Genomic DNA, 72,089 nt, shown 5'->3' on the forward strand with positions numbered 1-72,089 from the left:
TGGATTTCATTGTGCCAAGTATTCGGTCAATCCTTTGACTTACTTGGACTTCTTAATACCAGGTGTCCGGTCAACCTTGACCCACCAGGATTTCCACATGTCTGGCTTCACTCACCAGGTCTTTCCATCTGCCTAACTTCACTCACTAGGACTTCTCATCTGCTTGGCTTCACTCACCAGGACTTTCACTTAGCTTCACTTACTAGGGTTTTCACCTGACTTCACTCACTAGGATTTTTTCAATGCCCGACATCACTCATCGGGACTTTCACCTGCCTGACTTCACTCACCATGACTTTCACCTGGCTTCACCCACCAGGATTTTTCAACTGCCTAACCTCCAGTTAGGACTTTTCCAGTCAAGTATCCAGCCAACCCTTTGACCTACTTGACTCTTCACATCTAACTGGTCAACCTTGACCAAAGGGGAATTGTATCAATAATCTCCCCAAATAGACGATTGCATCTACAATCTACATGTATTGTCAAACATCGAAACTTAAACATCAAGACTCAAGCCTAGGGATATTGCACCAACAGCAGCGTCGGTTACCGATGGCACTCACTGCATCTCCCCAATGTCGATGGTCGTTCTCCTTCCTTCCCACCTGATGCCTTCGCTGGACATCGTCGGGCATAGCCTGCCCTCTCCCGCTCATAGTCGCGTCGGTTAGCCGTGATTCCCGCTACCGCCATTGCTTCCCTCACCGCCGGGGAGTAGCGATTGTCTCAGTACTACTTCCTTCCAGGGTCCCCGTCATGAGCGACCAGCGGCGCACCTATCCCTTCTGTGCTGACACCACCGCCATTGTACCTCAACGACGGTGTTGCTATCCATCGCCGTTGTAGCCACCACCGACAGTCTTGAGTTGTCGTGTTACCGGTGAAGAAGAAGGTCCACCCTTCTGTTGATGATGCCGACCACCGATCAGCTCGCATCGCCTTGAGCTGCTGGAGAAAAAGATTTGGTAACAATTGGATCAATAGTTTAATAGAAGTTCTGATTGATTAGTTAATTTTAACTAATTATATTAATAGTTGGGTTAAAATTATCTTAATATGATAATTAAGAGTCGATGAAATTGATTAATATTAGATTTGTTAATTGAATAATAATTTATTAACTACTTATGTTTATTAAATGGATAAATATCATTTAAGGTATAATGAGTTTAATTGGATTAATATCTTTGATTAATTTTATTGATAACGGTATAAATCACCTATGTGAACGTTTTAAATGATTAAATTAAGATAATTAAGATAAATCAATTAATGAAGTTTAATTGATTAGATATTCATAATTAATTTACATAAATTAATTAATTAGATGATCGAGAGTTGGATAGTAATGGACTAATATAATCAATATATTGATTAAATGATTTATGGTCCTTATACTGACTTCGTATCATATACTTGTAGGACTGTAGCTCGAGGCAGACTTTGGATTTGAAGACGATTTGGATGCTCTATATTAGAAGTGTGTAGATCTTGCTTATCTTCTTGAGAAGCTTTGATTATAATGCATGATGATTTACTGTCACATTTTGATTAGATTGTAGTTACTCGCTTATCTTAAATATGTTCTATGTTGCTCATGAGTTTGATATCTTATTATTTGTTCTTATATTTTAATATATTGTTGATAGCTATGCAATCTTAGTTGTTATTCATGATTCGATTTATATATATGCATAATAGTACTAGATGATAGTCTAGTTGTAGACTAATGTTCGTGCATTTATATTATAATATGGTTATATACTTAGGCTCGTGCCTACAGAGTATTGATATTATATGTAGTATAGTTGTATATTGGTGTGAGAGCATATATATTAGTGAGATGATGTTAATCTATACTTGAATGGAAATCACTCTCTAGTAGTAGCGTATTCCACTAGGCTTTTTCATTTGAATCAACCCTTAGAATTACTTGATCTTGATCCCCTTATTTATTATATCTAAGATAATTCCATGGAATTAGTTGAGATATTAATGCTAGGTAATTAGTAGTAACTTGGGGGCATGATTGTCTATTTTCTGCCCATATATTAGTAAGATTATATCATAATATAGGGTATCAAGTATCTTAGTAGACCCTTGTTATATAGGCTCATGTCTATACATTAGTAGAATTATACTATGGTATAGGATTTCGAGGATCCTACTAGACCCTTAGTTGGTTACCTTGTCGACCATTATCTCCCATTCATAGTTGAGAGAGTTGTCAGTGACCGTTAGTATATCATGTCGACCATTGTCTCCCATTCGTGGTTGAAAGAATCATCAGCAACCGTTAGTATATCATGTCGACCATTGTCTCCCATTCATGGTTGAGAGAGTCGTCAGTGACCGTTAGTATATCCTGTCTTCCATACGTGGGTGTGAGAGTCATTAGTGACCATTGGTATATACCCTGTTTGCCCAAGGAACCATCCGTAGTAGAGCATTTTCCCACGAACAGTGACTAGTTATTTACCCTGTCCGCCCACGAGACCATCCGTAGTAGAGCATTCTCCCGTGAACAGTGACTAGTCATTTACCTTGATTGCCCACGAGACCATCCATGGTAGAGTGTTCTCCCGCAATCAGTGTTTGTTATATACTTGCTATATGTCGGTCACGTATTTGTTTGTGTAGGTTTGGATGTAATATATGTACTCCTGATTTGTTGGTTATACTTGATTGAGCTGATTAGTGAAGTGCTATACTATTTATTATACTTTTGGTTGGCTGGTGATTATGTTGGGACACTTACATTGGTTAGTAAGTATTTTACCTGAGACTACATCTTTTGATCTCCTGATAGTATGTTATTCATGTATTATCTTCTTCTATCCACTAAGTTGTTGTACTCACTATCCTTTGTTTTTTTCCTTTGACTTTCAGGTTAGCAGATAGAGGAGGTGTTGTGTCACTTAGAGGTCCTGGTTGCCAGTCCCACTCGAGTTGGTTTTGTGTTGCGTTGCTTCATTTTATTGTTTCCATTGCTTTCGGTTATAGTGTCTTTCTGTTCTGGATTTTTGAGTGTGTTCACATGTACATGCATATATACACGCATTATCCTTTGTATCTGTTTGGTTTTATATTGTATTGGTGTTATTTTGCTTGATTTGAGTTCGATATCGATTGTTTACTATATTATCACTAGGGGTACCGTTCACTTTGAAGGACAAGTATACCCTCGGGGCGTGACAATTATCAAACTGTCTGTAATCTTTTTTTTGCCCATGAGGATACCAACAAAGCGTCTTCTAGTTCTAATAGGTTATGAACTAGATCAGAATCATTCTTAGCGAATCTATAAGAAACAATCCAATTATTTGTTGGGGATTGGTGGCTAGCTAGAAGGGGGATTGAATAGCTCATTATCCCAAATTGCTTTCCTATGTATTCGTTAGCACAGCAGAATACAAAGAATATAAATACGAATACAAAAGCTAAAGATAAAAAAAAGAAATGCAAACCACTACACATTGATTTGCGTGGTTCGAAGATAACTTGCTCTTACTGCATGGTTGTCTGTAAGGTGGGCGATCCCTATTCATCGATGAATTAACCCTCGACAAACTCTGACTACCTCAAATCTCCTTGTCGGTGGAGAAACCTCACCACAATGCCAACCAAGACCTCTTGGATTACAAAGAGTACTTGAGAACTTGTTGATTACTAATTAGGGTTAACCACCACTAATTTCGTCAAATCTAACCAACCTCCAAAGCCTTGGTTATATAGGCCACGAGTTGAAAACCCCAGGCTATCAATCGACTGGTAAGTATACTAGTCGACTGTCCTCTGTGGAAATTCGACCGTTACACCCAAACAATTTGATACCAGTCGACTGGTGAGTGAACAGAAGCATTCTGTTTACTCCTAGTCGACTGCACAATCGACTGAACTAGTCGACTAGCAAAGTCACCAATCAACTGATAAACTCTAAACCTAGAGGTTTACTCCAAGTTTAATCTCTCAGCACTCGGACCCTCACGACTCACTTGACTCTTCCTCGCAGCCTTGACCTCTTGCCTTCAAGCCTACTTCCTTTGGCTCTCGTCTCTAGGATGCATTCAAATCTGTAGCTTGTCCCAATGTCATCCTTCGCATATGCCTCGAAGTGCGCTTCCCTTAGCTTATCTTTGCTACCTTGCCCACGGTCCCTCGGATGCTCCATCCTTCACCGAACCCGAAAATATCAAGATAATTAATATGTGTATCATGCAAACCTGCACAACTCATTATATATATATATAAACTCTTTTTCCAAACATCAAAACACATGATCACACCGGACCCTCAAGATTGTTTTTAACAATCACTCCCTTTTTTATGTTTACTAATACGTTTAAGTTAGGAAAAACATAATAGTAATCAATCATGCTAATGAAACATGCAACATGCATTAGAACCTATCACAATACTCCCCATTGAGTTAGGAATTTTACCACAATAATATTTAAAAACTTATCACAAGCTAAGGTTCCCTTTATACCTAAGCTCCCTATTGAGCTAGGAATTTTTCACCGTAAAGGTATTTAAGATTTTCCACTTAAACCTTACTTCTCCTTTGCCTAATATCAAAAATCTTCTAACAATATCCCAATTGTCAAAACTTGATTATCCAAACTGACCATAAACTCATGTATTTATCCCTGAAGGATCTCATACACCTATATGAGTTGTCCTAGTCAAACCTAATGCTGAAAAATAGTTTTAGATTTGTATCAGTTGACTGCCCTAGACCCTAGTCGACTGCTCTTATCGAAACAACCCTACAGAACCATTCTGTGTTTGATAAATACTGTTACCAGTCGACTAGTATCTGCATCAGTCGACTGACACTTTGTTTTTAGCCTAAATAATATTTCAGAAATATACCAAAAGTTCCACAGACATTCAAAAATTCCTAAATTTTATGAAGAGACATGTTTTACCCGTGTCTACTTGGAAAAAATATATTTAAAAATATACATATATTGGATCTCAAGTTTAACACAAAATCCAAAACTATCTAAATAATTCAATCGAACCTTGACCTAAAGTCCTAGTTTTGACTTCCTCTTGATGTATTTGCCCAAACTAAATCAAAATATATCTCTATCATTAGTTTATATGATATCTATACATCCAAAACTAATTTTCATATAATATGAATCTAATTTCATATTTCCATACATGAAACACATCTCATATGTGCCAATTCCCTAGATTTGAGACTCAAGTTCATCTCCAAACTACTTTGGCACATTTCATGACCCATTTAGAATCTCAAGCAATGTCCACTTAAGATCCATTGGCCATGGGTCATAAATTGACTATTTCAACTCCCCCTAGAGTTCTTAACCTTAGCTACCTCCCTAGGTGACTCATCCACTATGGCTAGGCCATTTCGGTGCACCTCGGATGACACTTGACCTACAAACTTGACCTTCTTAACCTTAGACACCTTATCTTTAGTTAATTTCTTTTTGTCCTTAACTTTGGATACCCTATCCTTGCCATAATTTTATACAACCCTTGCATATTTCTTTTCATTAGCCTTGGATGACTCTCCCTTACCATTATCATGTGCCACCCTAGCATAGATCTCTTTTTGGCTTGGAGGGACTTAGATCGGTATCCCAAACCTGATCTATCATTATTGAATTTTTGGCTACCAATACCATACTTAACTCCTTAGATTCAACATTAAACCTCTCTAGGGTTTTTCCAAATTATCAAGCTTTTCCTTCGAAGCTTGATTCTCCTTTTCGAGACTCCTAATTCTAGATTCTTGTTGTCCACCATGGATATTCCTAGACCTACCCATCTTTCTAGGCATATGTTGTAAGACCCTTGTCGGCCGGCTAAAGTGGGGGTGTAAAGAAAAACAATATTCCTCGAATTTTATAGCTTAATAATTATCAACACTTGCATAAAATAATTGAAAGACTAAAAAAGACAAGGCATAAAGAAATTATTTGGTTACAATCGAGGAGGTTGTTAATCCAAGAAAGATGTAAAGCTCACTAAAATTTTCCTCTAGGCGGAGAAACCTCTTACAGAGTTAAATCTCACAACTAGAAAGCTAAACTGAAACTGAATTAATTACAAGTATTGTTTCTCTCTTTTTCTTGTTGTGTCTAGCTTCTAGGAGTAGGGATGCTTTTATAACCCTGTTCGGGGCGCCTAGAATGGGATAAAAGTTTATCCACAACACAACGGGGCGCACCATGTCACAAATGTCTAACTTTTGGTTTCAGGCGCTCGGACCAGAAAGTCAACTTCCGGTTGATTTTTTGGTCCGGGTCTTCCACTCGCTTGAGTGATCTCAACCATCCGGAATATGGCTCACCCGAACCCAACTTCCAGCCTTCGAGCAATCTTCCACTCAGGCTTCTCGTCCCTCGAAAATGCCGCATTCCTCCTTCTCATCCGCCAACATACTCTTCCGTAGCACCTTGTCCCTCAGATTCACCGAGCCCGTCGGCTCTCTTCCGTGCCGTCCTTCTCGCTAGCTGCGTCTTTTGCTTGACTTCTTGTGCTCCTAAGTTTCTATACATTTAGAGACAGGGGTTAAAAACCAACAGGGTCTAATCTAATTTGGTTGATCACATCAAAACTACCTTGGGGTACTAACATATGTCTCCCATTCTTGAAATTTTTGCCTAGGTTCTCCATTACCTTCTTCTCTTTAGGTGATGAGAATCTAACATATCTAGGTTTATCATGTTGGTTGCTACTCGGAAAGCCTAGAGGTTCCACTGTACAAAAATTTTGTACAAAGGTCTGAACCTTTTCCTAGCTACCATGTGTTCTTTTAAATTAAATTTTGGATTGCCTGCGGAACTTAACACGTTTGATCCAAAACTTAATCTATTTGTTCTTTTAGGTTTTGACTTGGATCTCCTGCGGAACTTAACACGTTCGACCCAAATCACCTTAAGTTATTAATTCCATTAAATATTAATTTCCATAATCGGTTCCTAGTACTGACGTGGCGAGGCACATGACCTTCTTGGATATGGGAGCAACCACCACCGACTAGACAAAACCTTTTATAGAAATCTAATATTTAATTTCCTAAAATAACTTTAGGTTAACTGAAAAGAACAATCAAATCACAAGGAAAAATAAAACAAAAGAACACAACTTCGAAAAAACATATTTGAAATACTAGAACGTAAGCCTCTTGTATTTGATATTATTTCCAAAAATAACTAGTATGATGCGGAAAGAAAAATTACTAGTTATACCTTGTAGAAAAACCTCTTGATCTTCTACCGTATTCCTCTTCTAACCTCGGACGTTGTGTGGGCAACGATCTTCCGAGATGAGAAACCACCAAGCACCTTCTTCTCCTCCTAGCTAGGTTCGGCCAAAACAAGAAAGCTTCACCAAGGAAGAAGAAAAACACCAACCAAGCTCCAAGAGATGCAAGCTTTCTCTCCTTCTTCTTTTTCTTCTCCAAGTAGTATCCGGCCTCCACAAGAGCTCCAAGCAATAGAGAGTTTCGGCCACCACAAAGAGGAAGAGGAGAAGAGATGATGGCCGGCCACAACACCAAGGAAAAGAGGGAGAGAAATAATAGAAGTTTATCTCATGAAGGCACCCCCACCCCTTCTTTTATATTCCTTGGCCTTGACAAATTAGGAAATTTAATTACAATAAAATTTCCTTAATTTCTTTGACATGATTTAATTGAGAAAAATAAAATAAAATTTCCCAATTAGATCAATATTGGCCGGCCACATTAAGAGAAATAAATTTAGACAAGTTTTAATCAACAAATTAAAACTTCCTAATTTGTTTCCAGAAATTTAAAAAAATAAAATTTCTCTTCAAAAAATCTCTTCATGGTTGATAAAAAGAAATTTCTATAATTTTAATTTTACAACATGTGAATAATTTTTAAAGAGAAAATAAAATATCTCACCAATCTACAAATAAGGAAAGAGATCTAATCTCTTTCTTTAATCTTTTGTAGATCCTTTTCAAGAGAGATATTTTAATTTTAATTCTCTTTAATAAATTATATCTTCCACATAATAAAAATTAAAATTAAAAATCTTTTTTAATTTAATTATGGCCGGCCCTACTAGCTTGGGTTCAAGCTAGGGCCGGCCACCCTAAACCCATGCTTAGGCCGGCCCTAGCTTGGTTCCCAAGCTTGCTTGGCCGACCCCCTTTAGGTGGGTATAGAAGATGGGTATAGGTGGGTATAGTACTCTATAAATAAGAGGCTACGATAGGGACCGAGAGGAGGAATTGGTTTTGGTCTCCCGATAAAATTAAGCATCCCGTGTTCGCCCCGAACACACAACTTAATTTTATCAATAATAATTCATTCCACTAGAGAACTATTATTGAACTACCGCACCAATCCCAAATTACATTTTTGGGCTCCTTCTTATTATGAGTGTGTCAGTCTCCCTGTGTTTAAGATATCGAATGTCCACTAATTAAGTGAGTTACTGACAACTCATTTAATTAATATCTTAGTCCAAGAGTAGTACCACTCAACCTTATCATCATGTCGGACTAAGTCCACCTGCAGGGTTTAACATGACAATCCTTATGAGCTCCTCTTGAGGACATTATCAACCTAGTATCTCTATAGGACACAGTTTCCTTCTATAATCAACAACACACACTATAAGTGATATCATTTCCCAATTTATCGGGCTTATTGATTCATCGAACTAAATCTCACCCATTGATAAATTAAAGAAATAAATATCAAATATATGTGCTTGTTATTATATTAGGATTAAGAGCACACACTTCCATAATAACTGAGGTCTTTGTTTCTTTATAAAGTCAGTATAAAAGAAACGACCTCTAATGGTCCTACTCAATACACTCTAAGTGTACTAGTGTAATTATATAGTTAAGATAAACTAATTCCTAATTACACTACAACCTTACAATGGTTTGTTACTTTCCATTTTGGTCGTGAGCTACTGTTTATAATTTATAAGGTACTGATAACATGATCCTCTGTGTGTGACACCACACACTATGTTATCTACAATATAAATTAATTGAACAACTACGTTTATCATAAATGTAGACATTTGACCAATGTGATTCTTATTTCTAGATAAATGTTTATACCAAAAGCTAGGCTTTTAGTATACATCCTAACAGTATTAGTATCTTAGAGTTATTTCCAAAATTTATCCTACTTTTATTATGATACTTAAAGCTAAAATTATGCATGAACATACTATGATTAACAAAATCATTTCTCCTAGCATGTATGGGAAAACAAAAATTTGAATTACATTTCAAATTAGGGTATACCTCCCTTACCCTTGAAGCTCCCCCTTGATTTGAGTTTTTCTTCTTCTCCCATTTCTTCAAATGTACTAGCTTCTTAATCTCCCTCTTTTTAGGGCATTTGGTGTGGTAATGACCATTCTCCCCACACGTGAACATACTATATGCATTCTCCTCTTTTGAGCTTCTTTATTCCTACAACCCATGTTAGTATTTAAAATAACTTTATTGAGTTTAGGAGTTACCTTGTTCTTACTCATTGGACACCTACTTTTGTAGTGTTCCTTTTCATTGTATTCGAAGCATATGAGGTGGTCCTTTGACTTCACTTCGCTGGAGATGCTTGTAAGGTTGACTTCCAAGACGCCCTCTTCATCCATCTTGACTTCTTTTTCAACCTTTGAGGATGTGGACGACACTTCTTCATCTTCCTTTTCCTCAGAAGTTGAACACACACCACCTTTCGGTGGCTCCTCCTCTACTTAAGCCACTTCATCCATTTCTTCTGATTTTTCTTCTTCTTGTGTAGGTTTAGGTTCTTCGCCTAGAACTATCTTTACCTTGTTCCACAACTCATGAGTATTTTTGTACTCACCTACATGTTTCATCACATCATTAGGCAAGATATCACTTAATATAGATATTAATTACCTTTCCATTTGCCTTTGATCATGAAGCTTGCTCTTTCATCTAATAACGTGATCTGAGTCTCTTCCCTTTCTTGTCTCTTGGACTTCGAACGACTCCTTGACAATCATCATGATGTCCCAATCCGTTTTGAAGAAAACCTCTATCTTCATCATTCAAAATGTGATGTCACATAGACTTTCTCCTTCATACTTTAGAGGTTTAATCAAGTCGATCATCCTTGAAAGTTGCTCTTCTAAACGGTTAGTCCAGTAAAGTGCGACCTCGCTCTGATACCACCTAATGGGGATCGGTAGCCGACTAGAAGGGGGGTTGAATAGCTCGTTACCCCAAATCGCTTTCCTACGTATTTGTTAGCACAGTGGAATACAAAGAATACAGATACAAATGCAAAAGCTAAAGACAAGAAAAAAATGCAAACCACTACACATCGATTTACGTAGTTTGGAGATAACTTGCTTCTACTCTATGGTTGTCCTTGGACGATTCCTATCCGTCAGTGGATTAGCCCCCGACAAACTTTAGCTACCTTAAGTCTCCTTGTGGGTGGAGAAACCTCACCACAACATCAACCAAGACCTCTTTGATTACAAAGAGCACATGAGAACTTGTTGACTACTAATTAGGGTTAATCACCACTAATTTCATCAAATCTAACCAACCTCTAAAGCCTTGGTTATATAAGTCACGGGTTGGAAAATCCCGCCTACCAGTCAACTGGTAAGTATACCAGTTGACTACTCTATGTGGAAATTCGACCGTTACACCTTCAACGGCTCGATACCAGTCAACTGGTGACTTTACTAGTCGACTGCTTTACATTGGCCAAGCGAACAGAAGTATTCTATTTGCTCCCAGTCGACTGAACCAGTCGACTGGCAAAGTCACTACTCGACTGATAAACCATAAACCTAGGGATTTACCTTGAGTATAATCTCTTAGCACTCGGACCCTTACGACTCACTTGACTCTTTTTCGCAAGCTTGAACTCTTGTCTATAAGCTTACTTCTTTTGGCTCTCATCCCTCGGATGCATTCAAGCTCGCGGCTTGTCCCAATGTCATTCTTCGCGTATGTCTCGAAGTGCGCTTCCCTTGGCTTATCCTTGCTGCCTTATCCACGGTCCTTCGGATGCTCCATCCTTCACCGGACACGAAGCCATCAAGGTAAGTCATATGCTTATCTTACAAACCTGCACAACTCAAACACACATATTAAATACAAGAATAAACCTAGCTTAAACTCTTTGCCCAAACATCAAAACACATGGTCATACCAGACCCTCAAGATTGCTTCCAACATTATTTTCATTAGGTCTGGGTGAGATCAAAGATCTTGAGAAACCAATCCAGCAGAACAATTCGAAAGATAAAGAAGTATCGTTAATTTCTTCATGCTTGTTCCAAGTTTGAAGCACCATTTGTACAAATAAGAATCCCATTCTTTACATGATTTCTTCTTTATATAGATAGATATAGGATCTACAGGGCAATTACTTAGAAGTACATTTTTGCAATGACCATTCCTCTCTCTCCCCAAAATAGTCTCCCTTCTTCCATGTCCATCACAAGGGAAACAAAAATCAAGATTTTCTTTATCAAGGATCAATCGGGAACTGTGAGCAAATAGAACACCCTTCAGTAGTATCAATACAATTACGTGAATCGTAAATGCATGAATATGATGGACTAAAAAGTTTGCGGTTCCTAATGGAATAGGAAACAAAGAAACTTTGCTGCCTACTGCTACCAATTCACTATCTCCCCAAGTTAAGCTAGTACTTGTTGCACTAGAGAGAGATCATCATAAATTATTAAAGTATGTCATTCATGATACATAAAATATTCAACTGGAGTCGCTCTTACATAAGGAGCGAGGTACTGTAATGTAGCAGGTGAATCCGCCATTTTGACTACCATAATAGTATATTCCATCGCTCCTCTTTCCTGGAAAGTAGTCACTACTTGAGCCACAGAAGATGCTTTTTGACCAATAGCTACATAAACACATATTACATTTTGGATTGAGAATTGTACATCAAAATAGCAACCCAATTCTTTTTTTTGGGCTATATTTACCTATGTCTATTTCGATCGATCAAAAATAATCGAAGGCCAACTGTTCTAATTCTTCATCTATTTTAGAATTTATTTATATAGGATAGATCCTGAGATCCATCAAAAGAATCAATGAAGCAAGAATAATGTGAGTGTATACTAATCTATTAGAAATTTAAATATAAATAATAAATAAAAGAAAACAAAATCAAAGAATCTTTTTCTTTTTCTAGATTTTCTACCACAAGAAACTCTTGCTTGATCCATTAGCAGAAAACATGATTCGTGGAGTTCTATTCTATGATAATTTATTTAGATTTGTAAAAGGGAATAGGTTAATAGAGTAGACTCCTCTCCATTCTATTTTTTATGCTTAAGACATGAGATGAGTCAAAAAAACATAAAAAATGGAATGGAGAGGAGTATAAAAGAAAGGTGAAATACACGATACGTGAATCATGCAACGAAAGAAGGATATAATCTTCTTATGTGTGAACCTCTTTTCTTTGGTTTGGACAATAACTAGTCACTTCCAATAGAAAGTATGTATTACCATAATCTAATTAGATTAGCAGAACGACTTTATATTCTCTTAGAACAGTAAAAGTAAAAAACAGAGAGAAACAAATAAAGAAAAAAAAAATCTATTTGTGTTTTTTGTTCATTGTAATATCCATAATTCTAGTAAGAACTGGTTTATTAAAATAGAATGTTTAGGAAGTAGAGTAAATGCCTAGATCATTTTACATAAATAGGAGAAACAGGGGACAATGTAGGATTTTATATTTTTGTTGCTGATTACTGAATGAGATATTTTGAATTGAAAATGACTTATTTGTTTGCACGATATGTTTCCAAATCCTTTAACATTGTTTCCCCTATCTTATCGTTTGAGACATGCTTATTTGTTAGTATTATCTTTGAGGAAGTATTTGAATAGTCCAGCACATCAGTTTAGTATCTATAGTAGGAAGAAAACTGCTTGTTGGATTACAAAAATGTTATCAGTTCACTTTCTCATGAATTTAAAGTAGATACCTCTCTCTTTCCATGTTGATCTATAGCTCTTAGATATCTTTGAATTTCTGTATAATCTAGTAAGATAGACATTTGTTAGAAGTGAAGAATACTTGAGCATGAGATCTCTATACCTCATTTATAATCTACCTTCGTTTCAACATGAATCTGTCGATTCAATGAAAGTGAGATGGATGCGTGAACCTTCAAGGATGTCATAATGTTCAGTGTCAAGTTCATCAGCCAACTCTACACCATTAAACACTAGCTTCTGGGCTTCCACGGCGTAACCGAGTGACTTCTGTATCGTCTTTTTTATCTCAAGAACCGTAGCAAAAAACCATATCTCAATGGTTATTTCCTTCTCGTCTACTATATCAATTATTACATCCATCTCTCAAAATGATCAATTAGGCTTCTGAAAATGAAGTTGTATTGTTGGTTTCTTATGGTAAAGAGTTGTGATTTGTTTGCTATAAGGAACTTAGCTAAGTTTATTTATTTTCTTATTGTTCTTTCGAGTTTCATGCCATTTGTTCCCTGCAATAAACTCATTGAGGATGATATCTCATGCTAAAGGGATTTGCAAAGCTTCACTTGAAACAACAAAGAGGTGAGTTTTTCTTTTTTATTGGTCAAATTATTTGTTGGGTTTGATGATAATGGAAGGCCTTTGGCATGTGGCAGTCCCGTGTTGCAACCCTAGCTTTCTTTGCCTCTATTGTTCATTTATATTCATTCATTATTTAAAAGTAAATTAAATTCATTATTTAAAAATTAATTAAATAAACAAACTTAAACAGTAATATTACTTTATTAACTTTCATAGATTAAAATATTATTTTTATAAAAAAAACCCAATATACAAAACTCTTACCATATAGATTTCAAGTAATATTACTTTATTAACTTTCATAGATTAAAATCTTATTTTTATGATAAAAAACCCAATATACAAAACTCTCACCATATATATTTCAAGAAAGATCCATTGTTTACAATCCTACTATACTGTTTCCAAGAAGTTATTTTTAGAATTTGAATTTATAATTTTTTAATCACAAAACAATAACTTTATCATACTCTCACCATATAGACCTCAAGAAAGATCCATTATATACAAACTTATCATACCTTTTTCAAAAGACTATTTTTAAAATTCGAACCTGTAATCTTTTAATCATGAAATAATAATTTTATTATTACGCCAAGACTCTTCTTCAAAGTCTTATTTTTATGATTTTTTAAAAAAAAATTATATCCAGATAAACAAAAATGCCATATTTATTTAAATATATAAACACATGTATTTTACAAATTTTATAAGTAGCAAAACAAATAATAAATTTTAAGTACAATTAAACTTAATTATCTAAGTAAGGATATCTGGATTATAAAAATAATAATGCGTATAACCTAAAACACAATCCCAACTTTGACTAGAAATTATATTGAGTGTTCTTAAGAAATAGTGTGTGAATCTAAACAATTTCAACGAGCCAAATACAACTTTAAACCTCCTAAGAGCTGCACTATAAACAAACACAGTTTCGCGATTTGACAAAGTATAGGGAATGCCAAAATCCCTATGCAACTAAACTCTCAGTCTCATTCACTCACCTGTTGCTTAATTCGAGCTGGTATATACTTCAACAACATTATGTACACAATGAATAACGGAATACACTTACGCCGAGAAAATTTTATTCTCGACAAACAAAATTAGCACCTGAAGGAAGAAGTGACTGAGGATGCGAAGCCTGGTTGAGATTGTTTGCATGCTCTAGATCTTGTCTGTGATGTATCTTACATCTGAGACATGTGGCTAGTCATCTGAGCTGCGTAACTTTGTAAAATAAAATGCGCTGAGCATTTAGACTGTAAATTCCAAATTTTTGAACTTTCAATAATCTGACAAAGGTATTAAACAAGAGTTCGCAGCCGAGTCAATAGAGTTTGCATGCTCTCAAGCTTGTCTGTGAGATACTTGATGTCTGAAACATGTTGTGATTCATCTGAGCTGCTTAACTCAGTCATGAGCGTTGAGCATTTAGACTGCAAGTCCAAAATTTCGACTTCCAATGAAGTAATGGTGGACTCCAGATTATCACTTAGCATGGCGTTAGATATGGAGGTTCTAGGGGTGAAACTGATGCTGCCAAAACTACTTCGGCGACTTAATTTTCCTGGTGTCAAATTTCTGTGCATACTCCCACTTCCTGCAAGGTCAGTCAGGAAATAAGAGCTGGAAGATTGTGTGAAGATGAAGTACTCCAATCACAAAGGCATTTATGAGTTCCGAGTTAATTAAGTTATTGCTAAACCAACAAGAACAGACAATAGACATGCAAGTTCCAACCATTTGGGGATAAGCTACATGAAATTTATCCACTTTTACTCATCCTGAGTTTTCTTTTGTCTACCTCCCACCTCACACATCTTTGATCCTAATTGATTCAACGTTATAAAATTCAAACTAATATCCAATCTATTAATGCCCTTTCAATTGTGCTGGGTTTTCTTTTGTCTACCTCACATCTTTAACCAGAATTGATTTAACATGTCTAATTATAGAATTCAATGATCGTCTTTGAATGCATCCATATCGTCAATCATTGAACGCATCCATATAGTCTGAATTTGTGGTTTTGTTCTCTTATGATATATTTGAAACTATACTTAGGCATGCATCAAGTTAACCTATCACAACTTAAAGAAACAAATAAGAAGAAACCCCAAACAATTCATTACATACCTAAGTTGGAAAGCTGATCCATAGTACCCTGACCTAGTGATTTATCAAGCTTAAGTAAACGCAGCATCCCAGCAGCAATCCTACCCATTGAATCAACTTCAGATCTGCAAAGAAGAACAAGGTGCTCCAGTTCCTCTTTTGTAGCAATTGCTTCAATCTGCACAATGTGACAAATCAACAATTTAGCGCATGGCAATTTCCACCCTAGGTCTGCATGAAAAAAGAGAAAAACAATAGTACCGGTTCCTTCACTGAAAACTTTATATTTTCCACTACCCACTCTGTTTCCATCTCAATATCATCCTCGGAGGAAACCAAGCAGACTTCAACATCTACCCCATTATTCTTGAAGTCTCCATTTGTCAAATTTCTCTCTACTCGATATCTGTCCCTTGTACTTGGTTTCAATGCCTGTAGACCTTCTATACCTACCTGCAATCATCACAAGAAAAAAGTATTTGAACCACAAGAAAATGTAGTTATCAAGCAGTTTTACCCTCAGATTAAAGTAAAATTATGTTATCTCATCTTAGCACAGTTAGTGCAAAAGTTCATCAGTGAAAATTATAGCTCATTATTGGTTTTCGGCTGAAGGTATTCATGGTTAGAAGAATACTTGAAGTTGAGGGTTGAAAAGCATCAAGCAAATGGCAAAAAATATTCAATTGAGGTCCTAACTCTTGCTAATGCAACAAATTTTATGATTAATTTGGCCACTAATAACTACGGCTATTTTGACTTCAGTTTGTGTGGGTTTTTAATCATTTTTCCCTCACTGGTTGGTCCAAACAACTATGATGATGTTGATATGGAGCATATCAACCATATGGAACTGCAAAGAAAAATTGCAATGATCTCTGCATTTCTATGAGGTATAATGATTGCATGCACTTGACTATTTTTTTATTGCCTTGTATACAAAGATGAAAATGAATGTGATCTATGAAAATTGAGGAAATTTGATCCAATTAGATGTTTACCGTTATTAATTCTATAGGAAACTTCTTCTTCAAGCCTGATCTCCCCATATTTGATGAATTGGATTCAGTACTTTTTGCTTTTACATTCAAGCTATGGAAAGTTGTATGCCAACACTTCTCTTCTCTGCTTAGATTATCACTTACTTCCAGCAACCATCCTTCTGTCTCTTGGGCTCCTTCAAGTGCAAATAACCAATTGTTGAATGTAACACATACATCAATATCATCTGGCATCTGTACCTCCAAAAGGCTATGAAGATCCTCCTCTTTGAGTGTTTCATCTGATATGGAATTATGTTAATCAATCTACCAAAGAATTCTAATCAATTGTGAAATCAAAATGAAGAAGCGTGACATCGAGCATCACCTAATTTGATAAACAGGATACTTTGGCAGCATGACAAGTGAAATAAATGAAAATTATCCATAGTCATCACCTTCTTATTATCTACTTAAATATTGAAGAAGAAAATTTCATGAACTAATAGGATACAATTTAGGATAGGGTTATGTGCCTTTGTAAGGTATATCTGTAAAAGCAGTACCATTTATTATATCATAGAGCATAAAGCTAACAAAACTAAAGCATTATCATCCATTTGGCATGGTAATATTTGAATAAAACAAAATAGCGTATGATCTAAATAAGAAAAATGTATACTTTCTTCCTTGTCAGCTTCAATGGGAGGTGATGCTCTGAAAAGTTTTGCCAGTGGTCCAGAAGATAAATTCTTCAATCCTTTCAACAATCCCTCTCCTGGACCACCATCTGGCCCAAATATACCAAATTGATGCAGCAAAGACTCAGTATAAGTCATACCACCACCAAGACGCACACCATTGATGTTGAAAGATGCATTTAGACTATGGGACTCTGTATCTTGAACATCATAAGGGATCACATGTACAATCGTTATGTCAAGAAATGGCACTGATTTCTTTTGATGCCTGCTTTGATTATCAACCCAAAATACTGCTTTCATTTGAGGATATTCATTGTCATTAACAAGACGACTTTCATTTATGACTTTCTCATGAGCTGCTCCCACTCCATCCAAACAGTAGACAGAAGCCGTCTCCCAGTGTATACTAGTAGAAACTGCAAAAGCACCACCCAGAGTCCGATGAGAAACTTTTAAGAATAACGATTGTCCATCAAACTGAACCATAGTCTTGTTATGGATATCAGTAGATGACGATTCCAGAAATTTGAGATGTAGATTGCTTACTGCTAAGGTTACTGCAGTATCACTTGGCATCTTTTTCATCATCTCATTTCCAAAACGGTCACCCATCCTCTCTTTGTTACCTTTGCTGGCTTTTGTTATCTTTTCAGAAACACGACCAAAATAGGCATACAGATCTAGAACAAAGAATAGCTGCTCAACTGAAGCGTTGGAGATATATTGCTGGCAGGCAACCCCGATTCGGACAACACCTTCTGGTGGAGGTACTTCTAACAAAGGGTGACCGTCTGAAGTAGCCATAGCAGCTTCAAAACATACTTCGTGGAATTCAACACAACTCCATAAACCTTCATACCAGTCAGTAGAATTCATCTGTTTGGTTGAACTGTTGCAGGTTTCTAGTGAAACACTAAGATGTGAAACTCGGGTAGTCCACTTCTTCTGACTAGCATCAATGGGTTGGTATTCCCAGAGACTAAAACAAGCAGGATCAGTATCCAATTTTAGTAAAGTGCATTTCAGCGATGGTGATTGAGCAAAATACAGATCCTCAACATGAAGCCTTGCTCCAGAAAATGACGTATGAGAAAAATGGTTTCCATTTCCAGACAAATCATTCGTCTTTTGCATATCTAGAGGAACAACAAGGTCAAACTCTTTTAGGATAAATTCAAAAGAGTTCACTGAAAAATCAGGCCGCACAACACCGGGGTTGACCACAATGCCATCAGCTAAGAAAGAGGAAATCCTAAAACACGATTCTTCCTGAAGAATTATCTGAAAAGGCATAAAAAAGTAATTTGAGAATAAAGGCATGAAAGTGAAAGAAAAATGAATTCAAATTGAGTGAAAAATTAGTTGACATTTAATACCATAAGTGGTTGACAGTCAATAACTGTCCGGGAAGCAAACTTTGGAGGGTTTGGAGAAGGATTGATTTGGAGAGAATGGAGAGAAATCAAAGGAACACCCATACTAAATTGCATGTGCTGGTTTTGTAAAGGATAGATTGGAGGGCAAAAATTCTGACCTACATGAAGATGTAATGAATAGTGTCAGTTCCAGATAAACTGACTGAACCCCTAGTTTTAAATAGTTAATTTAGTACACTTAGCAATAGAAAGGATAGTAGAAGTTCAGTAACTACCAAATGCTGGAACATGTTGAGTTCCCTGAGAAGCAGACCTCAAAGAGGGTTGAATCAAGGTGCATGGAGGGTGTGAAAAGGTGTCCCTGCAAACGAACAAATTGTTGGAAGTTTGAATTTGTAATATACTGATCACAAAGGTATTATAAAAACAACAAATTCTACAAGATTTGGCAAGAGAACCAATGCAACATGCTACTGTTTCTTATATTCAATTATTATTACAGGCCTTTTAAGTTCATGAACAGCTGAGACATCTAAGCATTAAAGTTCATTGAGACTGTTTGCTTATTTACTTGTGCTATGAGGATTACTTGCATCTAATCTCTTCCAAGCACATATATTTGTTGCCAGATGCTACCTTTTTACCATGATACAGTGATTGCTCACACAACGTAACAAGTATGAGTGATGTTTAAAGGGGATGTGATAATTTAGTAAAAGTCAGAGAAATTCTCAAGAAAAGACACAGAAATTACCTCAAAAATAGCCCCCCAAGAAAGATGCGAGATAAGGTCTTTGTAGTTTCTCCATCAGATAGACTAGCCTATTAGATGGCATAGCTCCATTGAGTCCAATAGCATTAACAAATCAAAAACAGGTATTACGTATTGAAAAAGATTTTAGGCATGGCAATTCATAATATAATGCCACCTTTACCTTAAATTAAGTTGCAGGAAAGTTGTGTTTATTTTAAGGTGAAAAAGAATTAAGCTAGGTTTCATAAACGCAAACACAAATGTAGAAGGACACATTCATTTCGGTTGTATGCTGTAATATTTTGCAGAACAAAAAGATTCCACATAAAACAACTTACCCGTGAGAAAAAGAGTGACTGCATTAGAAGTTCAAGTTGAAAGTCTGACAACAATTGCAATTTGTAAATTCATCACAAAATAAGCTTTCAGCTAAAAAGCAAAATTCAACTTGGCATGCAAATGGGATTTCTGAATGGTCCTTACCAGCATCTTTGATACAAAGAAATATATGATCAACAATAACAGATACCAGTGAACAACCAGCTGCTTCAGTTGAACGCTGCTCATTTGATTGACAGAAAATTATCACATTTCAATAGTATTTCACCAAGCCTTTAGAGCATAATGATTAAAAAAAATTGTCAAATTGACAGGAAACCTGTTGCGCATTTAGATTAACATCTCCCCTATTCAAACAGATATGTGCACCCGTCATAAAACGAAGAAGAGCGCGCAATCCTGTTCAAATATTCATATCATATATATCAACATAAAAGCATACCATAGCAATCATAGTTGAGGTTATTCATCATTTCTCACCTGGTTCACTTAAAGCCGGACAAACAGCTTCAGGAATATGTAACCGAAATTCAAGCCCGAGTGGACTGTTTTGTTCTGTCCTTTGTACAGTGATCTGAAATTTAACGCACAAACAAGAAATCAAGCAACATATTTTTCAAGTACTGTACTATTAAGCTAGAAGATGATATTGTCTTTACATAAGCCTCCCCAGATATTCCTTCTAGGAATCTTTCACCACCAAAAAATAGTCGCTTTGCACCGTCCTCATCTCGCTTACTCCCTTGACTACTAGGAGATTGTAAGTGTGCATCCAAGAACATATCTGGATGCGGTAACAGATCAACTGAGAGTGATTCCCACTCCAACTTCTGCCCAGTATATGAAAAGTAAGTTTCAGTAGAAATTGGAACAAGGCCTGACTTTATGTAGATATTCTCACAAGATAAAATATTGAGAAGAAGTGTTAGCAAGATTGTGAACCTTGAAAACATATAGAAACTTCTTGTTATTGGAAAAATCCCGTGCTTCCTTGAGATTGACAATCTGTTACAATGAATGGATAGTGATATGGTCATGATGTATCAGAATCCATATTAATCATGTAGGAATGAATGGATATTTGAACTGAATTGCTACCTGCCAATTTTCATTTGTGGTGTATAGCAAAAGATTGCGGATGGTAATAGATGCTAGTGGAGATGACCTGATCAATGAGCGGTGTGATATTAATTATCTAAGGAAGGAACTGTAATGCAACATTACATGTAAACTGCATTGGAATGATGATCAATGAGGGCAAGCTTGTATGTAGATAATCATGGATATACAGCCTGCAAATTCCAATGTGGTATGTATGACTTGTGCTGTTATTTTGAATTTCTAGAATCATAAGAAACTATGGAAGCAAAAGAACTAGAGTAATGTGATATGGATCTAACCAGCCCATGGGCCTAATCTAGAGCATGTACAATGCATAGTGGAGTTATTTAATTTCAATCCAATTCCATTATAAGTGCATACAATGTAGTTGGCTAGGTTTAGTTATCAGTATTACGTATCTAATTATTATTTACAATTGAGTTATAAAGATGTGGGTGCTTTTATTTAGTTAGTACAAGAAATCGTATGGAGACTAGATCTCCTGGTCCACAAAAAACTGGACCAGGAGATGGACCACTCGCAATTGCCTCCAAATCGTGGCCGCGATCTGACCGCAATTGGTTGCGATCCCTTCCTGGGTTCACCGTCCCCACCAGATTATAATTTGAGTTGGAGCGAGCAGCCGAAGGCCGTCGGAAGTGGGCAAGTGCCCAAGTTGTCGGGCGCTGGGGGGGGGGGGGGGATGCCGCCTCCGACCGTCTGCTCCGACCCAAACTATAACCTGGTGGGGACAGTGAACCCAAGGAGGGATCACAACCAATTACGGTCGTGATCCAGCCACAATTGCGAGTGGTTCATCCCTTGGTCCACTTTTTTGTGGATCAGGAGATCTGCTCCCATTAGATCATGGAGTTCTGATAGAAGTTGGTTAAATGTAGTGGGTTATGACCTTCTGGGTATGCATGTTTAGTAGTGGGGTAGTTGTTTCAAAATGTCATGGGTTTTCAGGGTAACTTGTATTTATACACCTAACATGCAAAGGGAGAAAACTTTACAATTTTCCAAGTATAGTGGTATTTCAACATAAAATCTACTCAGTATAAGATCTGTCATTCGAGGAGATCATTCCTTCTTCCTTAACCTAAGAGCCTAGATATCCCCCTCTTCAACCCTAGATAACATATATATGCTAATTATTATCATAATTTACCAAAATTAAATGATGTTCCTATCACTAAAGAACACTATAATTATATGATGAATTGACTCCTTCAGGAAGCAGAAACTTGACATCACAGAACTGAATAAAATATTGCAATTTTAATAATAACTTAATTTAATATCCTATCTCTTAAACAATTGCATAAAAAGAAGAAGCAAGAAGAACAGAGAAAAAAAGGGAATTGGACTGACCACCACAAGAATTGTGGGACTAAAAGCAGCGGGATTAACAACATTACTAAAACAGAGGTCAAAATTAGGAATGTAATCCAATTGGCTATTCCAAGTTAGTCGAAACATTATCTTAATATCTATCTATATCATCATCATTTGAAATATTACCAAATTGTCAAATGAACCCGTGGAAAGTATTCTTCCACTCAAAGAGCTTTAAGCTGAAGTATAAATGAAGTTCACAAAAATTACTAGAGAAGATCATTGATGAAATTACCAAATGGTACCTCCCTGCTTCCTATCACCACCATGAGTCTCAATCATTAGATTGACAGTACCTACTTCCAGGGTCATCCCATCTGCAATCTGAGGCATATTAAACATCAGACCATTTGTCAAAAGACAAAAAGCTGTCAACATATAAAAGGGATGTAACAAAGGCATCATAGTTTCCTGATCTTATTTCCTGTAATCAGCATATACTTTATAATGATAAATCAGAAATAAACTGACCATATAGTTGCTTCCTTGATGGTCTCATATCATATATGTCCAAGAGATGTAAAATTTAAACAAACGAGGAGGAGCTTTTCAATATCACAGCAGAACCCAATTACATTGTGGAACATTAATTTGAAGCAAAAGATAGCATTCTAATCTAAAAAGGAATATCAATATGGCATCTAGTTATGTTACATTTGCATAGAATTACTCGATAATAGACAAACCATCAAAGCAATTGCTGTCAAGTATAGTTTTGAAACAATATTATTGTTTCAGTTCTCCATCTCTTAGGATAACTAGATGGTACAACTAAAATTTAGAAAATTAAAGTGCAACTGAGTTTTGATGTTTATCTATTTTCAAAGCATAGTCAATCTCCAAGAGGAAAATTAAATACAGATTCATAAATTTAAGAGATTCAAAGCATTACACTGACATGTATTGTCATGTATCGCTTAATCAAATGAAAAACTTAAAATGAATAGTATTAGCATTCTGTTCAGGTACTAATGCTAGTAAAAACATCTAGTGTCATTTGTCACTAGTCGCCACCTGGATCTTAGATTTTTCAAGGATATATCCATTTCATCATAGTAGCCGACTCCACCTAGTAGGATAATGTTTGGTTGTTATTATTATTGTATGTGCATTTCATCATATGAGATGATAGATTACTGCTTGACATAATTATTTGGAGTCCATGGCACCCGAATTTAGTCCCACATAGAGAATTGTGGGCTATTAAGAGGGTATATGATCTTAAATTATTGAGCTACTATTAACTTGAAATTGGATAGTTAATACCCATAAAGATCTCTAAGAAAACTGTAATTCATAGAATTCCAGTGTGATTATATGAATGCCATAGGTATACCAGAAACTGCTTCACTGAGATGAAAGAGAAATTGACTCAAGCTAATCACATAGTATATGGTGAATTTAGTTCTAAAGCTATGAATGAGAAGTTAGGCTTCTGGAGATTTTTCTGGTTTGGAAGATGTTTCCGTAATTACTGTTGTTCTATCTTTATGATACATTCTCCTGAAAGAGGAAGTCAAACCCCCAAGTTTCAATCCATCATTTGTTGAATCTCAGTTTTTATAGAGAATTATTTTGTTTTTCGTTCTGCCCCACTGTTGTTCCCTTCTAGTATGCGTCCAGGCAAGATATCATGTCATACATAACTGATAAAAATCATCCAAAGTCATATCTGTTGCCTTCAACCTAAAGCACTCACTGACATGAATAGATTTGTTCAAGTCATTGAACAGGGCGTGCACACACAAATAAATAAATAAAGAACTGATAATATAAAACAGAAATAGCACCAATAAATGACGATATTTCTTTACCTTATCTGCGAATCCATAACCACTGCCTTTGGTTGTGCCGGTCGATGTCGACGGACTTCAGAAAAACATAAAAACTCACATAGGAAATAAAGCACACTCAGAAGCTTGATGCCGAATCAGACATGCTCACCTGGTTGGGCTTTTTGCATTATTAGGGTCCACATTTTCCTCTAGAACCAGATCAAATTTATCGATCTGAACAAGAATTGGCTCGCATTGCACATTCGAAACAGAAGGAACCTGGGCAAATAAAATCAATAAAAAAAAATCAGCAGCGTATCACAAACTCCGACAAAAAAGAGAGAAAACTTTCACCAAATCCCAAAAGATCAAAATTGCTAGGCATGATCCTAGTCACCGTGATCTCGAGCTTGCGAACTTTAGCTGTAGTCACAGTCAGCGTCGCAGGGAATCCAACGCTCGCATGAAGGGAATCCCCGTTGATATCTGAAACACCAGATTTCATCTCAACAAACTCGATCGACAAAGAAAGAGTGGAAATCAGGGATCTTCCAAAATCGAATTTTTGATGGAGGAGGCATTGGGATCTCACCTAGATTAGAGAGCTGGGCAGTGCGGCCTTGAAGCTTGAACTGATCACGGGTGAAAGACTTGAGCCAGTATTTGAGGGTATACTCCAGCGCCCGGGCCAAAATCGACTCCATCCCGTCCCGGGCGCACCGCCCGCCGGAGAAGAACCTACAAGAATCTTTTGGAGCCTTCCAGATCTAAAGTTAAGCCAAAGAACGAGATCGAAGGAGTAGAATTCACGACGAAGATGAAGAGGAGGAGGAGCAGCAGCAGAAGGGAAAGCGTGGGCCGACGAAGAGGCAGCCGAAGTGAAAAAGAATCCTCTTTGTTTTTTCCTCACCTATTATTTTGTTTTATTTATTTATTATTTATTTAATTATTCCCATCTTTCCCCTTTCTCTTTCACCAGCATGTTGCAAGCCTTAACGTGCGCCGTCCGCTCTGCAAGAAATAGAATCTCGTCCGTCGATGGAGGAATCAGCGAGCCTATAGGATTTTTATGCGCCGATCCCTCCTGCGAATCCATGTAGCCGTTGGTTCGTTGCGCTTCATGAGGATGCAGATCAGCCGTTGTTTGTTGCCTCCCTATATAAGCAGGCTGTAGGTATAGGGATGTAAATGAATCAAATTGTTATTCGATTCAATAAAAATTTATTTGATCTCATTTAATGAGACTTATTAAGTTAAATAAATCAAATTCAATATTCATAATATTTGACTTGTTAGTCCGTAAACATATTCGTTAAGTTCATAAATCAATTTTTAAATAAAAAAATAATAATTTTAATATTAAATTTATAATCCTATTTATAAAAGTATATAGATAATTATATTAATTTTTTTTATTAGAATAAAAATATAAATAGATGAGTATATTAAATTTTTTTATTAAAATAAAATTATAAATTTTAATAAGAATATTAATATATAATTTAATTTTTAATAAATATTTAAATTTATAATTTATATTTATTGATCTCGTTTAGATTCGATAAAAATTTGAATAAGTTCGTGAGCTATGAATATATTCATTAAATAAAACTCGAATTTAGTTCGATTATAAATCAAACTTAAATATTCAAGAATTCGACTCGACTCGATTCGATTATATCCTTAAGCAGACGGTCAAGTTTCGAGCAGATGACGAATGGTGTGGTGTGCGGGGTGAACAGGTGGGGTTGAACAATTAAATTAAATTCTTTTTCGATAATTAATCAATTAAATTAAATTTATTTTAAGATAAATTAAATTATCAAAATCAAATAAATCAAATCAATATAAAATCGATTAATTTTGTCTCAAATCACGTGCACATTTTAAGAATTACATTTGAAATTTTGTTATTCCTACTCATTTGGCACATTGAATGCTATCATTTGCCACATTTTGAGCAGCAATGAGTTGGATTTGTGGTCATTTGTGGTGTCTTGTCAGATGGAATTAGCATAAGAAGATACAATCTTTTTTTTCCTTATTAAATCCTATTATAAGTTGCATCTTTTGCTTCATTCGAGAAATCTTATCTGATCGTTTAATTCAATTCTGTCAGTGATGAATGAAAATAGACAAAGTCGGAATGTATTAGGTTTTACAACAAAAAAATATATATTCAGTAGCAATCCAAAGATGAAAAATTACAAATACATCAACTTTCAAAATGTAAAAGTGGTAGATATTGATTATAAAGTAGTACTCAATGACAATTGTTAGACTTTCATTCACAACCGCTTATGGATTATCTTGAAATCCTTTTAATTTTACAATGATCCTTCATCATTCTGTGTTAGCTACTCTTTTGGTGTATTTGATGCTAACTGAAATCCCTCTCAAGCACCAAACTGACATAAATATTTGGTTGGTTATGTAATCCGATTAGTAATTGTTGTAAAATCTGATAGCAAAGGTACAAGATGACTCTAAAGTATGAACTTCACACCATCCTTTTGGCATTGAAAGGATAGTATTGTGATGGTCCTCTCGAGACGGTCTAGTGATTAGCATATAAGGTGCTGTCATCATGAGATCTGGGGTTCGAATCTTGGTAAAATCGAGATATAATGTCTCCCTTATGTGCTAGTACTATTTCAATGGTTAGTAGTCGTCCGTGATTTACCTCTTCCGTGTTGGTCCTGGGATAGATTGACGGAACGCTGGGGACGAATGTATTTACCTTTTGCCACCAAAATAGCATTGTGATGATGTGTTTCTTAGGGCTATTTTTCATCATATCTTAACATGCAAATCATGAATACGATAAACAATCAAAGAGGCACTCTTGAGTGTCAGAATTGTAGAAATCTGTTATTTCATGCCGATTAGAGTGGGAAGTTGGATATGGTGTAGGGTATTGATACCAATGAATGTATGAATGTAAAGAAAGGAGTTTACCTAGTGACTAATTTGTCATGCAGATATATATGGTAATTCACCCTTTGATAGAACTCAATGGGAAGAAAGAAGACCTTGGATCCTTTAGAAACTCAAAACTAACACATATACAAGTACGTTTGTAGCTGCAAATTGTAGATGAGTTAACTTCGAGCTTCTAAAGAATATAATGTCTCACATTCTTCAAATTAAGATCTTTATCTCTGGCCAACGCTAACACTCTTCTTGATGTCCCAACTATTATATGTGGGCTGGATACAATGAGTCTATAAGAAAAACAAATAAAAAGAAAAATAGAAAGCAGGACTACGAGGGTATTGAGAAAAAAAATTATAAATGGGATACGAGATCTTCTGTTCATAAAAAAGTAAATTAAGAGATGGATCATGTCTTCTCAGATTATAGTTTGGGTCGGGACGGATGACCAGAGGTTGTCTGGAGGCCACCGATGGTGGCAAGTGGCTAGACTGCCGAGCACTAAGCGGGGGCAGCCTTCGGGCGACCTCCGGCCATCCGCCCTGACCCAAATTATAACTTGTGACTGAATAAAGGTTACAATTCAGAGAAGGATCATAATTAATTGTGACTGAATAAAGGTTACAATTCGACTGCAATTATAAAATAGTCAATCTTCTAATCTAATTTTTTTATAGACCAGGACATCTGACCTCATGAATAGGAGGAGAGGGGAAGGTTGGATAACAAAGGGCAGGACCGACCCTGACTTTTGGGGGGCCCTTGGCTGAAAAGAGAAAATGGACCTCTATATGAAAATTTTTTTACTAACGTACAATTTGAATATAGTTTAATAGAAAAACTTCAAAAATCAATATATTTCATTTAAAATATGGTAAACTCCATATAAAATATATTTCTCAAACTTCTTCAAAATGTGCAACATCATACAAAATATGTTTCCTCTCAATTCATCATCTGCAATTACTAATCGTTAAAGAGATTAGTAATTGTAGTTGATGGTATGATCATTTAATTCTTCCTGCTCATTGATGGTATGATCATTTAAAAAGTGAAAATTTTCTCTCAATTCTTCTCGCTCATTGATGGTATGATCATTTAATTCTTCTTTATTACTTGATTGCTGCTCATTTGTTGCATGATCATTTAGTTCTTCTTGACTTTATTCTTATAATTCATCAACTGAATTTTCAATTGAAAAGCTAACTTTAAAAAACTTACAAAGAACACCTTTGTGAGTTTTAATAATCTATTTTACTCTTTTTCTTTTGTTTCTTTTCTGACTCCAAGATTGACATGTTTTTATAAACATGTTTGTACTACAAATTTTAAGTGTAAAATAAAATATACAAAACAACAACAAAGCTAATAATGAAATAAATACAAGCAGTGAAAATAATTGTCAAAGAACAATAAACTTTGCTTTATACTTGAAGCAATCAATATAATCTATTCTATGATGATTAAAATTGGGATGATTTATTTAAACTCTTTCAAATATGTAAGAAAAATCATAAAATATTGACTCCAATACAATATTAAAAATTAATATTGAATATTGACAATAAGAAAAAATATAAATAAGTAGGTAACTTACGTTGTAAGTTTATATGTTGATGAATAATGATATTGATGAAATTAAAATCTTAATTGGAGAATAAAATTTTCTATTTTAATTAGAAGAGATTCAAAGGAGAAGAAAGGAGAAAATTAACATTCAGGATTCATACTTTACTTTTTAGAGTCTTATAACTTATGTAAATAAATTAATGAAAAAAAAGTTATACAAGAAATAAAATCTTAGAAAGAGAAAAAAAGGATCGTTTACCTTCTTTTTCTTTTCTTTTTTGAAATTCTTTCTTAAACTTTAATAGAAAATATATTTTTTTAGATCTTTATTAAAATAATTCAACAATATATATATTTTTAGACCTTTATTAAAATAATCCAATAAAATATATTTTTTTGGGTTTTATTAAAATAAGCTAATGTATTATATATACATGTCAAATTTGGGGGGCCCCTAAAAATTGGGGGCCCTTGACGATCGCCCCTGGTGGCATGTCTCAGGGTCGACCCTGATAAAGGAGGGACGAAACCGACCCGCCTCAAAACGAAGATCGTATCAGATAGATCCCACGTCGTGATGTCGTCTCAACAGAGTCCTGCATCAAAGTATTTTATTTAGCTAAAATCTTATGAATTAAATAGCTAAATAAAATCTCCAAAACTAGTTAAGTAAAACCCTAATTGATATAATCATTAACCCTAACTATTGATTAACTCCACTAATCTAATCCATCGATCAACTACCAAATAAATCAAGAATCAACACTAAAACTTACTCAATTCCATTTCCCTCCACTGTTGATTCACTGTCTGAGGAGATGGCTGTCGGAAAAATAGTGGCTGAAGCAAACTGGTGTTGTTGTCCTCCAACCTAAAACACCTCAGATCTGTACAGAGCAAAGATCTGCCACAAGGGAAAAGAATAATGACACACGGTGAGGAGATTCCGATTGTCACCAGTGAAAGGGATGAAGGAAGGTTGTAGGCGGTAGACATAGGGCACCACAGCATGTCCTTGCTCATACCTGAGGGTCTCCGGCTCGAAGTGGACTGACGACAGTCGTCTGGAGGTAGGTCGAGTGATAATCTGCCAGAAAAACTCCTCAGGTGGCAACAGCCGATGCTCTACCTAGATCCGCAAGGGAAAGGGTCGACACAGGGATCCGAAGATAAGAGGAGGATCATCGACTCATACCTGTTGCGAGGAGTGGCTTGACACTATGGCTCGCGACAATCGGGAGAGGAGATGGAAAGCTCGGTGGCTCCAGCGATGTGTTAGGATGTATACTAAAAGCTTAGCTTTTGGTATAAACATTTATCTAGAAATAAGAATCACATTGGTCAAATGTCTATATTTATGATAAATGTAGTTGTTCAATTAATTTATATTGTAGATAACATGGTGTGTGGAGTCACACACAAAGGATCATGTTATCAGTACCTTATAAATTATAAATAGTATCTCACGACCAAGATGGAAAGGAACAAATCATTGGAAGGTCGTAGTGTAATTAGGTATTAGTTTATCTTAACTATATAATTACACTAGTACACTTAGAGTGTATTGAGTAGGACCATTAGAGGTCGTTTCTTTTTATACTGACTTTATAAAGGAACAAAGACCTCAGTTATTATAAAAGTGTGTGCTCTTAATCCTAATATAATAACAAGTACATATATTTGATATTTATTTCTTTAATTTATTAATGGGTGAGATTTAGTTCGATAAATCAATAAGCCCGATAAGTTGGGAAATGATATTACTTATAGTGTGTGTTGTTGATTATAGAAGAAAACTGTGTCCTAATAATCTAGGTTGAGAATGACCCCAAAAGGAGCTCATAAGGATTGTCATGTTAAACCCTGCAGGTGGACTTAGTCCGACATGACGATAAGGTTAAGTGGTACTACTCTTGGACTAAGATATTAATTAAGTGAGTTGTCAGTAACTCATTTAATTAGTGGTCATTTGACATCTTAAACACAGGGAGACTAACACACTCATAATAAGAAGGAGCCCAAAATGTAATTTGGGATTGGTGCGGTAGTTCAATAATAGTTCTTTAGTGGAATGTATTATTATTGATGAAATTAAGTTGTGTGTTCGGGGCGAACATGGGAAGCTTAATTTCATCGGGAGACCAAAACCAATTCCTCCTCTCGGTCCCTATCGTAGCCTCTTGTATATAGAGATTTATACCCACCACATACCCACTTCTTACCCAACCTATAGGGGCCGGCCAAGCCAAGCATGAAGCTCAAACTTAGGGCCGGCCAAGCCTAAAGGTTAAGCCTTAAGGTGGCCTGCCAATTGCTTGGAGCCCAAGCTTAGGTGGCCGGCCACATCATATTAAAAAGGGATTTTTATTAAAATTATTTCTTATGTGGATATCATGATTTTAAAAGAGAGTTTGAAATTTAAATCTTTCCTTTTATAGCTGTAACACCCCAAATTTCATGATTTAGAGTTCTAAAAGTCCATAAAAATACTCTAAAAATTTCTAAAAAATCTCTAGAATATTTTAAAAGTATTTCCAAATATTTTTATGGACTTTTAGAACTCTAAATCATGAAATTTGGGGTGTTACAATTCTCCCTCCCTTAAAAAAAGTTCGTCCTCGAACTTAGAATAATTCTGGATATTTCTATCTCATACTATCCTCTCGCTCCTAAGTAACTTCCTCATGCTTCTGGTTCTAAATGACTTCCACTAATGACACTTCTTTGTTTCTTAGTCTCTTGTCTGCTCTGTCCACTATCTGTGTCTGCTCTTATAGCTTAGATCCTCTTGGATCTGCACTGTCTGAGGCTGAATCACTTGGCTAAGGTCGTGAATACACTTCTTTAGCATGGAGACATGAAACACATTGTGTATTGCTGACATATCTTGAGGTAAGTCTAGCTTGTAAGCTACCTTCCCAATTCTCTCTGTGATCGGGGTAGGGTCCTACGTATCGAGGACTTAATTTGCTCTTTTTCTCTTGGGTTCTCCGATGTACTCAAACTGTGCTTCTGCTTCAGGTTGGAATACGACTTTCTGTTTACGGCACTCTATGGAGGCACCGTATCTGATCAGGAAGTTCATTCCAAATATGACATCGTAGTCAGTCATGTCTAGCACTATCAGATCACAAAAGAGTTCTCTGTCTGCTATCATGACTGGCACTGTTCTGAACCAGTGCGTGGATGCCATAACTTCTCCCGAAGGTAATGTTGTCAGAAACTTACTACTGAGTACCTCTGGGGATATTGCTAACTTTTCGGCGAATGCCCTGGCTATATAAGAATGGGTTGCCCCAGTATCAAATAGAACAGTAGCACTATACTGAAAAATACTAATCTGACCTGTGACAACTGTCGAGGCATTCGCTACATCTTCTCTGGTCAGTGAGTAGATCCTCGCGTTGGTCGTAACTGAGGGGGCTTCTAGTCTGCCCTGGCTGATATGTGGACCATCTAAAGCTGCCTGCATCTGATGGAGCTGTGCTGGCTGACCTCCGTACTGAATCGGCTGTGGTGCAGGAAAATTGGTCTTGTTCGGGCATTGCTTGGTCATATGCCCTTCCTGTCCGCATTCAAAGCATCCTCGTGTACCCTTGCGACAAACTCCTGGATGGAATTTCCCACAAGTGGCACACTTGGGATAGCTGGGCTGTTTGCTAGCTGGCCCTTTTGGGTAACTCCCTGATTTGCGCTTGTTGCTGGAGTTCCCTTTCCCGTTAGAGCCATGTGAGCGGTGGCCCTGCTGTTTCTGGGCACCTGAGCCTCCTTGTCCCTTGGACTCTGAGAAGGCTTGCTTCTGTTGCTTGATGCTGTTCTGGTAGTGCTCGGTGATCAGAGCACTACTCACTAGTTCCTCCGTGGTTTGTGGCCTATGAATGCCACCAGCCACGTTCATAGCTATTTCCGGCCTCCGCATTTTGAGCATCAACCGGACTCGTTCTTTCTCTGTGCTGACTAGTTCTGGGCATAGACGAGCCAACCTGTTGAATTTCTTCACGGCTTCCCCAACTGATAGGTTGCCCTGACGAAATTCCGTGAACTCGTCGTAGTGGCGATTCGTGACTCGCATATGGAAGAACTTCTCGAAGAATTCTCCCTCAAAGTCTGCCCATGTCATCTAGCTCACTGGGCGCTTCGCTCTGATTCTCTCCCACCATATGCATGCGTCTCCTGTCAGACAAAAGGAGGCATACTTCATCTTTTCCTGTTCTGGCCAGTCTAGAAGCTCCATCGTCCTCTCCAGTGTTTTGAACCACGCCTGAGCATCCCATGGTTCACTGGTGCCTGGGAAGTTCTCGGGCTTGATTCTCTGCCACTGGATCAGATAGGCTTCTCTTCTGGTTTCTGCTGTTGGGGCTACTAGTACTACTGGTGCTGTAGGCTGGACTGGTGGAACCTCTATAACTACTGGGGTTGCTATTTTTGGTTCCGAGGTGACGGTGGGAGTATTCTGCTGATTAGCTTTTAAGGTGGCTACCTCATGTTCCTGTTCTACTAGTTGCTGCTATAACTGAGCCACTAATGCTGTAAGGTCTGGGGAGGCACTGAACTGCCTGCCTCATGCTGGGGCTCAGTAGCTGGTGCCCTTCTAGCTGGGTGTCCTCATACCATTTTCTAAATGGGTAGAGAACATGCATAACTAATACTATCATGTTATAGGTAACTACTACTATCATGTCAAATGCTATCAAATATTAACATGCTTTAGTTATCTATAAACATGAAAGCAGAAATCATAGATAAGAGAAGAGGTATTCTTACTTGGAAGATGGCAAGACTGATGCTGATGTGTGTGATGCTGGAGAATGGGAACTGCTCTGATACCTCATCTCTTACTCTTCTCTCTTCTTTCTTTCTTCTTTTACAGTTGGTTACCAGGATTCATAAACTCTAATACTTAAGCCTGGAGGTTTAGAGTTCGAATCCTGGGGGAGGCAAAAATCCACTGGCCAGGGGTGGAAAGACCTAGTGAGTAACGACACGGCCAAGGGTCGTCGGTCGACGACATTAGTGGTCGCCAAATGGACCGATGACATAAGGGCCGACGGTCGACGACATGAGAGATCGCCAAATGGGCCGCCAAATGGGCCAAGAGGGTCGGGTCGTTACAATGAGGATGAAATTTTTAGAGTATTTTTATGGAATTTTTGGAGTTCGTTTGGTATTTTTACCAAGAGGAAGAAGTTTAAAAAAATAATAAAAAAATATATATATGTTAAAGCCGGGTTTTGAACCCAAGACCTCGGACCCGAACCAGGTTCTAATCGGATGCAGCCAACCAGCTGAGCTACACGATTTTTGTTAACCTTATATGGAGCGAAATATATATAAGCAGTATTTAGGAATGTTTAAATAAATTGAAAATAAAAGTGCGCGGATGAGGAATCGAATCTGCGACCTAGGATTTGGTTAAAACTGGGTTAACCAAGTGTGCTAGCAGTCATTTGTTATTATAGAAGGAGAAAAATTCTATTTAAGCAGTAGTTAGGAAACAGAGAATAATAGGAAATAAAATGGTTGCAGCTGGGATTCGAACCCGCGAGTCGCGCCCGAAGCAGAATGCAGCCAACCAACTGGGCCAGCGGGCTTTATTAATAAGAAGGGAAGCGAAAAATATATAAGCAATAGTAGTTAATAGAAATATTGGAGTTATAAAGTGAGAACTTAGGTTTTTCCCCGTGACAAAATCTTCTCCTCTCCTCCTCTCGCGACGGCGCTTCTCCTCTCGGGCGAAAACAGAGACGAAGCTAGGGCTTCGTCTCCGGCGGCCGGCGAGCACCCTTCTCCGTGAGTTCTTCATACCTTTGTGATCCTCTCGTCGAGGAGAGCAAGAAGATACCAAGAGATCGTTGAGGAAGCATATATCCGAAACCCTAGCACCTCTCTTTCTCGGTTGTAAGTCTAAGAAAACGAAGGTGAGTTGCTTCTCACCTGCAATAGGAGTAGTTCCGCGATTTTGCCTTCTTCATTTCTTTGCGGAGCATGAACAATCCTCCTTGTGGCATTGATTTAGAGTTTTTTTTTTCTCTTGTTTTGTTTTTGAAGTTCTGCCATGAGTTTTTGAGAAGGGATTGGAGGTTTAGGATTTATTTCGGTGTTGTCCTTATTTGCTTAAATAGTTTGCAACCTAAGAATAGATTTGTAGCATGCAGATCAGTTTCATGTTGGAGTATTTTGTTTCCTTTGGTTTCCTGCCGTGCCACTGAACAGGAGGGGTTGTTTCTTTGGTTTTCAGATTTTAGTTGTAGAGAATCATGATGTTTAGGGATTTTAGAATAGATTTAAGATTTTTGCTTGCCTTCTTGCTAATCAGTTGATAGCAATTTATCCTATAGTAGCACGTTGGTATCCTTTTGGTTGTCTGCTGTGGTTTTCATGAAGCAATTAAAACCATGAATTGTTTCCTTACCAATCTGATAAAGCATAATTGGAAATGAATAAGTTGATTAGATGTTAACAACATTGTGAATTTAGTTTATATAGAGATACGTGAGTAGATCTTTTAGTACCCATTTGCTATTGATTTCGGGTTCTTTTCTTTTGCTGTTTTCAAGCATGAGCAATTTTAGTTTTCATTGCTGTTTAGTATTTCCTGATGAAGCATGATATTCTGTTAATTCCATGCAGCAACGATTCCTTTATTTTCTAGATTCTATTGCATGCCTAGTAGTTGAATTTGTTTTACTATCACAGCATGCTTAAGTTGTTCTAGTTTCCTATTTGCTATTGGAATAACATGAGCAGTCCTATTTTTATAGCATGCAGATTTTAGATAAGCTTAGTATGCAGATTTTGATAGGCTTAATATGCAGATTTTTGTTAAGCTTTGCATGCAGATTTATGTTAAGCTTTGTATACAGATTTTCAGTACGTAGGGTGTGTTCTAGTGCACACCAAGTGTTCGATAGAATGCTTAGCTCAGTAGGATGCTACAGTAAGCAGCTAAATAGCACAGTGAATGCAGTAAGAAGCATTTAATTCAGCTTATATAGTCTTGCTACAGCTTTTATGGACTAGATGTCCAATGGGTGGGCTCCCACAGTCGCCTCTAGGTTCAGATAACCTAGTTCTAGGTTCAGATAACCTAGTTAAAGCAAGGTAAGAAAATTAGCTATGAAATCAGTATTTTATTTTCAGCAGTGGCACTGTACTGGATTAGATATCCATTGGGTTGGGCTCCCACAGTCGTCCCTAGGTTTAGATAACCTAGTAAACCCTACTAGACTCGGAACTTGCAATCCCGGGTTTAGTTAGGGATGCGCGCACAGCAAGTACAGTTGCCGGGCCCATCAGCAGCATGATTATTATTTTAATCTATTATGTAAATAGTTTTCAAAACTTCACAAATTAGTTATGTGAATACAAGTTAGACTCAGTTTAGCATTAATTAGTTTAGCTTAGGTATCAATTCAGTTTCTTATTGATACACATGATAGTTCTATGATTAGCTTTACATGTTTAGCCTTTCAGTTAGTTCCTTTGCTATTTATGAGCATGGTTAGCTATACATGTTTAGTATTTCAGTTAGTATGATTCCTTTATTGGTTTATGAGCATGATTAACTATACATGTTTAGTATTTCAGTTAGTATGATTCCTTTATTGGTTTATGAGCATGATTAGCTATACATGTTTAGTATTTCAGTTAGTATGATTCCTTTATTGATTTATGAGCATGATTAGCTGTACATGTTTAGTATTTCAGTTAGCATGATTCCTTTGCTATTTATGAGCATGAGTAGCTATACATGTTAGTTTTTCAGTTAGTTGATTTCTTTGCTATTTATGAGCATGAGTAGCTTTGCATGTTAGTATTCAGTTTTAGCATGTTTTTATTTATATACATGCATATCGAGTTTTTGTGAGTAGGATAGCGCTTACTAAGCTTTTAGCTTATAGATACTATTTTCCTCCTACTGCAGATAAAGGAAAAGGAAAAGTATAAGAAGGAAGGCGACAAGGAGATGTTGTGACAGTGTGTGTGATGCCAGGACTATGGAGAGATCCAGGGTTCGCTAGCGAATTTTCAGGACCTACCTGTTTAGAGTTTTAGTTTATGTTATTATGAAGTTGAGATTGTAATTGAGTTATTCCGCACTTGTAGCTTGTATGTCCTATCGTTGGAGTTCTATCTGTTTATTATTGCTAGAGTAGTTTCATTCTTCTTATTGAGTTATTATACTGTGTGGTTGAGTGATTATATGTTCCAGCCGCCTGTGGCTGAGTATATATTATTTGTATTGTTGATTTGGTCACCGGTACAGGGGAGACTCTGTCGAAATTTTTCGGTAGGGTTTCCATGTGATTTTCTAATCATACCGGTTAAGTAGAGTTAGTAGTCAAGTAACGGTCATCCTTAGAGTGTAGTAGTAGTAAGAAGGGTGGTCGTTACAATAGCTTTATACAAAAGGTTAAGAAAAGATTTGAAATCTTTCCTTATTTGTAGATTGAAATGTAGATTTTAATTTTAAGAAAACTTTCCCTTTTTAACCATGTTCATGATTTAAAAGAGAGTTTAAAAATTAAATATTTCTTTTATAAAGCTTCTACAAAAGATTAAGAAAAGATTTGATATCTTTCCTTATTTGTAGATTAAAAGAGATTTTAATTTTTAGAGATAGCTTTCTTTTTATCCACATGTTTAAAAGAAAAATTTTAATTTATAAAATTTTCTTTTTACAAACCACCATGAAGGGAAAAATTATTGGAGAAATTTTTTATAAATTTCCGTAGACAAATTAGAAAGTTTTAATTAATCAAAACTCTCCTTGTTTATAGCTTTAATGTGGCCAGCCATGTAATGTGAGAAGAGAAAATTATTTTTAATTAAATAAATTTTCATTTTCATGGCAAAGTAATAAAGAAGTTTTTATTTAAATTTTCCTTATTTGCCAAGACCAAGGATTATAAAAAAAGGGGTAGAGGTGCCTTCATGGGTGCTAACTCTATTCTTTTCTTCCTCTCTTTTTCTCCTTGGTGTGGCCGGCCCTAGAGGTTTTCCCTCTCCTCTTCTCTTCTTCTTTAGTGGCCGATTTTATCCTCTCTTGGAGCTCTTGATGGTGGCTGGTTCTAGCTAGGAGAAGAAGGAGAGAAAGGAGGTTTTGTTTTCTTGCATCCCTTGGAGCTTGGTGGTGGTGGTCGGACCTCTACTTCTCTTGGAGAATTGTGGTGGCCGAATCTTGCTTGGAGAAGGAGGCTTAGGCGCATTCTCGGTAGATCATTGCCCACACAACGTCCGGGATAAGAAGAGGAATACGGTAGAAGATCAAGAGGTTATTTGCTTACAAAGAAAGGTATAACTAGTAATTATTTTCCGCATCATACTAGTTTTCTTTGTATAGTTATTTTTGGAAATACCAAACACAAGAGGCATATGATTCTAGAGTTTTCGGATTTGTTTCAAATTTGTGTTTCTTTTGTTTTATTTTTTGAATTTGTGATTCGATTGTTCTTTTTGGTTAACCTAGAGTTATTTAAGGAAATTAAATATTAGCTTTCCTTAAAAGGCTTTGTCTAGGCAGTGGTGGTTGCTCCCATATCCAAGAAAGTCATGTGCCTCGCCATGCAGTCCTGGAAGCCAATTTTGGAAATTAATATTTAATGAAATTAATAACATAGGTGGATTTGAATCAATAGTGTTAAGTTTCGCTTGCGATTCAAATCTAAACCATTTAGAACAGATAAGTTAAATTTGGAATCAATGATGTTAAGTTCCGTCTGCGATTCCTAATTTAAATTCTAAAGAATACAATAGGTTATTTAAGGAAAGAGTCGACACTTGTACAAAATTTTTTTGTACAGTGGAACCGGTACGTTTTCCTAGGACTAACCAACACGATGGTCGGCGCAACCCTCGCAGCGGCGACGGCGGATCAAAGCTAGGGCACGACTCTCTTCCCTTGGTCGAAGGTTGTCCCGTGTAGAGAGGGCGACTCAGAGAAAGGAAAGAAGAAGTTTGGCTGGCGGTGGCTCTAACGTCGCTAGCACGATCGAGACCTGATGGTGTCGGGCGAAGGTATGATGTATATGGGGAGTCGGCGCTGCTCAGGTGAATGAGAGGAAGAGAAGGGGTGGCAGCAAAAAATGAGAATATTAACTTAGGGTTTTAAATTATATACCTAGGTTAATTCCTTCAATCGACTCCCAACTTAAATGGGTATTCCAAACAGGATTTTCCCAAGCCTATAAATTCATTCCCTCAAAATACATCATACGAGCACCAAAAAATTTCCAAAAAATTTTAAAAATTCTTAAAATTTTGTTAAGGTTATTTGTCCATTAAACCTTATTATTATTATTATTATTATTATTATTATTATTATTATTATTATTATTATTATTAGGGTATTTTACTGAAATCCTAGAGTCGGGAACTCTAGGTGAAAATCCTAGTGGTCGCGGACCAGGTGGAAGTCTAGATGGGTCGTAGAGTCAACGTTAAGCATAAAGACCTGAAGTCTCGGATGTTGAGCAAAAGTCCAGACGGTCTGGAGGACTAGTATGGTAAAAGGTAAACTCTCCTGAGAGGAGTAGGTGAGGATGCGTTCTCTGTTGAGAGAATAGTATGCGTCGGTTCGACCTAGGATTTCTAAAAAATTTAAAAGTTAGAACCAGACATTCTAGAAGTTGTTGAATAATTTATTATTTATATTTTATTATACTAACTTTATCTTGTCGGGTATACTTTGTATTTGGACTAATATGCCTTGCAGGAAGGGAGATGCACAAGGAAATGCTCGGATGAACAGCGTCTGAGGCACCTCCGGGGCTGTTGGAGGCAGCTCGGGTGCCTTAGCCAAAGCTTCGTGCAGGAGGGAGTAGGAGGTGCCTTCCAGGCACTGAAAGCGCCTTGGATTAGGGATGGAAGACGCCTTCCAAGAGCTTGAAAGAGCCTTCAAAGGGATAACTTTCATAGATTGCGGAAGTTATCATCTCTGATGCTACGGGGATAAACTTCTGAGCTGGAGACGCCTTCAAGGAGGTTAAAGGCACCTTCAATAGCTTGTATATGTCTTCTTCGAGTAGTGCATCAAATATAACAAATTCTCGCAATCCTTCTCTTGTGTGCTGCTTTAAGGATGATCATACGACTCTACAATGAGACTCCGACGACCAAAAGTGCGACTTTCCGAATCCTTAAGTTGTTGGTATATTTTATTTAAAGCAAAGTTGTAATTCAATAACTTATACCTAAATCCAATTTGAAAGAAACCAAGTCTGCGAACTTGTACCTAAACCCATAAGTAAATCCATAATTGACACTAAGTGAGTATTTAGAAATAAACTAGATGATAATAGTGAAATAGTAAGAAATAAGGCTAGACTAGTAGCAAAGGGGTTCAACCATGTAGAAGGGTTAGATTATGATGAAACATATGTAGGATCGAAAAGAATTTAGATATCTCCACAATTGCATGATATTGTCCACTTTGGGCCTAAGCCCTCATGGTTTTGCTCTTGGGCTCTCCCCAAAAGGCCTCATGCCAATGGAGATATCTTTTTCTCTTATAAACCCATGATCTTTCCCATGTGTTTCCAATATGGGACTATGTTTGCAACCTTGCAACCCCAACAATCCCCCCCTCAAACAAAGGACCATAGGCTTCCCACGTCCGATCCTCGACCCACCAGGTCTTTCTGCCCCTCGGTCTACCCGACCTACTAGGACTTCCTGCCCCTCGGTCTACCCGACCTACTAGGACTTCCTTGCCTAGCCGCAACTAGGACTTCCTGCCCCTCGGTCCACCCGACCTACTAGGACTTTCCTTGCCTAGCCGCAACTAGGACTTCCTGCCTGGTGTCTGGTCCTCTTGATCCAAACATAGGAGCCCCCACTTTCTTTGTTCGAGGTCAATATTGTACTCACATGGTTCAATCAAACCATAGCTCTTGTGCACAGTCGGTGGTTAAACCTTCTGGCAGTCCGGGCTCTGATACCACTTGTAGGATCGAAAAGAATTTAGATATCTCCACAATTACATGATATTGTCCACTTTGGGCCTAAGCCCTCATGGTTTTGCTCTTGGGCTCTCCCCAAAAGGCCTCATGCCAATGGAGATATCTTTTTCTCTTATAAACCCATGATCTTTCCCATGTGTTTCCAATATGGGACTATGTTTGCAACCTTGCAACCCCAACAACATATGCACCTGTGGCTAGAATTGAATCCATCAGGATGCTACTAGCCTATGTAGCACATAAAGGATTTAAGTTATACCAAATGGATGTAAAATCTATATTCCTAAATAGGTTCATTAAAGAAGAAGTTTATGTAAATCAACCCCCAGGATTTGAGAATTTAGACCACCCAAACCATGTCCTTAGGTTAAATAAAGTCTTATATGGACTAAAATAAGTACCTAGGGTCTGATATGAATGACTATCAACATACCTAATATCTAAAGGATTTAACCAAAATCAAATAGATCAAACTTTATTTGTTAAAACCTTAGTAAAAGATATTTTTATAACTCAAATTTATGTAGATGACATAATTTTTGGCTTAATCAATACTAATTTTTTTTAAAAAATTATCAAATTAATGGAACTAAATTTGAAATAAGCCTAGTAGGAGAACTTAATTTTTTCTTAGGTTTACAGATAAAACAAACAAAAGAAAGAATTCATATTTTTCAAACCAAATATGCTAAGGAATTAATTAAAAAGTTTGGAATGAAAAATTCCAAACATATAAATACCCCAATGACAATTAATATTAAAATTGACTCTGACTTAGAAGAAAAACTAGTAGACTTAAAATATTATAAAAGTGCAATAGGAAGTCTACTATACCTAATTACAAGTCAATCTAATATTTTATTTGTAGTAGGTATGTGTGCTTGGTATCAATCTTGTGCAAAAGAATCACATTTAACTATTATAAAAAGAATACTTAGATACATTAAGGGAACCCTAAGTGTATGACTTTGGTACCCTGAACTAGCACGTTTGACTTAGTTGGGTACTCTGACTCAGATTATGCTGGATGCAAACTAGATAGAAAAAGTATAAGTGAAAGCTGTCAATTTCTAGGTCAGTGCCTAGTAAGCTGATTAAGTAGAAAGCAACATTGTGTTGCTTTATCCATTACTGAAGCAGAATACATAACCATGGGAGAATATGCATCTCAATTACTATGGATGATGCACACTTTAAAAAATTATCAATTAGAATATAAAAATATAAAAATTTCAATTGATAATATAAGTTCAATAAATTTAACTAAAAATCCAATACACCACTTAAGGACTGAACACATAGAAGTTAAACATCACTTTGTAAGGGTTCACGTAGCTAATGTTGGTGCGGGAAGCATCCGACGATCGAACCCAAGTTTTGATAATGGCAAAGGGTTCAAAGTTAAGTCTTGTTGTTATCTAACATATTGAATGAGTGTTTCAGGAAAGTCCTAACTGCGGTAGGCAGGTGAAAACCCTAGGGGGTGGTAACCCTAGGTCCTAGGGGGCGGTAACCCTAGGTGGAGAAAAGTCCTAGCTGCGGTTAGGCAAAGGGGAAACCCTAGGGGGTGGGAACCCTATGTCATAAGGGGTGGTAACCCTATGCGGAAAGTCTTGGCAGGTCGATGGCTTCAGGCAAAAGTCCTAGGGGGCGGTAACCCTAGGTGGAAAGTCCTGGTGTCGCGAACCAGGTGAAAGACTGGACTAGCCGGGAAGCGGATGTCAACTAAAAAGTCCGGAAGCGTCGAGTGCTAAGCAAAAGTCCAGTCGATCTGGAGGATCGAACTGGCAACAGGTAAATCTCCTGAGTGGAGTAGGTGAGGGCGCGTTCCCCGTAGAGGGAACAGTAGGCGTCGGGTCGACCTAGGGTTTCCGGACGGAAATCCGAAGTCAGACCCGGATAGTCTGATGACTATCGATAATATGTTGTTACCTTATTTATGACTTTATGTGCTAACTTTGTGTTGCAGGATATTGTTTGGGACTAACATGTCTTGCAGGTACAAAATAATAAAGTCTTCCCTCGGATGAACAGTGTCTGAGGCGCCTCCATGGAGCTTGGAGGCGCCTCGGGTGCAAAGCTGGAGCTGGCTGCGAAGCACCTTGGGAGGCGCCTTGAAGGAGACATAAGGCGCCTTGAATGGGGCATAAGGCGCCTTAAGCAGATGAACTTCGACCAGTTCAAGCTTGATCCACGCGGGAGACTCGGCAGTATGGAGGCGCCTTCGGAGGCCTTCAAGGCGCCTTGAACACCCTTTATAAGGGGGTTTCGAGCAGCACCTTGAATACATCGAATTCCAAGTCTTCTGTCTCCAACGTGCCTCTCCGAAAGACGCCCGAAAGTGCTGCTACAAGTCTATGACGACCCGAAGCTCCGAGACTCTATTCTTGTCGTCAGTATAATTAGTTTTTGCATTTACTTGTACTTCATCTTGTAATCCTTTTATCGAGCTTATAGTTGTTGCCCACGCAAAGCGATCAAGGATCGCGGGCCTTCGAGTAGGAGTCGATCTAGGCTCCGAACGAAGTAAAAATCTCTTGCGTCTTTCTGTGTGATTGTTCTTTGTTTTTATTCCGCTGCTTTAACTCTTACGCTTTTTACGATTCTGATAATCGAACGAAATAGCCGCGAGTGCTATTCACCCTCCTCTAGCGCTTTCTCGATCCAACAGCTAAGGGTGACATTCTACTTGACTATATTGAGTTCAAGTCAAATCTAGCTGACACTTTCACAAAACTTTTACCTGAACTTGAGTTCAATACACTTAGAAGATAATTAGGTATGTGCTTAGTAGAATAGATTCTAAAACTTTCAAAATCATTTCTTTTATAGTATTGCTTGTTCAAAAATTATTTTTTAATTAGCTTGGTTTTAAAATTCTAGGAAAAAATATTTTATTCAAAATTCCTAATTTTACTAGTATTTTAAAAAAGATTGGACTTAGCCTAGGTATCTACCCCCTAGAAAGCATGTACCCATAGATTTCAACCAGAGCATCTCACAAGCACACTAGGAATACCTTGCTTGTGTATGAAACATACTTAAAATAGAGTGAGATGCATAGGAGACTGCCTGGACTTCAGAATGCTTATGTTTGTACATCAACATAAGTCTGAACAATAAATACCAAGTTAAATTAATCAAGTTAAGTTATCTATTTTAGTCAAACTAACTGGAATACTTGCTTAACTTGACTAACCAAGTGAAAGCTCTACCTCATGGTAAACAACTAGTAGCTAAAGGTTAGACACTTATTTAAGGAAAGTAGAGGGTTGTTTTGAAAATTTTTTGCTTTTACTTTAAACTCTCATGCTTGAACTCTAGGATCATAAAACTTAAGGCACTTAGTTTAAGGAATTAATCAAGGGGGAGTGAAAGGAGTTAAGGTACTAAATTTTGTTTGGGTTAAATATTTTCTCAAAGTTAAAATATTCCTTTTTCAAAATCTCAAATATCCTTTTAATTTTTTTTTGGAAGTTAAGTTTTTAAGGTTTAACTATTTTTGAAAAGAAAGTTTAAACAATTTTGGAAAGGCAAGCTTAAATATTAAACTAAGTATTTAGCTAAGTTTTTTAAGAAATTTTTTTTAAACCTAAGTTTTTAAGAATTTTTTTTTCAAAGATAAGTTTTTAAGCTATGTTTTTTTAGAAAAACTTTTCAAAGCTAAGTTTTTAAGAAATTTTTTCAAAGCTAAGTTTTTTTAAGAAAATCTTTTCAACGATAAGTTTTTTAAGAAAATCTTTTCAAAGCTAGCCTTTAAGTATCCCTTAATTGTTTGTTTCAAGGCTCTAGAAAAAGGCTAAGTGTTTTTGTTAAAGCTGTAAAGTTTTGAAAAGCTAAGTTTCAAAAACTATATTCTTTTTGCCAAGCTTCTTCTTCAACTTCCTATCTGAATTTTTCTTTTTCACTCTCCTTTTCAGAGTTTATCAAAACAAAAATTCTATCTCAAAAAGAAGTTTTTCCGAAGATAAAGCATTTTTTTCCAAGTACGTAGAAAGCTAATATATCATATTTTGAAATTATCTATTTTTTCAATACTCCCTAAATTATTTTGATATATGTCAAAGGGGGAGAGAATATTCTAAAGTTAAGGAGGAGAGAAAGTTAAGGGATTATGGTGGAGCTAACAAATTGATTTTTTTTTTTATCTCTTGTTGTATTTTTTATGTTTTACTTAATTTTTGAATCACGTTGCCATAATAAAAAAGAGAGAGATTGTTGGTGTAGGAAGCACCAGACGATCGAACTTATGTTTTGATTATAGCAAAGAGTTCAAAAGTTAAGATGTCTTGTTATCTAACAAGTGTGAATGACCTTGCAGGAAAGTCCTAAGTGTTCTTAGGCAAAAGTCCTAACAGATTCTAGGCAAGTGGAAAGTGCTAACTGCGGTTAGGCAAAGCGAAGTCTTAGCGGGTCGAGCACTTTGAGTGAAATCCTAGAGTCAGAGACTCTAGGTGAAAATTCTAATGGTCGTGGACTAGGTGAAAGTCTGGACAGATTGTGGAGCGGACGTTCAGTATAAATACCTGAAGTCTTGGATGCTGAGTAAAAGTTCAGACGATCTGGAGGACCGGTCTGGCAAAAGATAAAAAACTCTCTTGAGAGGAGTAGGTGAGGACATGTTTCCTATTGAGGGAACAGTAAGCGTCGGTTCGACCTACAATTTTTGGAAAATCTGAAAGTCAAAATCAGACAGTTTGGAGGCTGTCGAATAATTTATTCTTCATATTTTATTGTGCTAACTTTGTCTTACAGGGTATACTTTGTATTTAGACTAATATGCCTTGTAAGAAGAGAGATGCACAAGGAAATGCTGGGATGAACAGTGTTTGAGACACCTCCGAGGCTGTTGGAGGCGCCTCGGGTGCCTTAGCCGAAGTTTCACGTAGGAGGGAGCAGGAGGTGCCTTCCAGGCATTGAAGGCACTTTAGATCAGGGATGGAAGGTGCCTTCCAGGAGCTTGAAGGCGCCTTCAAAGGGATAACTTTCGCAGATTACGGAAGTTATCATCTCCAATGCTGCGGGGAAAAACTTCTGAGCTGGAGGCCTTCAAGGAGGTTGAAGGTGCCTTTAACAACTTATATATGTCTTCTTCGAGCAGTGCATTAGATATAACAAATTCTCGCAATCCTTCTCTTGTGTGCTATTTCAAGGACGATCATACGACTCTGCAACGAGACTCCGATGAATGGAAGTGCGACATTCCAAATCCTTAAGTTGTCGGTATATTTTATTTAAAGTAAAGTTGTAATTCAATATTCTTGTAATATTCAAACTGATAGTGAATTGCTCAATGAAAATGATCGATGATCGTGAGCCTTGGAGTAGGAGTCATCACATGCTCCGAATCAAGTAAAACTAACACTTGTTAGCGTTTATCTTATTTTACTTTCTATTTCCGCTGTGTGATTCTGATCGACTGTTTTCTGAAAAATGTGAAAGCCACTAGTGCTATTCACCTCCCCTCTAGCACGTCTCGATTCTACAATATACCATCATCCCTACTTTTGCTCATTAAAGGAATTTAGCAGGAAAGTTATAAAGGAGAAAATATAACAAATAGTGTGACGATATAACCATGACTAACTACAACAAACAAGTAGACATATTGCAATTGAATTGAATTTGAATCCATAATATTTTGTTCAATTTTCACAAGTCACTCGCGAGTCGAACTCGAATCGAAAACTCATTATTTTTACACAATTTTAATTTAAATATGCTCAAATTAAAATCCGAATAAGAACCAAACTCAAATTTAAGTCATTTCAATTTATAATTCAGTTTTTCTCGAATCAATATTCAGACGATTTGAACCAACCTTGAGTTTAAATTTTATTTCAAATAGAGCTTGAGTCAAAATTATTAATATTTTTAAACTTTGAGTCGAATTCGAATATCATATATATTTTTATATTATTCAATTTGATTCGATTTGCACTTGGTATAATTGCCATGAGCTAAGTAGATATTATTAGATATTTATCCACAATCTACCAGAGGGACAATTCTTACTTATCTGTCATGGCTTGAGCTGATAATCTCAAGCTGTCAACCTAGTTGAGTAGGTCGATCGCCAAATTATTGTGTCGGTGAGTTCTCCAAGTGCCAAGTCAAGGATGTTGATGTCGACGGCTCGAGATGGACGTTGAACAATCACGGAGCCTGTGTCTAAGTTGTGTGAGGAGCGTCGCCTGAGGAATGAAGACGTTGAGTCATGCAGTGAGGCAGTCTCCTTAAAACAAATTCGTCCCCTCTGGTGGTGCTAAAAGGTCACGCTTGGATGTCTGTTACGTTTCCCAGGATAAAACGATGAGACCATGACACAACCTAGTACAAGTTGACATGGAGAACTGAGCGTATACCTGAATGGTATCATGAGTGTCTACCGAGTAAAGGATTGCATGACACAACGAAAGGAGGAAGAAAATGAAGGAATCTCTCTTTTCTCTTTTCCCTTTTCCCTTTTCCCTTTTCCCTTTTCACTTGATCTATGTGTCTGCTCTTTCTTTCTTCTCATGAAGAATAGTTTTCATTGCTTAGCCTTGCTTCTGTACGAGACTCAGATGTCTTTCTTTACAAGCTGCACCTCCTTTTAAAGGAGTCCCAAACATGCATGCAAGAGCATGGGTCACATGCACTGTAGGGTTCGGAGCGCAGCGGAAGACATATATTGATCATGGATCTTTTCATGGTATATATAGTTTTACACAAAAAAAAAACATAAAAACATACCTTGAGTCCTCGATAGGTGTGAATAATATCACAGACAGATAGACAGATAAGAGCCCCACGTGTGACTCCTCTAGCGGTATCCACGCTACTAGATCACGAACTTGATACGATCCGTTAGGTGCTAGCCTCATGGATCGACAAAGTCTTGGAAGCACTACCGATCTCTTCCGATGGAAGGTCCACGAAGAAGAAGTTGACGAGGGAGAAATCGAGAGAAGGAATTCCTCTCTTGAATCTTTCCGAGGATGACTACTTTTAGCCTCCAAGGAATACGAAGAGTTAAGTTATCAATAAATTCATCATTTATGATCTTCATTAATTAAAAAGATGAAGAGTTATAGGCTCTATAAATTCTTCATTTATAACCTTCATTATGATAACTCTTCAAATTCTTTATTAATTATCATTATGATGACTCTTCGAATTATCCATTATAGATATTCAAATTCTCTCTTCTTTGTATTAAATAAATCCATATTTGATCTTGATATCGATGATATCGACTAGCTTCCGATACCAATGTTCATGTTTACATGCTATGCGTGCGACCCTGTAGGTTTTATACACGAAGGCAGTGTAAATCCATACACAGACTAAGGTAACCGTCTAGCAACAGTTTTTAGCCATCTAACGTAATAAAATTAATATCAGTCATAAGTTATAAACCACTATGAACCGTTACTGTGTAATTCAATCTCTTCATCTAAGCCTACATCCCAATTAATTCGGTACATTATGCATCATTACCAAATTAATTGTTTTACTTGATTTCCAAGATATAATAGACTTCTCTTGAATGATAAATCATTCCTCCCATGGCCATGAATTTCAAGTCACTAATATCTCTATCAAGCGGCCAGGATGTTAACTCCTAATCCAAGAGAGCGATGAATCCTCTATTGACTCGACACTATTCTCTCTACGCTTTGTCATACACCCAACTATTGTATTAATCACAATCCGATTAAAGACTGCTTTTAACGGCGTCAAAACATATAACTCCACATATAGAATAAATGAAGGTCTAAAGTCAAAAGATCAGTTACACTCGTTCATAAGAGGAATACCCAATGATGCTTAATATGTAGTCTCCTCTTGAGTGGGTCGTGTCCAGTGTACCTCTAAACTTAAGGTACCCCCAAGCATAACTTGGATATCCATCCCTCGGTCTATTTCGATCTAGTCATACTCAGCGTTAATCTAGATATCCATGTCCCCTCTAGATATCTGTCCGATCAAGGACTATTTTCATATTAATATACCCATTAATCTGTGAGACTTTATCATTAATTATATACGTACAGAAAAGTAAATAATTAATGATAAATACTTTCCTTTATTAAATAATTATCCATAAAATATATAAGGAGTGTCTTGGCACATAAGTGCACACACTAACAATCTCCCACTTGCACTATTGCCAAATACTACGGACTCTCAGTCCTAGGCTCCTCACATGGGTCTCATGTTTCTGTAGAGATAAGACCTTTGTGAGTGGGTCTGCGATATTATCGCTGGTATCTACTCTGCTAACCAACACATCACCTCTCTGAACAATCTCTCTAAGGAGGTGATACTTCCTTAGTACATGCTTGGATCGTTAGTGAGACCTTGGCTCCTTTGCCTGTGCTATGGCTACATTATTGTCACAATATAGTACAACTGGATCAACAATGCTAGGAACCACTTCAAGCTCCACTATGAAGTTCTTGATCCACACAGCTTCCTTTGCTCAAAAAGTTCATTTATGGACTAAAGCAAGCATCTCATAGTTGGAATCTGTGATTTGACGAAGCCATTAAAGATTTTTCTTTTGTCAAAAATTCAGAAGAACCTTGCATTTATAAGAAGGTTAGTGGGAGCAAGATTACGTTCCTAGTGTTGAATGTTGATGATATACTTCTTATAGGCAATGACATCCCTAGCCTAGAATCTACCAAGACTTGGTTGGGAGAGTGTTTCTCAATGAAAGATCTTGGAGATGCAACATATGTCTTAGGTATTAGAATATATCGAGATAGACAAAGCAGGTTACTAGGGTTGAGTCAAGATGTATACATTGATAAAATGATAAATAGATTCGGTATGCAGGACTCCAAAAGAGGATATTTACCAGTGTCACATGGTGTGCATCTTTCCAAGGCTATGTGTCCAGGAACACAAGAGGAAAGAAGTAGAATGGACAAGATACCTTATGCTTCGGCTATAGGGTCCATAATGTATGCTATAATATGCACTCGACCAAATGTCTCGTATGCATAAAGCATGACGAGTAGATATCAGTCAGATCCTGGAGATGGTCATTAGACTACGGTAAAGACTATCCTCAAGTATCTTAGAAGAACAAAGAACATGTTCTTAATTTTTGGAGGAGACGAGGAATTAGTCGTCAGAGGATATACTGACGTAAGTTTTTAGACAGATCAGGATGATCTGAAATCACAGCAAGGATATGTGTTCTTTCTAAATGGTGCAGCTGTTTGCTGGAGGAGTTCCAAGCAGGAGACAGTTGCAGATTCAACAGCTGAGTCCGAGTACATAGCAGCTTCAAAGGTAACATAAACTAGGCATAGTTCTTATTAAACAAAAGCAGGTCTTTCTCCTTTAGCCAAGCCACTACCACACACATCCTTCTAGCCCCTCCTGCTGCTCCCCTAGTTCATCCATTCCTTGCCTTTATCTGTGGTACAAGAAAGTAAGCTGTGAGCACTCATGGCTCAGTAAGTTCCTTTCCTACTCACAAAAACCGTATAGCATATCAAAATCACAAGACATAACGCATGGAGACAATTTCATCATATCATGTCATATCGTAACATAATCGTAAGGTATCATGGCATAACATAACATGATCATCAAATACACCCTGACATATCATAACATCATCATAAATATCATGGCATAATCATAAGGTATATGTAAGGTGAATTTCTAAACATGTATCATGAAAACATATGCAACATGTCTTTTGAAAACTTATAATATACAACATAACTTATTGGCATTCTCAGATTTTATAAAATCGGGAGGTTGTACCATATATACTTCCTCCTGTAACCTTCCATTTAGGAAAGCAATTTTAACATCCATTTGCCAAATCTCGTAGTCCTTGTAAGCTGCTATAGCTAGCAAAATTCTAATGGACTTAAGCATTGCAACGGGCAAAAAAGTTTCATCATAGTCAATTTCATGACGTTGATTGAAACCCTCTGCCACAAGCCTAGCTTTATATGTACTGATGCTCCCATCCATGTCAATCTTTTTCTTGAAGATCCATTTGCACCCTATGGGGTTTACCCCAACTGTCACATCGACCAACTCCTAAACTTGGTTGGTGTACATGGCTTCTAGCCATTTCTCAGAATCATTTGAAGCAACTGCTTCCTCATAAGTCGACGGTTCATCATCTTCGATGAGTAACACTTCCTCATCTTGGGTTACCAGCCAACCATATCTGTTTGGCTCTTGGTGTATTCTTGTAGACTTACATTGATCTCGCGTTTCTTGAGTAGTCTCGGACGAAGGAGACACTTGTACTTGTGGCACTGTCTCATTATCCAACTGTTCATCTTCCAACCTGTTTGTAGAGTCTATAATTTCTTCAAGACTTACTTTACTCCCACTTCTTTCTTTAGAAATAAATTCCTTTTCCAAGGAAGTAGCATATCGAGCAACAATAACTTTGTGCTCACTTGAGAGATAAAAATAATATCCCATTGTAGCTTTGGGATAACCTATAAACGTACATTTTATGGATCTTGCTACAAGCTTATTAGAATTTTCATTCTTCACATAAGCATCACAACCCCATATCTTAAGATAAGACAAATTTGGTTTCTTTCCAAACCATAATTCATAAGGAGTCTTATCTACAGTCTTGGTTGGAACTCGGTTAAGTGTGTGTACTGCCGTTTCTAAGACATAGCCCCAAAATGACATTAGAAGACTTGCATGACTCATCATTGATCTAACCATATCCATGAGTGTACGATTTCTCCTTTCTGAAACACTATTCCACTCCGGCGTTCTAAGAGGTGTAAGTTGGGAAATTATCCCACACTCTTTTAGGTAATCAATGAACTCTTGGCTTAGATACTCGCCACCTCGATTACTCCGAAGGCCCTTAATCTTCTTGCCACATTGATTTTCTACCTCATTCTTGAACTCATTAAACTTGTCTAGAGTTTCAGACTTATGTGTCATTAAGTAGACATATCCATATCTACATCTACTTAAATCATCAATAAAAGTCACGAAGTAGGTATACGATCCTCTAGCCTGAACTTGCAATGACCCATAAACATCACCATGTATGAGTTTTAGTGGTTCCTTTGCCCGTTCACCTATCTTGGTGAATGACTTCTTGGTCATTTTGCCTTGTAAACATCTTCACATGTATCTATGGGCTCTAATTCAAAAGAGTCCAAATACCCATTACTGAGTAATCTAGCGATGCGTTTCTGAGTTATATGACCAAGTCTACAGTGCCAGAGATATGTTAAGTTTGAGTCATGTAATTTTTGTTTCTTACTTTCAATACAATAGATCGGTTCATCTAAGTTAAGAACATAAAAACCATTATTCAATGAACCATTCCCATAGAATATATTATTCAAATAAAAGGAACATAACTTGTCCTTGAATTGAAATACAAATCCCTTGGTGTCTAAACTATTGGATCGTAGAGTTTCGCTAGAGGGGGGTGAATAGCGATTTCAAAAAAAAATTCATAGAGTAAGCACAGCGGAAAAGTAAACAAGCTAAAGAGAACACAAGGATTTACTTGGTTCGGAGCATTTGGCGACTCCTACTCCAAGGCCCGCATACAAGGGTGCTTTTGATGGGCAATCACTAATCATTTGAAAACTCATTACAGACTAAGTATAGGAATTATGTAGTAAAAGAAAAACCGACAATTATGAAAATAAGACAGGAAAGAAAAAAACTTTGTCGGAGATCTTTTCGCAGCGTCGCAGGAGCACAAAAGAGTAAACTCTGAGTTGATGTTGGAACTTCAGCCTTGACCCTCCTTATATATGAGGTTCGAGGCGCTTGGAACCTCTAGGGCACCCTGATTATGACATAGCCGAGCCAACCAGTGAGCTCCACGCGATGAAATGACGTTGAGGATAATTTTTCACCTCCGGGCCCCCGGATCCCTCCCGGGCGCCCGGACCTCCGGGCACCCGTAACCATCCCGGGCGCCCGGACCCCATTTTTCCAGCAGCTTCCTTCCTGTAAGAAAATATTAGTCCGGAGGCAAACATATGATATGTATCCTGCAACACAGAGTATTAGCACAGTTTAAAATTAAATAGAATATTAATTAGATTCCGTCTCATCGAGACCAGAATCTAGTCAAGATCTCGACTTAGAGTTCGGAAATGGCTCTAAGTTGGATCGACGCCTAAGTTCCCTTCCCTGGAACGCGTCCTCACAATCACTCCCCTCCAGTGACTTACCTCTACGTACCTGCCAGACGTTCGGTCAGCCCTTCGACTCGTCTGGACTTCGTGCCAGCTATCCGGTCAGCTCGTCGACCTAGCTGAACTTCCCTACAACACTAAGTTAGCACAGAAACCAGTGTTAACAGAAATTCAAGTATAACCCAGGGTTACCTCCCTATGGTTGCCTAGCTTCACTCACTAGGACTTTATTGCCTAGTTTCACTCACCAGGACTTCCTCCACTTAGCTTCACTCACTAGGGCCTGACTTTACTCACCAGGACTTCCTCCACCTAGCTTCATTCACTAGGGCCCGACTTCACTCACCGGGACTTCCATCACCTATCTTTACTCACTAGGGTCCAGTTTCACTCACCGGGACTTCCATCACCTAGCTTTACTCACTAGGGTCCAGTTTCACTCACCGGGACTTCCACCACCTAGCTTCACTCACTAGGGCCCGGCTTCACTCACCGGGACTTCCACTTCGCCTAACCTTTGGTTAGGACTTATCTTTGCTAGTCATCTAGTCCTGTCTAGACTTCTCTCTCCCAAACATCAAGTTCTGTTTGGGTCAACCCTTGGTCATATTGTCAAACATCGAAACCCTAGAGGTCGATTGCACCAATAATCTCCCCCTTTTTGATGTTTGACAATTTTCTTAAGTTAGGCTTGGGTCTTTAATGGTTAATTCTCAAGATTTGAGAGATACTTTTCTAACTTAAGATATCACTCTCCCCCTTTGGCACACATCAAAAGGATGAACTTAAGGGTTAGTTTCTATTAGGTTTTGCACCAACAATGTGCGAAAAACTTTTGAAAATGAGTTTTCTGAGTGACAAAAAGTGAGTTTTAATAACTGTTTAAGTTATTTTTGATAGTGCATTTTCAAAATATTTTTCAAATACAGTGTGAGAAAGTTTTTCAAAATATTTTCATATTTATATATTTTTTTAAATATTTTTACAAAATAATTTTTTAAAAGAACATAATTCTCAAAAACACCTCCCCTGGCGTCAACACTCCCCCTGAAGTCAACATTCCCCCTGAAGTCAACACTCAGGTTAGGTTTGGGTTAAACTTCAAAGCTTTAACACATTTTTCTACCTAAGGATTTAAGGGATTTAGTAACACTTATATTATTTATATAATTATTTCTATATCCTTGGTATAATTGTTCATTTAAGTTTGATTAATCAATTATTCTAAAAATAATTGATTTTAGATTCATGTGTAATACGTTAAACTTTAGTTTAAGGTTAAATAAGATAAGTTGTTATTAATTCAATAACAATTAATCATTATCAATAATTTATTGATTAAATTTTATTTGATTCAATAATTTGATAATTATTAAAATAATTTAAATTTTATATTAATTGATTGAGTTGATTAATGAAAGTGTTCATTATAATTTAATTTTTCATTTACTTCCTTTTAAGTATGATTAACTTAGTTTAAGGTTAGTAGTAATTTGAAGTTAAATTTATTAAACAAAGTTAATGAAAAAGGAAGTTAATCATACTTAAAAGGAAGTAAAGTTAAGGTTTAACATTTTCATATTACTACTAACCTTAAACTAAGTTAAGTTAATAATTTACTTCCTTTTTCATCTAAAACTAAGTTAATCTTAAACTAAGTTAATCTTAAACTAAGTTAATCTTAAACTAAGTTAATCTTAAACTAAGTTAATCTCAAACTAAGTTAATCTCAAACTAAGTTAATCTTAGTTTAAGGTAAGTATGATTAACAAAGTTAAATAATGTTAAGGTTCAATTTAAGTCAATCTTTAATTATGATTTAATTGGAGCAAAGTTAAGATTTTGATTAATGTTTAAATTAAGATTGATTGAGTTAAATTAAGTTTTAATTAGCTTTTTAATCTAGTTTAATTTTAAATGCAGTTTTAAATTTCAAACTTAAGTTCAAGTTTGGAGTTCAATTTTAAGTTATAAATTAAAATTTAATTTTAAATTCAAATTTAAGTTTTAAATTTTTATTTTAAGTTAATTTAGGTTTTAAGTTTCATTTTTAAGCTAATTTAAGTTTTAAGTTTTAAATTTTAATTTAACTTAATTTTTAAAATGTTCTTTAAAGTTTTTAACATAGTTTTCAAGTGAGTTTTTTTTAAAATTTTTTTTTTAAAGGATTTGAAAATGATTTTTAAAAGTTTTTAAAATATTTTTAAAAGATTTTTTTAAAATATTTTTAAAGGAATTTTTTTATTTAAAATAATTTTTTAAAGTTTCTTTTTTTAAAATTGTTTTTAAAAGAATAATTTTTCTTTTTTTAAAAGTTTTTAAAATATTTTTTTAAAATATTTTTTTTAAAATTTTTCAAAATAAATTTTAAAACAATTTTTTCATGTGTTTAAAATAAATTTTAAAACAATTAAAATAATTTTTAAAGAATTTTTAAAAAGATTTTAAAATAATTTTTAAAAGTATTTTCAAAGGATTTTTTTTTTAAAGAATTTTTAAAATAATTTTTAAAGTTTTTAAAAGAGTTATTAAAAGAAGTTTTAAAATGATTTTTAAAGTTTTAAAAAAAATTAAAAGAATTTTAAAAAAGATTTTTAAAGTTTTAAAAGAGTTTTAAAAGAATTTTTAAAAAGTTTTTAAAAGTTTTTTTTAAAAGAATTTTTAAAGTAATTTTTTTAAATGTTTTTTGAAAGTTTTTTTTTAAAAGTGTTTTTAAAATAATTTTAAAAATATTTTTAAAGTTTTTAAAAGAATTTATGACCCTGAAGTCACTTAAACCATGCACGTTCGCGCAAATGTGAGAACTACTTCCAGAATCTATGACCTATGATGAAGAAACAGAAAGATTGCACTCTATCATAAAGATACCTGAAGTATCCACTCCACTGGCATTCTTCTTCATGAAAATATAGCAGTTTTTCTTCCCGTGACATTTTCTTGCCACAATGGAAGCACATGACCTCATTCTCATCATATTGGGGTACCTGCATCCTTTTCTTAAGCTTCTTCTGAACTTGATATTTATGATTCTTCACTGCATTAGCCTTGGGATTAAACTTCCCAGTGCTTGGGCGCTTGTTGGTCTTTCTGACCATCATTGCATGCAGTGAAGGATTTACCTTCATATCCTTCTCAGCAGTTTTCAGCATTACCATCAGATCAGTCAAACTCTTGTCCATGCTGTTCATGCTGAAGTTCAACACAAACTGAGAAAATGATGGAGGTAGTGACGACAGGATTAGGTCAACAACCAAGTCTTGGTCTAACTTGGAACCTAAGCTCTCGAGCCTCTCGATGTACTCGATCATCTTGAGTACATGAGACCCAACTTGGTTTCCTTCCTCCAGCATGGTACGAAATAGTGCTCGAGAGGTTTCATACCTCTCTACTCTCGCACTCTCTTGGAAGAGCTCACGCAAGTGCTGATCAATCTCCCTAGCACTCATGTTCTCATACCGTCTCTGCAACTCGGGAGACATAGAAGATAACATGATACATTGCACATCAAGTGCATCTTTCATATACTGAGAATAATATGACTGATCTTCCTCTGAAGATTGGGTGTAGGCTCTTTTAGTGGTTCATCTTTGAGCACAGAAATTTTTCTCTCGTGTCTTAAGATGATTTTCAGTTTCCTATACCAATCCACGTAGTTGGAATCGAGAAGGATATTCTCTTTCTTGAGAATACTTCGCAATGATAAGATACTTGTGTTTGCCATCTAAAATTTTAAAGTAGAGTTTTAGTATTTGTGGAATATATTTAATAAAGGTATTTTATAACTCCTATTATTTTATTCAAGTCCAACAACCCTCACTGTTAGAATCGGGAATTGGTTGGTAACAATTTCTAATATGACCGAAACCCTGAATCATATAGAATACACACAGTTGAGCTGTACCTACATGCTACATTCATCAAGTAGGCCTTAACTTGCCAATCATAAATCTATGTGACTTTTGGTATATCCTTGTTGAGCCTTATATTCTCAACACTTGCCCCTCAAATCAATTAACCTTAGCTGAGCTAAACAAGTCAACGAATTTGAGTTAAGTCGACCCACTAATAATTATGATAAATTATAGATGTTTTGTCACAAGCCCTTAGCTGAGCTGTACTGACTTATGTAAAAATTCTAACTATCATCATAGTTATTAGTGGAGAGCCTTTAATAGATCTTAACTTTAATATATTTAAGGAATTTTAGAATTATTAAAATATCTCACCATAATTAACTTCTTGTGCATTTGCACAATCTCATTACGAGATTTATCTCCGTTAATCCTCTTAGTCTTTTAAGACAAATAGTCGGAGCGCAGCGGAAGACATATATTGATCATGGATCTTTTTGTAGTACATATAGTTTTACACAAAAGTAACATAAAAACATACCTTGAGTCCTTGATAGGTATGAATAATATCACAGACAGATAGACAGATAAGAGCCCCACGTGTGACTCCTCTAGCGGTATCCACGCGCACTAGGTCACGAACTTGATACGATCCGTTAGGTGCTAGCCTCATGGATCGACAAAGTCTTGGAAGCACTACCGATCTCTTCCGGTGGAAGGTCCATGAAGAAGAAGTTGACGAGGGAGAAATCGAGAGAAGGAATTCCTCTCTTGAATCTTTCCGAGGATGGCTACTTTTAGCCTCCAAGGAATACGAAGAGTTAAATTATCAATAAATTCATCATTTATGATCTTCATTAATTAAAAAGATGAAGAGTTATAGGCTCTATAAATTCTTCATTTATAACCTTCATTATGATAACTCTTCAAATTCTTTATTAATTATCATTATGATGACTCTTCGAATTCTCCATTAATCATTATGATTATGACTATTCAAATTCTCTCTTCTTTGTATCAAATAAATCCATATTTGATCTTAATCTCGACTAGCTTCCGATACCAATGTTCATGTCTACGTGCTATGCGTGCGACCCTCTAGGTTTTATACACGAATGTAGTGTAAATCCATACACAAACTGAAAAATACCGGAAAATAGGCGAATATTAATAAGGCAAATTTCTGGAAATTTTAGAAATTTTTCGAGAATTTTTCGGAGCTCGTACGGACGAGTTAACAAGGATAAAAACGGGGCCAGGAAAAGCCTGTTTAGGTTACCCTGTTTAAGCGAGGAAATGTTTATATTTACATTTCCTTTTGTTTATTTTCTTTTATTTTCTTTTTTCTTCGCCGTTTCTTCTTCTCCGCATGCGCTGCTTCCTCGCCCGAATCACTTGTGCCCTAACCGCAGAGGCGGTTTCATCTCCTCCTTCTACTTCTTCTCTTTCTCTTCATTCTTCTGTCGACGCCACTTTCTTTCCTTCTCTTGATGCTGAGCAACGCCGAGCCTAGCATCTCCGCCGACGCCGCCTCCCGATTTCCCCTCCCCTCCTCTGGTCCGACGAGACACCGTCGGCCTTCCTTCTGCCCTAGCGCCGGCTGCCACCACCAATGTGCCTACCGACGCCGCCGTCTTCGACCCCAGCGCCGACCTCCTCCACTTGATCATGCCCTAGCTCTGAACCAAGCCTTCTCCTCTTCCAAGCACCGATTAGCCGACCAAGTTCCTCTACCCTGGACCTGCCAAAGCCCTCCAAGCCGTGCCCTAGTTCTGCTTGGGTTATTTCCGGCCAAGAGCAAGGAGGATTTAAATTCGATGTTTCTTCCTCGTGCCCTAGCTACTTCCTGTGGATACCCATTATGTTTCCTCCTCAACGGATCTTGGACCAGGGGAGGACTCTTTTCTCTACATAGCTATATTGCTAGGCATCAAATTAAGAGGAAGCAAGGGATCATTGTTTTGTGGACCTCCTCTGTTATCGATCAGTATCTACTACCAATTCTTGAAGCTGTGAAGGTTTTGGGTGAGGAGGTAAGGTTCTGTTGAGATGAGCTTTGGTATTTTGAATTAAAGTTTCAGTAAATCTTTTACAATATAATTGGATTTATGGATTGAGCTTCTCGGCAGTGATTGGTAGGGTTGCTGATCTACTGGAGTTGTGGTCATACGTCAAGGTCAGTACTTTTCTAGTGATGTACCTTGGGTATTCTATTAGTATGTTGCTAAATTTAGTTTCTAAAGGATGGTAGAGTTTGTGATTGATGATATGGTTGATAGGTTGATTGGATTGAAGTGAAGGATTGTGGATTTAGTTAAACCTAATTAGATTATGAAATTAGGTTAATTGTTGCGATTAGGGTTTTCCCTAATTTGATTGGGGAGTTTATTTAGTTATTTACTGTATAAGTAATTAACTAAATACAGTATGTGATTTCAGGACTTTGTTTCGAGGCGAGCGTCTCGACGCGGGATAACTTATCATGATCGACAGATTTTAAGGCGGGTACCTCTTAACTTATCTTTATGATATTGTCTATTGGATATGCATAGTATTTTATAGCTGCAAGCAATGATCATGTTTGCCTTGGTATGTCACGGTTTGATACCCATAACATGATCTGTTGGCCGTTTGTTATGTATCCATGTTTACGTTTTATGATTATTGCCATGAGTACCTTGGTTCCTAGAATAAGTGACATACCATACCTTGCTGAGGTTAGGACTAGGTTCTGGATTTTTATTTTCTGGCATGTATATCTAGATTATCTGATACCTAGGTTTTTATACCATACCTGACTTGTGTACCTCTATTTGTATATCATATCTGATTTGTGTACCTAGACCCTTTTTCTTTGATCTGTGCATATTGTTGGTACATATGTTATGAAGGGGGATATGTTTGGGATATAGGTTGTTATACCATAGAGGACCAGTATACCCTGGATTCGTGAATTTGACTTACTGATATTGTGGTACCCATATTATATATATATGGATTTTTCTAGGATGATCAGGATATTATAATGCATCATGATTGCATGCTGTGCGATAGTCGACTCCATTATTGTTGAGCACATCACCAGTTACATGGATCTGCACACACCACCACTCATGGGTTAGTGGTCGATTCAGGCAGTGTGTGTTGCAGCAGGGACTTTGTTTGACTACGTTGGTCCGCTCATGGGTAGTGTGACACAACGTGTTAGCCGGTAGGGATTCCTCCCCGTCATCGTGTACCGGGAGTTGAGAGCATTGCGCTCCCCCATTTATGATTTGGGGTAGGAGGATAGGTGTACTCCGACAGCATCCCGTCCACTCGGTCACTCATCAGGAGCAGTGACGACAGAGTGCACGGTTGTCACAGCCCTACCCACTCGGTCTCGCCATTTGTGTGTGAGATGACTGACTGGCGTCAGGGGTGACCAGGACGGATCATTGGCATCATATGCATTGATGCATTTATTTCTTGTGATTGTGTTTGTTGCATTTATTTGCTACATTTGGTTGGTTGCATATGTTTGACATACATATAGGATTTAGGGCACTTTCGGTTTGACGACCCTTTTGTCTGGATAGGAGTTCCTGGTGAGTACAGCTTTCTCAGTTACCTTTCAGTTTTGCATCTTTCCTATATATATGATTAGGAAGCTGTATTCCATGTTTATTGCTGTTAGATATATCTTACTAGGCATGTCTATTGGTATTTGCTGAGTCGTTGAACTCACCCCGTGGACACTATCTTTTTCAGGTACCAGGTTGTTTATGGTGTAGCTTGGAGTATCCTGTCTGCTGGTCCCCACGTCACATCAGAAGACATGTTTCCGCCTTTTTGTTTTATTTTATCTTGGTATATGATATGTGTGTTTTTGGCTTGGTGTGTTCCAGTTTTGTTTTCGGAGTATTGAGTCATTGTGTGGTGTAAGCCTAGCCGGCTAGCAGTTTGTTGTTTTGTTTTGTATGAGCTTGTTTTTATGTATTTCTGCTGTGTTGGTTTTGGTTTCAGCCGAGTGGGCTGATAAATATATATATAACTGCGTGGTTGTGTATATATTCCAACCGCATGTGACTGATGTATATTATATCTGTAGAAATGTTTCAGATTGTCACCCGTACAGGGGAGGTGCTTCCGAAATTTCTTCGGACAGGGACACCCCCGGGGCGTGACAATTTAGTGGTATCAGAGCAGGTATACGATACTTGCTATATGTTGTGGATTTTCGAGAGTTATCTGATACCAATTTATTTGGTATCAGAGCTCGGTTTACGAGTCTTATTTCTTGTGTTTCAAATTTCGTGTTTTGATCTTCTAGATGTGACTTTTCAGGTTTTGGGACCTGGCAGCATCAGGACATCTCCAAGCTATAGGAGGTATGTTGGTATATGTTATTCTACCGTTTTGGTTAGTATATGCACTGTTGACTATTATAGTCATGACATGTAATATCATCTTTTATTTAGTACCTGTCTGGTTGTTGTAGCACCTATTGCATGTGTTAGGTAAACCCTGATTGTGGTAGACCTTAATAGAGATCAAGGATTATAGTCTCCGGTGATTTTTCATACCATACACCAGTAGTTTTTAGCTTCTAGTACTACTAATAGGAGATGGAGGCACATACCCGCCTCTGCTATTATTAGCTGGGTAGTGGATAGTATCTATATCTTCATGTTGACCTAGCCAGTAGTATACTATTTTATCTTAATTAATTACATCAGTAGATAACTGATTTACTCTTGTTAGATTTGTCAGTAGAAGACTGATTTACGCTTGTCGACTTGGGTAGTCGTAGATTGATATACCTTAGTAGCTTATGGAGGATTAAGGTATTCTTGATTAGTTAGTAGATGACCGATTTAGCTTAATTGGTCTAATCTGAATCTTTGGGTTGCTTGTGCTTAGTTTGGTATCTAGGGCACATTTGAGTACATGTTTTGTACTGACGTGGAAAAGATTGAGTTGATCGTATATCATTGTCGATTTTGGTCAGTCTATAGAGGATCGATATATCCTATTCTATGAGTACTTTAATTTTAGATGGTATGTATCTAGTTGGATAACTTAGAAGGTGACCCTGTCGTTTCGGAATGTCAAGTTGATTGGGTCAAATATGTTGATTATTCCTATCTTTGTTTCGTGTACATATGATTGTTATGAGTTGAAGGAGTTCTATGATGGATAGTTCATTTGTAGGTAGTGTGAGTATTCCCATCTAGATATGGTTATTGTATGTTCCTCGTGGATTATAGCTATTTAGTTAGCTGTACGTGTCTGATTGACATATTGGAAGTATCTTGTCGTCTACATCGGTGTTGTGATAGGTACATATGTGTTTGGTGTGGTATCTGAGGTATCTTGTTGATTATGTGTGATTTGTGAGTGCACCTGGGTTTAGTATGCCTTATTGGAAGTGTATGTTGATTTTACTCTTGGCATATGTATATATATGTCATGTGAGTGTTGTTAGAGGTGTACTGTTGATTATACCTATGTTGGTATATGCACACGAGTTTGGTAGGCAATTGTTGGAGGTATCACGATGATTTATACCTATGTTGTGAGTATATTTGGTGTATACTAATTGGAGGATTATGTTGATCATACCTATGTTGTGTGTGCACGTGTGTCAGGTGTATGGTTGGTAGCATCATGATGATTCTACTTATGTGGAATGTAGAATGTTAAATGTCTATATTATGACATTGGTTGTATTACCCTGTCAACTAATTCTTCCATTAGTGGGTGACCGACCCACTAGGAGGATGATAGAGTTGACTATGGATTTAATTTGCTTACTGGGTGGTTATACCCTAGGCTACCCACAGTGACCTGTGGTAGAGTGACCTTGTGCAGTCTCTGGCTAGATGGTTGGGTGCTTTGGGCACTTATGTTTGTTTGTGGTAGAGCGTAATTCCCACATATTTTGGATTACTTGTAGCGGAGCATTGCTCCTATATTTATTGCAGATACATATTTCGGATTATTTGTGGGGGAGCGTTGCTCCCACATATTGAGGATTTCTTGTAGTAGAGCGTTGCTCCCACATATATGGTGTTTTCTGTGATGGAGCGTTGCTCTCACACTGGTGGATCTATGCTTTGGTGATTTATATTGTTGGTGATTTATATTGTTGGTGATTTATATTGTTGGTGATTAGATTTCAGACTTATTGTCAGAGATCTTATGGATATGGATGTCTGTGATACGGATGCTATGTGTCTTGGGTTTTGCCATTTAGGCTTACCGTGCCTTAGGTGTTTTCAGGGACTCAATGATTCTGGTATCCTAGGATGTTTGGATCGGTTTCCATTGTCTTTGTTGACGATGTAGTGATCTATTTCAGATCCGAGGTGAGTCACATACACCATCTTCGCATAGTTCTAGAGATGTTTCGATGAGAACATCTATATGTGAAGATCAGTAGTGTGTATTTTGATTGTCTTCTTGTGAGAAGTTTGAGACACACGGTCACCAGTAGGAGTATACCGTGGTTCCACAGGAGATAGAGGTTGTTACTGTTGGGAGTAGGCGGAGTCTATAGAAGAGGCTCGCAACTTCCTTTGTTTGGCTTGATATTACAGACGGTTTGCCGAGCTAGTTATTACCGGAGGTTCGTTGGGGGTTTTCCACGCGTTGCTATGGCAATGGCACGCCTGACCAAGAAAAGCGTGAAGTTCACGTGGTTCGAGAACTACGAGACCAGCTTCCAGGAGCTGAAGCAGAGGTTTATGTCGGCTTCGATTTTGGTTTTACCTTCTGGAGAGGACGGATATGTCCTCTACACCGACGTATCTATGCAGGGTTTGAGCGCTGTTCTTATGCAGCACGATATGGTAGTCTCCTATGCTTCTCGTCGGTTGAAGGAGCATGAGAAGAACTACCCTGAACATGATCTGGAGCAAGTCGCCATTATTTTTGCCATGAAGATTTGGCGACATTATTTATATGGCGTTACATTTGAGATTCTCATTGACCATAAGAGTCTCAAATATCTGTTTACTTAGGAGGAACTTAATCTCTGACGGAGGAGATGGATGGAGTTCCTGAAGGATTATGATTGTACCATTAGCTATCACCCGGGGAGAGCTAATGTGGTTGCCGATGCGCTTAGCAGGAAGTCCGGAGGGACTTTAGCTTGTCATCGAGTTGTGGTCACAGACTTGATTTAAGGTTACTCCGATTTGGGCCTTAAGGGGTAAGGACAGACAAAGCAAGGTACTCTGGTTACCATGGTTGCTCAGTCATTGATCAGGACGAGGATACGAGAGCCCTAGGCTGTTGATCAATATTTGCAGGTTATTTGCAGCCAGATAGCTTCCGGGCAGCAGACCGAGTTCACACGAGACGAGGAGGGTATTATATACTTCCGAGGTAGATTGTGCGTACCTCAGTCTCATCCGGCCTTACAGGAGCTATTTCAGGAGGTTCACCGCTCTCGATTTGCGGTCCACCCAGGCGGTACCCGTGTGTACCAAGATTTGAGGTGTTTCTATTGGTGGAACGATATGAAGGAAGACATCGCGGATTTTGTAGCTAGATGTCTTGTCTGTCAGCAAGTGAAGGCCGAGCACCAGAGACCTGCCGGCTTACTTTAGCAGATTCCTATTCCTGAGTGGAAATGAGAACACATTCCTATGGACTTTGTGGTGGGATTACCGAGGACACGACGAGGCCATGACGCGATTTAGGTAATCGTTGATCGATTAACCAAATTCGCGCACTTCTTAGCGATCCGGAGGACTGATTCCCTGGATCGATTGGTAGATCTGTTTTGCCGGGAATCATTAGATCACGGGGTGTCCCATTGACTATTATTTCGAATAGAGACCCCGGTTCACGTCTCATTTTTTTTGACAGAGTCTGCAACATGCCTTGGGCACGCAGCTCTGTTTCAGCACAACTTTCCATCCGCAGACAGATGGACAGTAGAGTGGACCATTTAGACTCTAGAGGACGTGTTGAGGTCTTGTGTATTGGATTTTAGGGGCAGGTGGGAGGATCATTTGCCATTGGAGAGTTCGTCTACAACAATGGTTTGCATTCGGTTATCCAGATGACACCGTTTTGAAGCGTTGTATGGTAGATCTTGTCGGACACCCGTCCTCTGGGATGAGGTTGGAGAGGCCCAGTTGTTGAGACCTCATAGAGTTCAGCAGGATGCAGAGTTGGTCCGTACTATTAGACGGAGGATGTTAGAGGCGCTGGATCGCCAGAAGAGTTACGCTGATCGGAGATGCAGACCACTAGAGTTCTCTATTGGCGACCATGTATTTCTGCGAGTTTCACCCACGAAAGGGGTGAAGAGATTTGGCCTCAGAGGTAAGCTAGCTCCGCGGTACATTGGCCCTTTCGAGATCTTGGAGAGGATCGGAGCGGTAGCTTACCGACTGGCACTACCACCGTCCCTGTCGGGCGTCCACGATGTATTTCACGTATCTATGCTGAGGAGATACGTACCTGATCCGATGCATGTGCTGACAGATATCCCAGTTCCCCTTCAGCCTGACATTTCTTATGAGGAGGTTCCAGTACGGATTCTCGACCGGAAGGAGCGTCAGTTGCGGAATAAGACTATCCGGCTGGTTAAAGTCGGATGACAGCATCATTCAGATGAGGAGGCTACTTGGGAGCTCGAGGATACTATCCGAGCTCGATACCCACATATTTTCCCTTGAGGTATGTGATTTAATTTACCGTTCAACATTTATACGCTTTACCTGTTGTTAGTGTTTGCTGATGGTAGATAACGAAATTTGGGGACCAAATTTTTATTAGTGGGGGAGAATGTAAAATACCGGAAAATAGGCGAATATTAATAAGGGAAATTTCTGGAATTTTTAGAATTTTTTCGGGAATTTTTCGGAGCTCGTACGAACGAGTTAACGGGGACAAAAACGGGGCCCGGAAAAGCCTGTTTAGGTTACCCCATTTAAGCGAGGAAATGTTTATATTTACATTTCATTTTCTTTTATTTTCTTTTTTCTTCGCCTTTTCTTCTTCTCCGCGCGCGCTGCTTCCTCGCCCGAATCACTTGTGCCCTAACCGCAGAGGCGATTTCATCTTCTCCTTCTACTTCTTCTCTTTCTCTTCATTCTTCTGCCGACGCCACTTTCTTTCCTTCTCCTGACGCTGAGCAACGCCGAGCCTAGCATCTCCGCTGACGCCGCCTCCCGATTTCCCCTCCCCTCCTCTGGTCCGACGAGACACCGTTGGCCTTCCTTCTGCCCTAGCGTCGGCTGCCACCACCACTGTGCCTGCCGACGCCGCCGTCTTCGACCCTAGCGCCGACCTCCTCCACTTGATCGTGCCCTAGCTCCGAACCAAGCCTTCTCCTCTTCCGAGCACCGATTAGCCGACCAAGTTCCTCTGCCCTGGACCTGCCGAAGCCCTCCAAGTCGTGCCCTAGTTCTGCTTGGGTTATTTCCGGCCAAGAGCAAGGAGGATTTAAATTCGATGTTTCTTCCTCGTGCCCTAGCTGCTTCCTGTGGATACCCATTATGTTTCCTCCTCACCAGATCTTGGACCAGGGGAGGACTCTTTTCTCTACATAGCTATATTGCTAGGCATCAAATTAAGAGGAAGCAAGGGATCATTGTTTTGTGGACCTCCTCTGTTATCGATCAGTATCTACTACCAATTCTTGAAGCTGTGAAGGTTTTGGGTGAGGAGGTAAGGTTCTGTTGAGATGAGCTTTGGTATTTTGAATTAAAGTTTCAGTAAATCTTTTACAATATAATTGGATTTATGGATTGAGCTTCTCGGCAGTGATTGGTAGGGTTGCTGATCTACTGGAGTTGTGGTCATACGTCAAGGTCAGTACTTTTCTAGTGATGTACCTTGGGTATTCTATTAGTATGTTGCTAAATTTAGTTTCTAAAGGATGGTAGAGTTTGTGATTGATGATATGGTTGATAGGTTGATTGGATTGAAGTGAAGGATTGTGGATTTAGTTAAACCTAATTAGATTATGAAATTAGGTTAATTGTTGTGATTAGGGTTTTCCCTAATTTGATTGGGGAGTTTATTTAGTTATTTACTGTATAAGTAATTAACTAAATACAGTATGTGATTTCAGGACTTTGTTTCGAGGCGAGCGTCTCGACGCGGGATAGCTTATCACGATCGACAGATTTTAAGGCGGGTACCTCTTAACTTATCTTTATGATATTGTTTATTGGATATGCATAGTATTTTATAGCTACAAGCAATGATCATGTTTGCCTTGGTTTGTCACAGTTTGATACCCATAGCATGATCTGTTGGTCGTTTGTTATGTATCCATGTTTACGTTTTATGATTATTGCCATGAGTACCTTGGTTCCTAGAGTAAGTGACATACCATACCTTGCTGAGGTTAGGACTATGTTCTGGATTTTTATTTTCTGGCATGTGTATCTAGATTATCTGATACCTAGGTTTTTATACCATACCTGACTTGTGTACCTCTATTTGTATATCATATCTGATTTGTGTACCTAGACCCTTTTTCTTTGATCTGTGCATATTGTTGGTACATATGTTATGGAGGGGGATATGTTTGGGATATAGGTTGTTATACCATAGAGGACCAGTATACCCTGCATTCGTGAATTTGACTTATATTGTGGTACCCATATTATATATATATGGATTTTTCTAGGATAATCAGGATATTGTCATGCATCATGATTGCATGCTGTGCGATAGTCGACTCCATTATTGTTGAGCACATCACCAGTTACATGGATATGCACACACCACCACTCATGGGTTAGTGGTCGATTCAGGCAGTGTGTGTTGCAGCAGGGACTTTGTTTGGCTACGTTGGTCCGCTCATGGGTAGTGTGACACAACGTGTTAGCCGGCAGGGATTCCTCCCCGTCATCGTGTACCGGGAGTTGAGAGCATTGCGCTCCCCCATTTATGATTTGGGGTAGGAGGATAGGTGTACTCCGACAGCATCCCGTCCACTCGGTCACTCATCAGGAGCAGTGACGACAGAGTGCACGGTTGTCACAGCCCTACCCACTCGGTCTCGCCATTTGTGTGTGAGATGACTGACTGGCGTCAGGGGTGACCAGGACGCATCATTGACATCATATGCATTGATGCATTTATTTCTTGTGATTGTGTTTGCTGCATTTATTTGCTGCATTTGGTTGGTTGCATATGTTTGACATGCATACAGGATTTAGGACACTTTCGGTTTGACGACCCTTTTGTCTGGATAGGAGTTCCTGGTGAGTACAGCTTTCTCAGTTACCTTTCAGTTTTGCATCTTTCCTATATATATGATTAGGAAGTTGTACTCCATGTTTATTGCTGTTAGATATATCTTTCTAGGCATGTCTATTGGTATTCGCTGAGTCGTTGAACTCACCCCCGTGGACACTATCTTTTTCAGGTACCAGGTTTTTTATGGTGTCGCTTGGAGTATCCTGTCTGCTGGTCCCCACGTCACATCAGAAGACATGTCTCCGCGTTCTTGTTTTATTTTATCTTGGTATATGATATGTGTGTTTTTGGCTTGGTGTGTTCCGGTTTTGTTTTCGGAGTATTGAGTCATTGTGTGGTGTAAGCCTAGCCGGTTAGCAATTTGTTGTTTTATTTTGTATTAGCTTGTTTTTATGTATTTCTGCTGTGTTGGTTTTGGTTTCAGCCGAGTGGGCTGATAAATATATATATAACTGCGTAGTTGTGTATATATTCCATCCACATGTGGCTGATGTATATTATGTCCGTAGAAATGTTTCAGATTGTAACCCGTACAGGGGAGGTGCTGCCGAAATTTCTTCGGACAGGGACACCCCCGGGGCGTGACACAAACTAAGGTAACCGTCTAGCAACAATTTTTAGCCATCCAACGTGATAAAATTAATATCAGTCATAAGCTGTAAACCATTATGAACCGATTACTGTGTAATTCAATCTCTTCATCTAAGTCTGCATCCTAATTAATTCGGTACATTATGCATTATTACCAAATTAATTATTTTACTTGATTTCCAAGATATAATAGACTCCTCTTGAATGATAAATCATTCCTCCCATGACCATGGATTTCGAGTCACTAATATCTCTATCAAGCGGCTAGGATGTTAACTCCTAATCCAAGAGAGCGATAAATCCTCTATTGACTCGACACTATTTTCTCTACGCTTTGTCATACACCCAACTACCGTATTAAGCACAATTCGATTAAAGACTGCTTTTAACGTCGTCAAAGCACATAACTCCACGCATAGAATAAATGAAGGTCTCAAGTCAAAAGATTAGTTACACTAGTTCATAAGAGGAATAACCAATGATGCTTAATATGTGGTCTTCTCTTGAGCGGGTCGTGTCTAGTGTACCTCTAAACTCAAGGCACCCCCAAGCACAACTTGGATATCCATCCATCGGTCTATCTTGACCTAGTCATACTCAGCGTTGATCTAGATATCCATGTCCCCTCTAGATATCTGTCCGATCAAGGACTATTTTTAGATTAATATGCCCATTAATCTGTGGGACTTTATCATGATACGTACATAAAAGTAAATAATTAATGATAAATACTTACCTTTATTAAATAATTATCCATAAAATACATAAGGACTGTCTTGGCACATAAGTGCACACACTAACATGCACATGCACATGCACATGAGCATGTAGCCACACCATAAAAAAATTTTAGAAGCGATTGTAAAAGGCCTATAACAATGTTTACCAATCGTTGCTAAACCTATTGCTCTGGTTTTTCAACCGTTGCAGATGTTAGAGGTGCTAAGGGCAACCGAAGCGATAAAACAAACTGGTGGTTTAAACCATTTAACCACTTCTAATGCATACCTTTGGAAGTGGTTAATAACCGCGTCTGATACATACCTTTAGAAGTGATTATTAACTGCTTCTGTTGCATACCTTTAGAAACGATTACTAACCACTTCTGATTGTTTACCATTAGAAACGGGTTTTAACTACTTGTGAATATATTTTATAGAAGCGGTTCAAAAATGATCATATATCATTAGAAGCATTTTAAAACCACTTCTAATATCAAATTTAAACCCATTAAAATATGATCCTATATCATATTTTACCAGCCGAATGCAATACCAAATTATATCAATTCGCAATATTCATATTTCAATTCACAAGACTATTACCAAAACAACAAATAATATTTATATTTCATTCTAAAATATTAATATATCTTATTTACATTTTTCTCCACAATGTACCACTACCACAAAACCTTCTTAAATCCCCAAAACATATACAATTTCTTCAATAACAAGTCTTCTCCAAAAAAAAAAAAAAGTATCAAAAGGAATCTATCTTAAGTTAAGTTACCCAACTTCAATCTTATCTTAAGTTAAGTTACCCAAAATTGTACTAGCCTGACATCATCCACATGTAAATCATCACAAAAATTGTGACATTGCATTTGCTTCAAGCGATAAAAAATAGAATTTGTGTACTCCACACATATCCCAAATCAGTAAAAAGTCCCATTAAACATATGAACACAATGGGAAAATAAACAAGACAAGTGATATAATAATTGAAAAATGAAAATTGAACACATGAAATTTAATAAGAAAATTTGCAAATAAGTTAGCTTTAAGAACAAGAGTGTCAGACTAGTATAAAAACTCATATGACTAAGATTATGAATTAACTTGTTTTAAAATCAATTTAATCTATATTTCAAAAAAAACAAAATGCCAAATATAGTAGCAAAATACTCTAACAAAAACATTTGTAGTTAAAAACCAAATTCATCGATTGCATTTGAAATTTTCTCTACTTAAATCTGGTTGTGGTGGCGGGGAGGATTTATTCCAATTTTCTTTAGCAGTTGATGGAGTATAAACTTGTTGCTGCATAATTTGCAAACATAGCTGACCTTGAATATGATACATCACTTCCACAAGTTGAGATTTCTAGTGTTGAATGTGTTGAACAACAAAGGTTCTTTCCATGCTCTTGATCATTTTGCCCAGATAAGGATTTTCTCTGGTAAATACTATAACAAGATAAAAGCATATCGCTTTCACAAAGTATGATACCATCGGAGAAGGATCTTTTGAAGAATTGCCTGAAAACATATCCATATCAGCTAAACAAACAATATATTCATCATTCAACTTGAAGGGACAACCAAAGTACATATATGCCATGAAGGATATTCAACATCATAAGGACCTTTTTTTTCCCAAATTGCAATGTTGGTTAGAGTCCAATTGGCATAATACTGGCTTACCTTGTTGAGGTTGGAAATAACCCCAAAATCTACATTTTACAGGGCCAGTCAAGAATCAACAGAATGAATATAATTAGATGTGGAAAAGAACTTAAAATCCACTTGCAAACATCAAAAATGGTAATAAAATTCAGTAGACAAATTGCTTTTGACATACAAATTTATTACAGCCTGCTTTTCAGCATAGGCATTGTTGTAGTATCTTTGAAGGGTTCTACACAACTCTTGAGATTGTATAGTAGCTTTCTAGAGGCCTCTCCTCTCAGAGATCGAAACAACAGAATAACAAGTCAAGCTACCAATGTAAAGAAATATGTGAAAAGAATGTAGCATATGTTAAATTTTTGATACAGTAAACTTGGGAGCAACACTAATCCGTTGGCTAACTTGTAAAATGAATAAAAACAAAATCTAAAGCACTAGAAACATACGTTAAGTTTAAAATAATACAAGAAGATTTTAATGCATGTAGATTTTTTTTTTTTTTTTGCTTCAGTGTATTTTTCATGCTCCGAGGGTATACTTATCTGTCGAATCGGACGGTCCCCCCTAATGATAATATAGGAAATACGATAATGAATCAACTCAAGCCAACATAAAATATCAATATAATATAATAATACCAAGTCACAAATAGCAATGCGTGTATATATATGTGAACATGTGATCATATTAAATTAACCAAAACAGTTATACCATTTTAATAAAACTTCATCGATTCGACAACATAAAGAAAACATAAATAGTGACAGCGGAATAGAAGAATAAACAACTGAAACAAAATCCAACTCGAGTGGGACTGATAGCCAGGACCTTTGAGCGACACAACTCCTATATCTGCTAACCTGAAAGCCAAAGGAAAAGTAAAGGGGTAGTGAGTATAACAACTCAGTAGATAGAAGAAAATAACGCATGAATAATATACTGTTAGGAGATCAAAGGATGCAGTCTTAGGTAAAATACTTACTAATCAATGTAGGTGTCCCGACATAATCACCAGCTAACCAAAAGTATAATCAATAATATAGGACTTCATTAACCTACTCAACCAAGTATAACCAATAAATCGGGAGTACATACAATACATCCAAACTTGCACAAACAAATACATGACCAACATATAGCAAGCACATAACAAATACTGACTACAGGAGAAATGCTCTACCATGGATGGTCCTGTGGGTAATCAAGGTAAATGACTAGTCACTATCCGCGGGAGAACGCTCTACCACGGATGGTC

General features: G+C 37.3%; 1 protein-coding gene across 2 annotated transcripts; it reads right to left on the reverse strand.

The window, feature by feature from the left end:
* Nucleotides 1-14,400: 14,400 nt before the first annotated feature.
* On the reverse strand, nt 14,401-25,040 carry LOC121992231. Of its 2 annotated transcripts, XM_042546445.1 has the most exons (20): nt 24,737-25,040; nt 24,542-24,630; nt 24,314-24,423; nt 24,184-24,238; nt 22,605-22,693; nt 20,969-21,035; nt 20,813-20,875; nt 20,530-20,700; nt 20,351-20,444; nt 20,190-20,269; nt 20,015-20,090; nt 19,870-19,913; nt 19,532-19,599; nt 19,053-19,138; nt 18,778-18,935; nt 17,380-18,682; nt 16,719-16,999; nt 15,979-16,170; nt 15,739-15,895; nt 14,401-15,202 (listed from the first exon to the last, which is right to left on the reverse strand). In XM_042546445.1, exons 1-20 carry the CDS (start codon nt 24,846-24,848, stop codon nt 14,907-14,909), a joined length of 3,591 nt encoding a protein of 1,196 aa, XP_042402379.1. In that variant the 5' UTR covers nt 24,849-25,040; the 3' UTR covers nt 14,401-14,906. The 2 variants fall into 2 exon arrangements, with proteins under 2 accessions (XP_042402379.1, XP_042402381.1); XM_042546447.1 differs by lacking the exon at nt 24,737-25,040 and having other exon boundaries at nt 24,499-24,625.
* Between the last annotated feature and the right edge of the window lie 47,049 nt (nt 25,041-72,089).

This window comes from Zingiber officinale, chromosome 6B (assembly GCF_018446385.1).
Source record: "Zingiber officinale cultivar Zhangliang chromosome 6B, Zo_v1.1, whole genome shotgun sequence".
Classification (NCBI taxonomy): domain Eukaryota; kingdom Viridiplantae; phylum Streptophyta; class Magnoliopsida; order Zingiberales; family Zingiberaceae; genus Zingiber; species Zingiber officinale.

Bases quoted from the DNA above. Each gene is read 5' to 3' on its own strand.
- LOC121992231 (XM_042546445.1), bottom strand. From the start codon at position 24,848: ATGGAGTCGATTTTGGCCCGGGCGCTGGAGTATACCCTCAAATACTGG. The intron at 20,270-20,350 runs GTGAGAAATGAT...ATATTTGAACAG, and splicing joins TCCGGCTTTAAGTGAACCAG to GATTGCGCGCTCTTCTTCGT. The intron at 20,091-20,189 runs GTTTCCTGTCAA...TCAAATGAGCAG, and splicing joins TTAATCTAAATGCGCAACAG to CGTTCAACTGAAGCAGCTGG.